Below are 72,089 nucleotides of genomic sequence, written 5' to 3' on the forward strand. Positions count from 1 at the left end.
GCAAGACAACAACAAGCATAGGATGCACTGCAGTATTGCACTCGTGAAAAGTTAATATCTCTATGAAATCGTATGAGCTATCCGTCGGGGCTGTGGTGGGCTACTAAAGAGTAGCCACTACGCTGCAGACGCTCCCATTTGCATGCATCACTTTGCATGAAGTATACACATACCATCACACAGATTTCTGCTAACGCAAATGTGTTGTTGCCATAAATCAGCATAGCTTTGGCCGGGAGCTTTACGATAAGTGGCCCAACAAACCGCTTTTCAACAGCAGTAACGTCACCAGTCATTTCCCATTCACCCATTCAACCATTCACTATTCAATATGCAGGAGCCAGTCGGGCTTAATATAGGTACTTGCATATACACGCATAGGTGTCTGTTCAGTCATCCGGACCGCCACTCATCAGCCGGCAGTCGGCAGTTGGCATTCATTGCCAGCCAGTTGACAAAGTTTGTCGCACTTTAGTATGCTTTGCATTTAAAGTGCTTCATTTAGTTGCTTTATGATACTCACCCGTTCATGCAAACACATACACACACTAGCGCATAACACACGCATACGCATAAGCACTTATTAGAACAGTTAACTAGGTGTATGCTATCTCTGCCGAACCATCGACTGGCCCCGTGCGGGTTTTGCAGAATTTTTCTTTCTCGTGCAAATAAATGCTGAAATTTGCAAATATTGCAGAAAACATAAGGTGTAGTTTTAAATCTAAATCAGAAGCTTTTCTATGTTTTCACTTCAACAAGTGCTTGCAACTTCTATGTTTCGTTATTCAGTTAGACGGAATTTGAACTGCTGGACTGCGTGGGCATATGAGTACTCCTACGTACTTGCAATTCTTTTAAGTAAAAAAATGCGCAGCTTGGAAAGTGGAACCATGAAAATCTTTTTAGCGGTCACCACTCGGCAGGCAAGGGCAAGTCTCGGAGCATATTTCAGTCATGAAAAAACTCCTCATAAAAAATCATTTGGCGTTCTGAGGCGGCATAAAACTGTAGGCCGCTCTATTTGTGAAAAAACCACAACACACCATTGCTCACCACAAATAAGAGGAGGAGCTCCTGTTTAGTGAAAAAGTTATTCAAATTGGTTGATTAATTTTACGCCATCTTGCATAATTTGTGCACTAAAAATTCAATGTAAGATTTAAGGTTTATCTTCCTATTAAACAAGACTAAAAATGTTTACCCAGTTTTTTAGGTAAATACTTAGCAGTCATACAATTTATATACTGGAATAGGAATTAATGGCTTATATATATACTATATATAATTGGCGCGTACACCCTTTTTGGGTGTTTGGCTTTTATAGGGCGGGTTAATTTGCATGGAACACTTTTTTCAACTTCGTGAATGGAATATTCGGATTCTAAACAAAAGTCTAGAAACGGCCCCAATTTATTAATTAAAGAAAAATTATTGATGCAAAATAAATTTCTGATATATTGTAAGTTTAATTGTTTTTTGTTTTTTTTTTTTAACTTTGGATTAATTCCCATATAAAAAAATTGAATTAGGTTACTTTTCCTATCACACGATTAAAATATGATATTACATCCACCTTGCGGCTCTCTAGATAAGAAATGAATATGAAAAAATAATTATCAAAGAAATACCTATGCACAAGTTTCTTTAAAAAAAACATTCTAATACTTTGATATACACCATAATCATACTAACTATTTTCATATACCAATTCCGTATTAATTAAAGAAAGGAATTTTTTAAAAATTGGGGGACTTGAAATTGACTCTAGAGCTATACTCTAGTGGAATTGGTTTAAAGTTTGCATCAAGTTCATATAAATTCAACTCATAAGAAACTCGCATAAAACAACATTTTCTATTATATTATATATATTTACAAAAATATGTACCAAAACTACATTTCACAATACTGTCATATGTGGGCAAAAACTAAGGTGAATTTATTTGTCAAACTTCGCGAGATTAAAATTTCGCTCTGGCTATTTTTTTCATGAGTTGGCAGCACTGTTAATAACATCTGGACCAACTCTCATGTAAATGTCATTATCAGTAATATATTTACGCTTGTGTTTACCAAACGACCAAGAGTGCATTTTTCGATTTTTACAATGTCTGATTTGATTGAGCAGAGAAGTGCCATCAAATTTTGTTTGCGGAATGAAATTTCGGATGCGAAAACGTTTAGCATGTTGCTGAAGGCATTTGGTGATTCAACCATGTCGCAGAAAAATGTTTATAAGTGGTACAAAGACTTCAAAGAGGGTCGAGAACGTGTTGATGACTTGGAGCGCTCCGGACGACCATCGACGTCAACAGATGATCAACACGTCAATAAAGTGAAGGAGTTAGTGCTCAAAAATCGTCGGTTGACTGTTAAAGACCTTACTGATATGATCGGAATACCAGAAGGATCTGTGAAAACCATTTTGAAAGACCATTTGGGCCTACGAACAGTCAAATCTCATTCGGTACCGAAAACCCTCAATTTCTTGGAAAAAAGTCGTCGCGTTGATGTGTGTGAAACAATGCTTTCAGACTATCAGGACAAACTGAAATGCATCATTACGGGAGATGAGACTTGGATTTATGCTTACGACCCTGAAACAACCGACCAATCAAGCGAATACTCGTATCGTGCTAAAGGCGAGGCCAGACCGAAAAGAGCACGTCAAAGTCGTTCAAAAATAAAGGTCATGATGACAGTTTTTTTCGATTTTCGTGGTGTGGTGCACTATAAATTCCTTCCACCTGGCCAAACTGTTAATAAGGAATATTATTTGAGCGTTATGCGTCATTTACGTGAAGTAGTTCGTCTAAAAAGATCAGAATTATGGGCCAACAACTCTTGGGTTTTGCATGACGATAATGCACCGTCTCACACTGCACTCGTTCTTCCATTTCGCAAAAAATTCCACGCATATCGTTCCGCATCCACCGTATTCACGTGATTTGGCTCTGTGTGACTTCTGGTTATTCCCAAAACTCAAGAGACCACTCCGGGGACCGCGTTTCGAGTCGATTGAGGAGATAAAAGCTGAATCGCAGAAGGTGCTGATGGCTATAGCGGAAATGGACTATTTGGCATGTTTCGGGGATTGAAAAAATCGTTGGCATAAGTGTATTTCATCGATAGGGGACTATTTTGAAGGGGATGAAATTGATTTACAAGAATAAATAAAGATTTTTTATTTTACAACCAAATTCACCTTACTTTTTGCCTACAACCTATTCGCCTACGGCGAACAATATTAATGCCTCTAAAACTCTATGATAAAATTTAAGAGAGCACATTTTTGTGAAAAATCTGAACCATACGAGTATATTCCTTATACTAGTGGGTAAATTTCATTCTTATTACAAAAAAGAAAAAACAAAAAAAATTTCACTATGACGTAAACAGTATGCGATAAAGGGCACACGAACACAATTTATTTGTTTCTAATACTATTAGATGATAGGTCTACTATCGACTATATTCTTCAACGCAATCGTAATGGGATCACACATTTGTATAGGAATGTAAATATTAAAAAAATAATTGTCATCACCACCAATTGGCATATTCAAGGGCTTCACTAAATGTATAGGAATTGAAGGGCACTCACTATTCTACCAACTTTTCTTTTGATTATAAAATATGACATATTACGAGGAGGCTCAATAAGTAACCCCTCCAAAAAATAGGATTTGTCGAACTCTCCAAAATACGCCTTTGTCTCGTCGATGACTTCCTCGTTTGAACTAAATTTTTTCCGCACGATCCATTTCTTCATGTTAAGAAACAAGAAAAAGTCACAGAGAGCCAGATCGGGCAAATACGGGAGGTGCGGCAGCACTTCATAAAGCAATTCCTGCAGTTTGGCGGCGACAACTCCGGATGAATGTGCTGGTGCGTTACCGTTGTTAAATAGAACCTTCTTTTTCGACAAATGCGGTTGTGTCTCCTTAAATTTTTTATAAAAGCGGCCCATTAACTCACTGTAGTCTTGTCCAGTGATTTTTGTTCCTTTTTCTAAAATATCCATAAGGATGACACCGTTTGTGTGCCAAGCAATCGTCTCCATGACCTTTCCGCCCCATGGGAAGGTCTTCGTTTTCTTTGGAGCAGATTTACCGGGAAAATCCATTGTTTTGATTGTTGCTTCCTTTCTGGTGCGTAATGATGAATTCAGGTTTAATCAACGGTGACAACTCGATGCAAAAATTCATTCGGATTTCGACATAATCGAAAAGATTTTTTTTATATAATTGTACAATAATTCCTGCAACTATCTTTATGAGTCAACTATCTACACTATCTAATGGGAAGCCATACTGTTGTTTAAAAGCAACTGCTGCTAACTTGCCGGCCATATGTTTTCATCATCTTCTTAATTGGTGCGATAACCACTTATGCGATTTTGGCTGAGATTAACAAAGCGCGTCAGTCGTTTCCTTCTCGTGCTAACCGGCACCAGTTGGACCGGTATTCACTGCGCTATGTCTATGTCATCGTAAAGCTCATACAGCTTATTGTTCCATCGCCTGCGATATTCGCCGTCGCCAACGTACAAAGGTCCAAAAATCTTCCGCTTCATCGGATGTTGTCATCGTCCAAGCTTCTGCGCCATACGCAAGGACGGGCATGATGAGAGCCTTATAAAGTGCTAGTTTTGTTCATAGAGAGAGGACTTTACTACTCAGTTGCCTACTACGTTGGGTTTCCAGGCTGACATTGTTAAATAAACGAAGTCTTTTACAACCTCGAAATCATAAATAACTGTCAACAGTGACGTGGGCGCCGATACGCGAGTGCGCCGACTGTTTGCTTGATGACAGGAGTTACTTCATTTCGTTCACCACGGTCAATGATTAAAATACATGCCAAATAAATCATGTTTAGTACATATATATTGCAACTGGAATCCGAACTTAAAAATACATAAATTGTTGTGACAAAATTGTACAAGAGTTAGGCATTTAAATCAGCCGAAGCTTAACTCAAAACTATAGACATGATTTTGACCCTTTACGGTCGTATTAAATATGGATATGGGTGTCATACTGGTCGCAATTAATTGCCGTTAAAAGAGCAGTGATACATAAAAAGTAAGGTTATGAAGGATAAGCTAGACTCAATAGTTCAAGATTAGTAAAAAAGATTTGGTGACTGAGAGTAGTCCTACGTCCGGAAAGCGTTAATATTTATCTTCTGCATGGGAATGAAAAATATTAATCTTCAAAATCTAACCTGAGTTTGTTTTGCATCTCAGTGTATACATTATTTTTTTTCGAAAATCCTTATTTTACATTCAATAGTAGAAAGTCACTTTGCTGATATTGAATACAGCTATAAGTTTTTTCCGTTCAGGTTCGCAATCATGAGAGCTTAAACTGAAATATGAAATGAGTGAATAATCATAAGAGAGTGTTTGTTATTATTGCAATGAAAAAGCTTAAACTAGAAGAAATAATGCAAACAAGGAAAAATGAGAGAAAGTAAATAGAATGACTATAGGCGTTGTTGCTAGTAGAAGCATTAGTAGGCCAAGACGAATTGGCTTCGAGTACTATAGGTGGCGTCTTCCCAAAACGGTTACTTCATTCTTGGCGATTTTAACGAGTCTTACGTCAGTCTCTATTCCAATACAAAACAAGCAAGCAAAAGTAAGAGAAATTACATGTTTATGAAACTTGAGTAAATGGTTGGTAATATTGTGGTTTGTGAGATTTAAACCAACAAACTAATGACAGCGAAGAGCCATGTGCTAAATTGGGAAAGCACAAACTAATACAATATAAGGCCTCCAAATGCAGTTTTTGCGTTTTTATGCGGATGACGCGGTGGGAAGAATGTGAGCGTGTATAATTTTTTGTGTTTGGCGATTTCTACTGCTTTCGTCCACTCTTTTTCTTCACAATCAAGTCCTTCAGCTTCCCTTTGTTGGTTTATTGATGGTGTCTGACGCCGCGGCGTACTAAGAAGGCGCAATCTAGTATTCTGTCATCCTTGGTATGTGACTATATAAAGTAATCGCCAACCACCCGGCGCTGCCCTGCCGTTAAAGCAAAGCATATACGAAATGGACTTTTTTATGAGATGTAAAATTGATTATGTACATACAAGGACTTCAACAATGTGAGGCAAAATTAATCAGACTATCGAAAGATATGTAACTTTTGCAAATGATTTCGTACGTCAATCCAATTTGACACTTGCAGACAAGACAGCTGTAGTAGACACACAGGAAATAAATGGAGCGCATAAAGGTCAAATAAAGATTTCCATCACACAAAAGTATTTTGAAGTGAAAACTTCTTTAGAATCGTTGGGAGTGATTTGAGACTCGATGAAACGAAAAAGCGACACTACGAAGCGTTATATGTTGATATACGTATATGTGTGTGGCTGCGTACTGCTGAGCCACACTAGTATAGTGAGTATTGTAGTATATATACTACACTGCCTATTACTTGCTTTGGTGTTTAGTTCAAGCGTCATACGTATGTATGTTTGTATGTATGCTAGTACGTATGTGTGCGCGCCTGCGTATTACGGAGCCACGGTGAGCGAGAAGGCATTATGTATACCTATACTACACTACCTAATACTTGCTTAGACCAAGCGTACTACGAATGTTTGTGTGTATGTTAATACGTCTGTGTAATATACGCGTTACGACGCTCATAATAGCAACCGCGTGTGCTGTATTGCGTTCGTATTTTTATATGAACTTTATAGCTTTAAAATATGAACTTTATAGCAATATTATAATGAACCTATAATTATCCCGCTCCTAATGCTGCTTTCGTTTCATTCTTTCTCAGTTTGTTTTACGGAAGGTTTCACTTCTATCGTGTCTAACCGTTAGACTGGTATTTTTTATGTAAAAAAGTCATTCAAACAAAAGAAATTAAATGATAAATTTTGGGCCACCTTATATTAATTCAAGCCAATTCGTGTTCGTATTTCAATTATGAAACTTGAAGATCGAAACCTTATAAAACTTTTTAAAACGTTTCAAAAAATTTAAAAGTTTTAAATAAGAATATTTGGAAAAAATTCGAGTTTGATTTTTTATATCCTAAAGTGCAAGTTTTAAGTAGCTCAAAAATGGAGTTGATTTTTGAAAATCTTGATTTTTCTATATAGGGAATTATATTCGCATAGAATAGATGGGAAAAGTTCTTTCACATCTTGCAAGCTTTCCTTTCTTGGATTATTTAATTTAGGCTTCAATCAAAAAAATTCAATTAGGCTGCATTTACACATTTATGCATTTACACATGAATTTTATAAAACACACAAAAATAATGAGACTCGCTTGTCTGGGAGTACTTAGCCCACCAAATATGTTTCCCTTCAAATTGGTTTACTTCTGCATATTTACAAGAAATGTTCTTTGTAATTGAAACGAAAGCCTCATTAACGGCGGTCGCTTATCGCAGATAAAAGTGAAGCGATAAAATTTGGTCGCCAAAAAATAAAAAAATTAGAAGACATAAAACTAACAATGCTCGCCTTTCACCGAAGCAAAATATACTTACGTTTGTATGTGCATATATGCAAATGCAAATTGAAATAAAAATGCAAAGCATCCAAAAGTACCAAAAACGTGAATACGCGTATGTATGTGTATTTATGTATGTGAAAGGGGTGTGCTTGTAGAGACAGCCAAGCATTAAATATAAAAGCGTAATTAGCATAATTTGTAAAACATAATGATGGAAAAATGAGCAAGACACATCAGCGCACAAACATAAAAGCGGTTGCGCTTACAAAGGAGCAAATATTCACAAGAGTATAAATGTGCAAGTGTGTGTTGTCATACACTTTGTATAATTCTCTGCCTGCTTATGTATACAGAAAAGGGCAGAATACCGAAAATTTGTAGGTATGCATGTCGGCATTGCCTTTGAGGCATATAATTTTCGTGTGCGGAGCATGTCACTCATACGCCCACGTGCGCTGTATGTGAAGCAGCAGCAGCAGCAGCAGCGGTTTGAGATGATTTTTTATTTATTTTTTTGAGAATACTTGACACTTTAATTAAAGACCGTGGACGCCCCGTTGCATCAAAGGGAAGCAGATACGCTGATAAACATAGCTTCATATAAGTACGTATGCGTGTAAGGCAAGTATGCACTTATGCAAAATCATATACTATAGAATTCAAAATGCGGTAGTAAACGCTTTGAGGCTGCGCACGTGTTTGAGCAGCGAAAGGATGAGGCAGAAGGAGCGGTACTACGTTTTAGTATGCTTATTTTTTGACAAAATCATTTCATTTGAATTGCTACAAAACATTTTAGACACACTGCTGTTTATGAACTGTTCGCAATAATATCAGGGCGTTATATTAAATTTTGATTTTTAGTTATTTTTCTTTTTTATAAAAATATAGTTAAATTTGCATGAATAACCATATAACTTGAATTTTCAAATTTTCTACAAAATTTTACAAATGTTCATCAAAATTTAAAATTCGTAAATGAGAATATTTTTTATCGTCTTTCAAAAGAAGCGCTTCGATATTGTTCCAAAATAAAGCGTGTGCAAATTTACATTCTTTCAGGTTTCATTATTTCTATTCAAAATACGGCGTTTAAAAATTATATGTGAAAAATTGCATCATTTAAATGCCACAATGAGCGCGCCCACAAGTAAAATCTTTGCCTTAAAACAATCTTTGCCTATTCCTCTTCCCCATGACATTTTCTCATTCTGGTCTCATTTGTATGATAATTTAAACAAAAAAATTACGAAGCCTGCGACATATCGTTCTTAAAGCTAGACGGGTTGTTCTACAGGATCCGGCACTCGAAGTGTAACCAGTTAAAAGGCCACAAATTTTGTTCGGAAATTTACTTTTATTCAGTTCAAAGTAAAGAATGTGTAAAAATAATACAAAATTAAGAACCAATTTACTTTTGCTCGATATGAACACCTTTTACCTTGACTATGGGCTTGAGACGGTGCAGAAACGAATCGAATGAATCTTTTAATTTGGGCCTTGCTCTTCAAAATGGCCCAAAGTGAATAATCCATCGGATTCGTGCCTGTAGAATTTCAGAGCCATTGTGTGGACGTTATGAAGTTCGGAAGGTTGTTCTTTAGCCATTCTTGGTTCACTCGAGCTTTGTGAGACAGTACCGATTCCTGTTGAAATATCCTTGGTCTGCCACGGCTCCAAAGCCACCTCCGGAATACATTCCCGATGATATGATATTTAGTATTTACCTTGACGCCAGGCTTGATAAAAACGATTGGAAAGTGCCCATCTATGCTTATAGCGGCCTAAACCATTACCTGTGGCGGGTGCTGCCTCCTGATGACCAATCGATGACTCAAATACTCGTATGAACGGTCAGTCAAATAAACCCTATCGTTTTGGGAGTTTACAAATTCCTTAATTTGAAAAACTTTATCGACAGAAAACACAATGTTCGGAAATTGACCACTTGCGGCTAAACAAAGCAACTCTTTCGCTCTCTCAACTCTGACTTGTTGCTGCTTTGGTGTGGGATCATGCGCCTTTTGGATCTTATAAGGCCTGACTTTGATATCATTTCTCAGTACGTGGCGGATGCTACGGTCTGATATTTTTAGTTCTTTCGCCATTTGATTGGCACTTCGTCGGGGATTTCGCTCAAGTTGCTTCCTCCCTTTTTGAACCATTTCGCGTGACGTTATAGTCTTCTTGATGATCACCTCCACGGCGATTCGCGATGCTACCAGTATCATTGCAACGAGTAATGGTGCGATACGTAAAAACTTTATTTACTTTAAGGTACTCGAGCTCACCAACAATCGCTGGTTGTGATTTTGCAGCCGAATATAATGCAATCACACTGTTACGTTTGAAGTCCATTACTAATTTTTTTGTTGCGTTTATGTATATGTTATATATAGTTGGCGCGTACACCTTTTTTGGGTATTTGGCCGAGCTTCTCCTCTTATTTGTGGTGTGCGTCTTGATGTTGTTCCACAAATGGAGGGACCTACAATTTCAAGCCGACTCCGAACGGCAGATAATTTTTACGAGGAGCTTTTTCATGGTAGAAATACACTCGGAGGTTTGCCATTGCCTGCCGAGGGGCAACCGCAATTAGAAAAATCTTTTTCTTAATTTTTTGATCTTTCACCGAGATTCAAACCGACGTTCTCTCACTGAATTCCGAATGGTAGTCACGCACCAACCCATTCGGCCACGGCGGCCGTTTACTCTCGGTAAAATGCTTCTGCGCGCTTATAAAAAATACTCTGGACTGACATTTAGCCAACTAACAGCTCATGCCCTTGCATCAGTTGCGCGAGCGGTCTGAAGTTGGTTACACTTAGAACGCCGGACCCTGTATGGTGTAAAATTGTGGGTCTGTCTACTTCACAAATGTCAAGGATGACATAGAAACAGTAGCGCATAGAAATTTTTCACTACTGACACCTAGGAGTTACTTTTTAAAGACCCTAATTACCTACATTTCTCTCTAAAATACAATAAATTTATAGCTATGAATAATTTGGCTGATCACCAATACTTGTTGTTTTCTGTTTTTTTTTTTTTGCTGACCGTCTTACATATTTTCTTCATAAAAAAAATAAATGAAAAATTCGAGCATTCATTAAAAAAGTATTAAAAATCAATTTTGAATTTTGAGCCACTGTCGACTGGAAAAATATTGCACCAGAATTCAATGGGCGACATAACTAGATACCATATTTTTCTAAAGATTCTGACTAAAAATTTTGATATAAAATTGTTAAGTTCATTTGACTTTTGTACAAAGTTTGTAACTCTGCGTTATTTGATTTTGCATTTCGATTAATCTATATTTTTATAAGACTTAGGTAGCATAAAAATACAAAAATTGTCCAAACTTAGCAAATAATAGCACAGGATATAAATGGTGCGTACTTAGTTTAGTTCGAAAAATCGAAACAATAAAAGTAATGCAGACAAGTTTAAGTATCTTACACCTACTAAATTCACTAATACATCTTTTTGTTTTTGGTTCCTAATTATCTTGCCTCATCCTCTGTAAATTAATCCTTTTAGGAAAGATGTACAATAAAAAGCTCTCGCTCTTGTAAATATCAGCTGTATCCATTTTCAACATTCATCAAAGAGGAGGCAAATAACAAACGTTCTGTGTAGCTTACCTACCGGACATTAACTCAAATTTGGCCAAGAGGCAAAAAGGTACAAATCGGTACTATGTCTGTCTTGTCGCTTATTCAAAAGCTTGATAGCCATTTCAAGGGATGCGTACTTAAAGAGAACGGATTTTCCATTAACTTATTTCTTGGACATCTATGAAGTCGAATAGGTGGCTCACGTACAGTACTTCCACCACTATCCTGCTCTAGTCAAGACACAACACCAGTACTTCTAGAAGTACATCCTATAATGCTCAGAAAGATTACCAACTGTTTGGGCTGTACAAAGCCCAATTCGAGCTGTCCTTTCGCAAAGAGTTAAAAAGTCTATATACAGTTAAATAGTCTATATACACCTCATTCACTTCAGAGTAGTGTGTAAAAAAATAAAAATTTTAGCGTTATTGAATATTAAATTCCCAATAAATAATGGAACTTTGCAATACTTGCTATCTCTTTTTTCGAATTTTACATTTTTTTCTGCAATTTCGTATGCGTATGAACAAGTATACTTCTTTGTTTTTGTGTGGTTTTTCCCCAAAACCAAAAAATACTCCAAATATTTGAATTTAAATGACTTGCTCATGACCACGAAATCGGTTTTGCTGGTCAAACCTTGCTGTCAGCGACAACACCGCCTCATTAGCATTTCATCACTACTTTTATATGCAAATCAGAATGCCTTTATGACAACGCATGCCGTTCGTAGTTTTGATGACAAACCAACTCATATAGACTACAAAATTAGTGAAAACTCATTACCTCGAAAATGTGAAAAGCAAAGAGTTGTTTGGCAGTAAATAGGCAGTACTTATCGGAGGTTTTTGTGAATGTCAACATCATTAAAAGTTTGTTAATTACTTTGCCATTCCATTTTACTTGGCTCAATTCTCAGTGGAGTTTTTTTTACTTTTGTTAGAAAACATTTGTTTGCGTATAAGCCGCACACAATGATGGGAAGTGTACGGGATTATTTGTGTAATTTTTTGCAAGAGCTTAAAGTTGTGGTCAGTGTCATCAACTTTTCCCTTAAAACAGAGCAAAGAGACGAAAGGCAGTGTAGTTATGTATGTATGCTAAACTTTGTTTTCATTATGCAGGAATACACTCGTACGGTGCCACATCTGATTACTATTGTCATTTTTTTACCTCGTGGATATTTGTGCATATTCCTGTTTTCACCAGTAACATTCAGGCAAAAATATTTATATATAATTTTAGGTAATTAATTACAGCCGTTCGACTAAAAAAATTTTGATATGGAATAGTTAAAAAAAGATGTACGGTCTGTTCAAAAAATACGGTGTATTTTAATTTTTCCCAAAAAATATTTATTTATTCATCAGTCTCTATTTTATTTCCTTCAAAATAGACCCCCTAAGATTTAATACACTTCTGCCAGCGCTTTTTCCAATCCCCGAAGTAGTTCTGATATGCCCATTTTGGTTTGTCGCCGTCCTTTCATGGGTCTCTTCAATCCTTGCAACAGGAAAAAATCGCATGGGGTCAAGCCTGGTGAATGCAACGGCTGAGGCATGATCACTTTTTTTGTTTTTGGTAAAATAATCTCTCACAAGCAAAAATGAGTGAGCAGGTGCTACGATGGATGTGGCGTTCGAACTGAAACTGCTTCACATAGTTAGCCTAGTGCATCGCTTTTACTATTAATAAGGAAGGTTTTGTCCAAGAAAAAGTGCAGCTCCCATTTCTCCAACTACCCAGAGAAGATGTCTCTTAGCTCATGAAATTTGAGAAGAAATTCATATTGCAGATACAATACACTTGCTTTCGAAAGGAAACTTTAAGAATACACCTTGCACTGGTATATAGATAAATAGCATGTTCACTGGAGTGTATGACCGCGGAACGAAGCTGTATGTGCCGATTGATAGTTTCCCCAGTATCTTTCAGACGGAATGTGTGGATGTGCAGAGATGAATTAAGGCAGAACCCCACAGAATGAGTGACAGGCTTTATCCAAGGTCATGCCATTCTTTGAGGTTAAATCTTCATTATTCCATGGTCGCAAAAAAAAATTAATTTGTTAGGAGCGAACAATAGCATCCGGCTCATATGGGTCCCAGGATACATAAGAATGAAGTAGCGGATGCATTAGTAAAGGTGCTGCGCCCTAGTTACTAATAGAATACCAGATCTTCTTTACCTTTAAGACAACATACCATCAAAGTAGAGCTTCGAAGCGAAAAGCTAAGCTAAACAAACAATAATCTATGCATCGTTTTTGTTCCCTTTTTCCCTGCATCAAAGATAAAAAATATTTTAATAACTTCTAAGTTAAAACAAAATTAATTTCAATACTAAGGAAAAGTTACTCGACATCAGATAATATAGGTACTTAAGAGCTCGTCTAAAGACATTGTACGACACATTATTACTATACTAATACAATACTATTGTTGATTTATTGTAGTACTTAATATTATTAGTTGGAAATAAATAAACAAATATAAAAAAGAAAAAAAAAAGCTAAGCTACGGAATATAAGCTAAACCAGGCAAAGTATTCATTGAGGGGGTATATACATCGCCTAAAGCATCGCCCCCATAAGGACAAACTGATATTCTCAAAGGTCACTACAGATTGCACAGCCGTCAGGCGCACAGGCTCTGAATAAGGCCCAACGACTCCTGTCAATCCTCGGATACTCCACAACACTTGCTTCTCCAAAACAATGCCATAGAGAAAATAAGGCATAGATATCTCGGCCTGATGCGGCTACAAATGGGCTTGCATGGCTAGCACATTCTAACTCAGCTTCCTTTTAGATTTATTGAGGGATCTGGGTTTGGCTGTGATACTGCAATGAGTAGAGGTCACAAAAGAACTTAAGGGCAAAGTGTAAAACTTCACGCTTTTTAATTTCATTCCAGGTATAAATGAACCCAATTATGACTGACATTTTTACCTCGTATATTTACTTCATACACCCCCACCGCCCAAGGTTTATCAATCAGGTAGGATAAACTCTGTGCGTCCTAACTGGAACAAATTGCGTTCAGTTGAATGTGTCAGCGAACGAAACCAAGTAATTAATTAGTTTTAAACATGTAAGTTCAAACGTGGTGAATGTATACTTTAGAGTGTAGATTTCCGTTCGTTAATATAAAATGGCTTCACAGTAATTTTTTCACTATAAAACATCCAACAGTTTCAGCGCGTTGCCTTTTTCCTGGTCCGCCACCGCTTTATGGCAGAAAGCTTAAGCCACCCTAAAATATTTCCGGAGTCGCGTTGATTTACACGCTGCACATTTATGCGCACAATTTACAAGCTCACATATTCGCCACTAATAAATCAATTTCATTAATTTATGGGCTTTAAATAGGCAACACCCTCTCATATTTACACAAATAAGCTCACACATTTATATAAATATAGATAATCGTACACAGTTACTTCTGCGGTTCGTGCTGACAACAATTCCACACATACAAATTCGTATGTGTGCGCGCGCTACATATTCCATTCGCCACAAACATGTGTTGCCAATTAAGCGAGAAGTTAGCAAACACATATCACACGCTGTCATGTCTCTCCTGTAAATAAATAAACGCGCATTTATATATGTGTGTAATGTAAGTATGTATGCGTATATTTATACTTATGCAATATTAAATAATTTAAATCTGTTACTTGACAGCCGCCATATGGCCAACACGCGCGTCCCCTAAGAAGTCTCAGCTTTCAACCATCTACGCAGTAAAGCAGTTAATTATACAGCAGTCTTTGGAGAATATTTTGTGATTTAATGCATTTGATAAGCCTCTACTCATTTGTGATTACTTATTACATATTTGTTATATGAGTGTTTCAGTTCCGCCTATATTTGACACATTATTTTAATATTATGTTACATTGAGTGTAAAACAGCGTGAAAGCACAGATATTTATTTATAAATGCGGTTATTACACGAGCTTAGGTATGCGTTTATGTGTGTATGTGTGTGTGCATATGTAAGTGAGTGAGCATGGCTTTACACATTTGCAGCTGTTTCGTTATACGTTGTTAGTTGCGTGCAATGTCAGCGGCCGCCCCCATCATAAATCACCACGGCGTATGAGTAATAAAAATATTTATCTACCATTGACGAAGTACTTTAATTTTTAGCTGATATATGTATATTAAAAGCTTGTATAAATGTACACTTTTTTAATTCAATTTTAGTATGATACATTTTTCGAGGGACCAAACTTTAACTTTTAATAGAATATCGCAAGTGATTTTGATATTTTTAAGCAAAAGGATATAGCAACAAATGATTACTAAATGCAGTATTGGCAAAACAGAGGAGGTAAACCAAATCAGTCACCGCCAATAGTTTCAATCCTCGCAGATGCACTATTCCGATTAATGGATTTGGCAACATTCAATAATAATAAAAAGTAAAAGTAATTTACGATTGCGGCATTATTTTATAATGAAAGGTTGTACAAAGTTTGACAACTGATTCGGGTTATTTTCTTTTTTGTTTCTTTTTTTGTTTATATTAATAGGACTATGAATAAGTTCGTGCGGTTTTTTTCGAAATTTGAAACTTTATTGACGTAAAATGGTTACAAATTTAATATTCAAAATATTGTCCATCGCTTACTACTACTTTTTCCCATCTTTCTGGCAATTCACGGATTCCCTTTGTGAAAAATTCGGTCGGTTTTGCCGCAATCCACGAATCGATCCATTTTTTGACTTCATCGTAATTACGGAAGTGCTGGTCAGCCAGGCCATGTTGCATCGATCGGAAGAGATAGTAATCGGATGGCGCAAGGTCTGGACTATACGGCGGGTGGGGTAGGACATCCCATTTGAGCGTTTCTAAGTATGTTTTGACCACTTGTGCAACATGTGGCCGAGCATTGTCATGTTGCAAAATAACTTTGTCGTGTCTATCGGCGTATTGCGGCCGTTTTTCTCGCAGTGCTCGGCTCAAACGCATCAATTGTCGTCGGTAGACATCCCCCGTAATCGTTTCATTCGGTTTCAGTAGCTCATAATACACAACACCCAGCTGGTCCCACCAGATACACAGCATAACCTTCAGGCCATGAATATTCTGCGCCGACGTCGATGTTGAAGCATGGCCAGGGTATCCATACGTTGCCCGACGTTTTGGATTGTCGTAATGGACCCACTTTTCATCGCCAGTCACAATTCGATGCAAAAAACCCTTTCTTTTGTGCCGTTGAAGCAGTTGTTCGCATGCCATAAAACGGCGTTCAACGTCTCTTGGCTTCAATTCATACGGCACCCAATGGCCTACCTTTCGGATCATTCCCATGGCTTTTAAACGTTTGGAAATGGTTGATTGATCAACTCCCAAAGTTTTTGCAACCTCTTCTTGCGTTTGAGCCGGATCTTGATCGAGCAATTCCTCCAATTCGGTATCCATGAACTTTGGCGGCGCACCCTCGCGTTCTTCGTCTTCCAAGCCAAAATCACCACTTTTAAAGCGTGCAAACCACTTCTGGCACGTTCGCTCAGATAGAGCATGCTCACCATAAACTTCCACCAAGATACGATGACTTTCGGCTGCTTTTTTCTTCATATTAAAATAATGAAGAAGAATTCCCCGCAAAAACACATTATTTGGCACGAAATTCGACATTTTCAAGTGTGGTAAAAATATTGTTGTTTACGCTTCAAATAAAAAACTTATACTGACGTTTGTGCCTTACGACAGTAGCTCTCCAATGAATGTTTGGAAATGTGGATCGATGGAATAATAATCAAGTTACGCCATCTGTTGTAAAACCGCACGAACTTATTCATAGTCCTATTACAAACACATTATATAAAATACACAATAATGTTTATTGTGAAACTGCAACAAGTTAAACGTATACATCTAGCGAGCGGTGCAATTTTGATAACATGAAGTCTATTTCACCGATTAAGGGGGGAGCCTGGTTTATGAGGTCTAAAAATTGCATCTCTTTGCGGTTTTTATTTTAAAGGAAAAAATTAATTTAGCACTGCAAAGTTTTTTCTGTGTAAGTATAAAAAATTTTTGTACTGGTTAAAATAAGTTGAAAAAAATGTTTAACATAGAAATTAGTAGAGCGCTGCAACGCTGGAGTTTCCAACTGGCGTACAAGATACAGCTCGTAATTATTATCTAAAGCAAAAAGTTCAAATGGATTTCTAGTTATCATGATTTTTTATTCCAGATGAACTAAGAAAACTGAGGGAAATTCCAAAATTTCAACTTTTTGGAGATTTTAAAGAAAAAAATACCTTTCTATAAAAAAAAAATTCACTTCAACTTGGTATAAAAATCTTGAACATTTTTTTTTTATCTATTTTGTTAGTTCAAATAGAAGAGAATTTAATACTGAAGGGAACAAGCTATGATTCATTTCAAAAGGTTCATTAGTTTTTTTGATTCATGTACGCCAATTCAAAGAAATCATAAAAGTGAAAAGTCGAGAAAAGAAGATAAAGTTTGTACTATAGCTGTCCGGTCACAGCGTAACTACCTAGCGCTCGCCTACCTTTGGCTTTGTATCTACAGAAATATTGAGAATTAGGCTCTGTAACTTTGTGTGAATACTCTGAAATATAATATATTAGGAATCGCTTAAAACGAAAAAAACAAAAATCTTTGACCTTATAACCCTTAACACCGCTAATAATGTCAGCCTGAAATCCAACGTAAAATCTCTCTTGCCAAGAAATGCTACTTTGGTTTAAGTAGACAATTGAGTAGTAAAGTCCTCCCTCGACGAACAAAACTAACACAAGGCAAGGTTCTCATTCTATTGTTTGGCGCAGAAGCTTGGACGATGGCAACATCCGATGAGGCTGTTCTTTAAGGGGTCCCGGTGATTTACAGCTCGAAAATTTAGGGTATTTTCAAGAATTTTTTTTTAGAATAAAAAATCAAAAACGATATTTAAATTTTTTAGGCCATTTATACAATTTCTTATACATACAAAAAGGAAAAAAAAAGTAATTTTAATAGTTTTAAAAATGGCGCTGAAGTTGTCCCTCCCAAAAAATTGGGCCTACAGTGTTGCCCTTTTCGGCTCTCCAATTTAACTGAAACAAAAAAACCAAAAAAAAAAAAAAGACTAATCAGTATGACTGTAACAATGCTACTAGAATAAAAAAAAATTTGACAAAATGGCGTGGTTTTGAATTTAATAAAAAAATACGAAATAATTGAAATAATAATATGATTCTAGTACGGGCGATAACCATTTATGTTTTGAAGAATATGTTAAAATTTCAGACGATTCGGTTGAATATTTTTTTTTTTTGACAACACCAGGCCGAAAAAAGTTGTTTCGAGATAAATGAGTTTAAAGTTTCAGGTACAGGAGCGCGCGGACCGCTTGGCTGGGTCGTGTCGTTCGAATGGATGCAAACGCTGCTGCTATGAAAGTATTCGATGCGGTATCAGCTGAGGGAGCTTCTGCTTGCTTTTGTAATTTCTGCAACGGCCATATGGATCTTGAAGTCACTATTACTATCCTTAGTCGAACGAAACAAAGTGAGTTGAGAAATATCTTGAAAGATTTTGTTCTGGAGGCGCTGAAGTATATTAATATTACTTTGACAGGGGCAACCCCACAACGGCGCGCCATAGCACCACATTGGTTTTATTATATGTTTATATAGCTATTCTGTTATAAGTCCGTATACTTACGATTTGTTCTTTGTTAGCCATTAGCAATTATCCATTTCATTTTTATAATCTGCAGATGGATTTCATGCCATTTTAGTTTTATACGCTCTTTCCATCGAAGTTTACCCCTACGTTGGACATATTTTTAAAATCTTCGGTTAGAGGCCTTTGTATGTGAATATGTGGCAAATGCGCCACGTTCATAATTTCTTTTTAAGTATAGCAGGTATATTAGGGCGGGTCGATTTAAAAATCGCTCATTGCTCTGTGAAAATCGTATTCTAGGGATCTAAATAAGAAACTTTGCCAAAGGAACCATACCTCTAAAACGAATTCTGATGTCCCCCAATTTGGGTCGAACGAAAAATCCCACTTTGACCAATTTAGAGTGCTCCAATCGAGTCCAAATGTATGATCGACCCCCACTAACTTTGGACGGCCGATCCACCCATGCCAGTGGCACACCCCCTGGAACTCCCCTGGGGGGTTCCCCATACAATCATTTCAAAATATCACCATTTTGGCCTACAAGAGAAAAGAAACTAAAAAGTTCGACCCAAATTGGGGGACATCAGAATTCGTTTTAGAGGTATGGTTCCTTCGGCAAAGTTTCTTATTTTGATCCCTAGAATATGATTTTCACAGAGCAATGGGCGATTTTTTTGCCTCCCCACAAATCGGACCCTTAGGCCGGCTTATATTTTCCATTTCTTACCTTTTACATTGGGTTTGGTATGCATTAAACTACTTACAGAAACACAAATAAAGGCTGAAAATATTTTGTTTCGTGAAAAAAAGGTTCTTTATTTTGACTCATTTCGAAGAAGGTTCATTTCGAAGAAAAAAAGTTAATTACAATGAAATTTATGGTAAAATATGATATAATATTAATTTTTGGTTTTGATGGAAGGCAAGCATAAAAGACTTTTGAGTGCTGTTAGCATACTGGATTCTTGCATGTAATAGAGTAGGAACGAGTTTATCGACGAAGCCTTTCGCCTCATTGTAGACAAAGACGACAATATCTCTTCGTCGTTAGTGTATCGGCTCCGGTTGGTTGGTTGACTAAAATATTATCAGGGATAGATTTGTTTTGTTTAAAAATTATTCCATTGCCACTTGTTTGGCTGAACTGAGAAATAACGGCCGGATTATTCATAAAAATTTTGATGTTTTCAAGGACCAATGCGTTCGATAAAGTCAACTACAAATAAAAGAATAAAAGAAAAACATTTGATGACAGAGAATGGAAAACATGTCAAACGGCAAATTTAGGCTTCCACTAGGCGGAAGATGGGCCTCGCTTCAACTCAGTGAACGCTGGGTTAGTGCGCAAACGTGCAAAGTTGCGTGATCCTTCTGGCCACGGACTGATTGAGGGCGCACAAGGAAAATTTTACGGCTAGCAAAGCCGGAACTGTCGAATTTTGTGGATATCCTTACCGAGCGTAGTCCATTAGGGGTCCATGCGGTGAGACTTGGTATTGCTTCAAATCCTTTCTGCAGATGCTGTCCGGAAGATGAGATAGAATCATCGAGTTAAAACTCAGGCATCTGGGTTCTCACTTCTTTGCTACACCTGCGGATATTGCGGGTTTAATTTCATCAGTAACTTCAAGCTGTTAATACAAATTGCAATTAGTTACCGTTCCTAGTCATCCAATCCTTCTTCTATAGTGCTCTACAAACAGAATAAAGACTGCTCCTTGCAATTTCGTTTTCTATATCAACTTGAAAAGTTTGCAAAGTTCATTTATATGGAACGAAGTTATCAAACTTTTTCTTTGAAGTTTTTTTACAACGAAATGTTTAACATTGTCTCTTAGGTACCGGTTTATATTAAATTGTTTTGCGAAATTTTATATTCGAAGTGGGGAGGGAGATTGTGGGTAAAGGGATTTCGGTCTCAATATTTCTATTTTCTGAATATAGTGTTTGGTTCTTAGGTAAGTAAGACGTGAAAGCGGATTCGTATTTTTTTATATTATTGCTGGGGAATATAAGGGAAAGGTAAAGCCAGAGAAGATCCAGATATTTGATGACCGCACAATGCCTTACTCATTAGGTGGTTGATGTCTACGTCTATTATATCCGAAGCTAGTGCCTAGATGGCTAAGTATGTACATCGCGAGAGCAAGACGATTCTAGAGAAGGTACTGAGATAATTTCACCTCTTCTTCCAAAAGAGACTCGAAACAATGCCGAGTCTAACAGACCTCGCAGACAATGTTTGGTAAAGGTATCCACAAAATTCGATAACAAAGACTTGTTTAGTCTTAGAAACTCCTTCGAGTGCTTTTGACCCACCGATAGCCAGATGAACCATGCAAAGTTTGTGTCGCCCAACACTCGCTGTTTTGACGCAAAGTCTACCTTTTCAGGAGCAGACCGCAGGTAACCAAGGGCATCTGAATCCACTAATTTCACGTAGAAAGTGCCTCACGGTTCCCTGCCTAGCTGGTCTATCCGTCCAGCAGTTTCTCGCAATGAACACGTGACCAGTTAAGCAAAAAAGCTGCACTCTTTTTTTTAATACAAAAACTAAGTATCTAAAAGTTCAGATCTGACAAAGAAATAAGCTAGGCATTCCTCGACCAATTTTGAGCGCACCCTCATCCAGGCCAGGGTTCTACTTGCTGCTTGTAAATAGTACCAAATCAGCTACTTTTTTGATTGCGACTACCTCCGCTTGGAATGCAATGTAGTGGTCCGGTAGCCCGAATTTGATTTTCATGGGGAGCTCCTCGCAATATACTTCTCCATCCAACTTCGAGCCAGCTATTTACAGGTTCACCAAGCCCTGTTCCCAAAAGTTGTTGATGGAAGGTGCATGGTGGATATCTCGCTCGCACCCAGCGGAGGTATGACGCAGTTAAACAGTTAGACAATTTTCATATCTGTACAAAAAGTATGTTAGTGCGACTAAGTTAAAATGTATTTACTTTTTCATAAGGCACAGTGATAAGAAAAAAAAACAGAATTACGTCCAAATATTCTGATTATGAAGAGATCTCAGTTGTCAACTGGCAAATCCACTTCTGTAGATTTCATTTTCCTTTCAGCATGCGTCATCACTTTTCGTCTGTTACCCAAAAAAGAAGCAACACATCAGCTAAGGCTAAAGGTAAAAATGTCATTGTGAGTAAGCAACTGCAGCGGATACGCTCACGCCATTCATCATTGAGATGGTGTCAAAATCACATTTCCATACAACTACTAAGGTACTCACAAATCTGCATGCAAAAGCTGGTATAAATAAAAACAAGAGAAAATAATGTAGTGGAGCTAAACACAAAGATACATATATTACATACATACATTCATGCAGCTGAAAAGCCGACGACAGTGTTTTATAGCCCACAATTCTAAAAAGCAATGCCGACTACACGAGCATAAAACACCGTTAATCACATTTGACAAGCGAGTACGCTGTGTGAGCGCTTAAGTGTGTGTGGGTGTATGCTTGTAGGCAAAAGAAACAACAACCCAATTTTGCTTATGAAAGTAAACGCCAGTGTACCAACAGCATACACAAATACCATGTGCCGGATGCAGACGAAGAGAATACGTGACTTATTTGTGCGATAGTTGGCTGAAGATGGGAATTCCTTTTGCACCTGTACGCAGTAGGCTCATCCGTGTATTCACGCAATTGCTTTTGAACTGACAGCAAAGCAGACCACTTTCCCCGCAAGCGGTAAAGCATGAATGTAAAAAATTAAGAAGTGGTAGGTGTATGCGAAAAAAGTGAAAATTATTGAACAGTGGAGAAAAACAAATAAATGGAAATGAAAGAATAGATGCGATCCTGACTGATGTTTGAACGATAAGCTTAAGCTCAGTCGTCTCAGTAAATCGAAAATTGTAAGCGACAACAGCAAAGCTCTCGACGATAAGATAGTAAATATCCATCAATATTTGGGTCACGCAGTTATGTCAAACGCTAAGGAAAGCACGCACATATTCACAAGTACACACACACAACAGGTATACTCGTATTTGTGTACTTACGAATTTGATTGTGTAAATAAAGCGCCACGCTGTCGTTGCGTTTTCCAATAATTCGAAGAAAAGCAAGAGCACGAATTTTATGTGAGCAGAGCATGTAGATGGTGAAGTTGATATTTTTAACTGCTAACACAAACGCCGGTCATGAAACACCAAATGATAGACGAAATTTTGTTTTAATAGCGGGCGCCCCTCGGCAGGCAATGACAAGCCTACTATTATATAGTATTTCTGTTACGAGAAGGCTCTTCGTAAAAAATCGATATCGACAACTATGGTTTGACCGCTGAAAATGGAAAACTGTGTTGACATTTCTGTTCAGTAAGGTTTGGCAGTTCATCATGAATCGTAAAACGCCAGAACAGCGCTTCCAAATTATGGAAAATTACTTCGAAAGTCAAAATAAACCTGTTCCCGAAGCTCATAGACCACTGGCGGCATCATTGGTCTTTATTTCTTTCAGAATTAGGAAGCAGTTGACATAACGTTGAAAGGCGAGCGCTATCGAGCTATGCTGACTAAATGCTTGTTTACAAAAACTAATCAGCTAAGCATCGACGGCATTTGGTTCCAACTTGCCTTACAGCACTTTTAACAATCGATGTATTGCAAGCAACCATTGTTCCCAACGGATTTATAGCTGCATACAAGATGCTTCCCGCATCAATTTCTTCCTGCAACATTATTGGTCCTTCCCGCAACATTAGTGGTCCTTCCCGCAACAGATTTGTAGCCGCATACAGGACTCTCCCCGTAACTTTTCATTACCGCAACATTACTAAGTTACCAACCTTTTAAAAAACAGCCCATATATGTGCAGGTATATTAGTTTGGGGGAAAAGAAACTCATTATTTTTACGTAAAATTTTCACGCAAATGGTTTAAAACTGTTTCATGGTCGACCTTTTACTCCTATGTTATTCTACGCGTACTAACATACCGGTCAGGTTGGCAAAATCCCCTAAACTGAACCCTTCTGGAGGGTGCCGAGGAGGATGGTAATAGGTACCACCGTTCTCACTGTTACGCAGACGAGAGGTAATTACTCGGCGTTAGTACAGCATTTGGAAATAAAGTTTTACTATGGTGTGAGGTAAAAAGCCGGATCAAGGAGTCATGCGAGCCGTGCCGATAATAGTAACTAACTGACGCCCTCGGAATAACTAGCCCACCTGTGTAGTTCGGAGCTATGTACAGATGGACATCTCTTCTCCGACACCCGTGGGTACAAATATGAATTCGGCAAGAAACAACAAAAAAAACAAACAAACCGGAAGAGGCAGCAAGCTTCGAAAAGCAAGTAATCTGCCACTACGAAGACAGAAGTCTAACTTGGTCAGAGTGGGCCGGCGGCAAGCGCTGGCACTAGAGCTGAGGCTAAGCCTAGCTTCAATCGGAACCAATCCAATTAGGGAAAAATACTGCACCGAGGCCATTGCTCTCTCCGAAAGATGGCCGCCAGTAAGGATCACTAATCCAACCAAAACAGGGTACTCGGAGCGGCGTAATGCCATAGAAATACTCAAAAGGCTACACGAAGCACCACCAACAGTGAAGGAACCGACGAATGAAATCAAAGAGTCGATAGAGTGAGCGAGAGAGGTACTACCTACCTTCACTTTCGAAAGGCCAGCTACATCTTTAGCTGCCACCAAAAGATAGAGGTCCGCAATCGCATCATTATCGATGTCCTAGATGAGGGTGATCCCGTAGGAAGAATTCCCATCATGTACTGACGATCGCTGGTAACAAGGACAAATCATAATTATAGCCTGTGACGACGAAAGGTCTGTAGAGCTATACAAGGTAGCAATAGCTAAGGTCGGAGAAGTCTACCCTGGAGCAAGGCTCGCGGTAGTTGACGAAAAGGACATCCCCTCTCGGCCGATGCTATGGGTCCCTACACCCGCTGTCCTACAACAGGTAATGCAGATTCTAAACGCATGCAATCCAGGCCTCCTAACGGTGGATTGGAAATTTGTCACAACAACAGTGGTGGGCGGTGTGGTGACGAAACGTGCCACAACACAGGTGATGCCTTTCCTGAGTAATGACTCTCTAGAACCGTTGGCGAAAAGCGAAGGTGTTATAAGCTATGATTTGTCAAGGTGAGAGTCAGAGCCAACAACACAGACGCTAATGCTATCGACCAACTAGCCTCGGAGATCGAAGCTAACGGAGCTGAAGATCCTGTGGAGTCCTTGAGCGACGTTGAGAGCATCGACTTAGAAGATACTGTTCATCAGTGTCTGAGCACACAGCTAGACTAAAGCAAATGAGTGCAAGTACAACAACTGAGCTTCAAGCTGGTTCGACTAACACATTCTCAGAAAGAGAAGCCCTGTTAGTGATATCTCAACTTGTCTTTCCATTAATATGTATGGATAAACAAAAGGACAAAAAGGCATAAACTAATCGAATATCATCATAATTTTTAGTATTTTAAAATTTGTTTCACGCATTTGCTGGAAGATTTCTGTTGGATTTCAAGGTTGGCATTGTTATGGCTGATGACTGCGGCTCCGACACCTGTAACGGGGTCTCGAAGGCGGTAAAACGCTTACTTTTTGTGTAATGACAGGAGATTGGAAAAAACATAACTAACAGCGGCGATGTTATTGATATCTATGTATGTCTGGGGCACTCATTATATATATATATAATTGACGCGTACACCTTTTTTGGGTGTTTGGCCGAGCTCCTGCTCCTATTTGTGGCGTACGCCAAGACGTTGTTCCTCAAAGGGACCTACAGTTTCAAGTTGCTTATTTATAAATTCGATATTCTGTTTGGTTTTCAAGCTCACTTCTTCCCTTGGATCGCTAATTACGTCTAACATAGAACGCAAAGAGTTAATTGTAAAAATTATACCTCCAATTTATTTGACTTTTTCAAAAGTTTCCCAGGGTAGCCTTGGACCGATTCAATTCTACTTATCAATGATATTTTCAGTCATAATTTAAGACTTCCCGGTGGTCTAGAGCTTCAAAGTTCAAAAAATTAAATTGTAAATTTAATTTGACCCTGGACGGTGTTGTCCATTTGGCTCTTCTATTTATCTGAAACACAAAAATCAAAAAAATTTTTAATCAGTATGACTCTCCAGTACTAGAAAAAAAATCACAAAATTACGTGGTTTTTAATTTCAAACGCTAATAATTGGGTTTTGTTCAGTTTTTAAATAAAAGAATACGAAATGATTGAAATAATAATAAGATTCTGGTACGGCCGATAGCCATTGATATTGTGATCAATATATTAAAATGTCTAGACCACCGGAGAAAAACATGTAACATATGAAAGACACGAATTTATTTTTACTTAGTGAGGAAATTGCAACTTACAAGTCTAAATCCGTTTTTTCGATACATGGTTTTTTTGGAATATGTCGTTCTTTCAGTAAACGCACCATAATTGCATTATTGATGCCAACTCAGGTCCCGAAAATATCGGGACTATATTATATTAATTCTGTGATCACAAAAAGTTTAAATATCAAATTAAAAGTGGTAAAAACTTGGAGTCGCATGGTTTTTACCATATATTTTAAAAAATATTTTACTTTAGAATTTGTGGAGATTTTTGTATAAATATCAGATTTTCAAAATCAGTTTGTATTAAATTTAAATATGCTTTTGTTTCATGGTATGTAGATATGCTTGCAATTGCATAATTTTGTATACATTGGTGACTCCCGGAACCAATCCCGAAACTTCAGGATTAATTTAAAATACCCCGAATTCGCGGTATCCAAATTCCGCTGGTATTGGCATCCCTGTAGCTCCCTACATTTTTTCAAAAAGGTGAGGCCCGGGATCAAAATTTTTCGCTGATATTGGCATCCCTAATATGTAGTTGCCTATATTTATTTCAAATACTCACAAGTATTATGTGGGGAAAATCATTATAGGCCAGTACACTAGTGTACACTGACATGTAAAAGGCACTTAAGGATTTGCCACCTCCGTTCGCGGCCTCCGTCATCTCTGCCCGCATCCTTACACTATGGACTTCATTTCCAGATTTTTTATTTCATATTCTACTTTCTAATGCCGTTGAGAAACTTTTTGTAAAAGCGCAAGCATACACCGACACCCAAGCGAAAGTAGCTGAACCAAACGTAAGGTATGGAACATTGTTTTAAACAGTTAACATCACTAAGCTCTAACAAAATACATACAAATAGATGCCCTGTGCATGGATAGACTGCGTATGGGAGGTATGAGTGTGTGTGTATAAGCAGACTTCCCGTTACCTGCACTAATGTGAAACGAAACATACGAAACACGTGCGAGGGAATATTTACCTAGACGCGCAGACGGACGATAACTGTTACCATGAATTATTTAAGCCATTTTTCAGCAAAGCTAACGATTTGATTGCAGCAGCCAACAAACGCACATTCATACATGCACATTACACAATCCCACACATAACCTCACCTATTCGCTTACGTCCGTTTATTTTACTCCTTTGGAAATTCTAAATCATATTCGTTCGAACGATTTTATTATTTTCTTTCGCTTGCATTTGGGTCGCCGCTGCGTATACGTAACCCCAGCTGGCACTCGCGTAACAACAGCAAATTTTCAATACATGCGTACGTCTGCAAACATGAAAAGGTAATGGGACAGACAAGCAAATATTTATACTCACAGCCGTAAAGGCACATGTTCGCTACAACTCTTGGTTGTAAATTTACTCAGTAGCTTATTTGCTTGCATTGTACCTGTCAAAACATGTGGCTAATTAGCTGAATTCTACGCTATCGCTGTGTGTTAACGTCTGTATCACTTTATAGGGCATTGTAGATACTTATAAAAGTTATACAAGACTTCTTATGAAATATTGCAGGGTTGTTTGTTATAAAGTTAAATCGATACTTTCACATAATTCCACATTCAACACACATAAGTAACATCAACAAAGAGTGTGCGAATACAACAACTACTTACATAATGAACCCACGGCAATGGTAAACTTTTCCTTTTTCAATCTCTAATGCACCATAAACTTTACCCTCTACTTCAGCTCTGCTGCGCATCCTCAACATTTCACCTTGAAGTTCATGGCACATATTTTGGTGCTAATTTGAAATTTTTCGCATATACCTGATGGAATTTTCCAATTCGCTTTTAATCGACAATGTTAAAAATTGTATAACCCCTCTCCAGCTTATCCTTCCGGCTCACTTTTTCGCATTACGTGAGTATTTTTGGCAAACATGCCAAAGTAATGTTGTACAAATGCCCTTAGAAAGGTGAAAAGGTGGTGAGTAGTAGAAGGTTTTTTGAGAAAAAAAGTAGAAGATCAAAAAGAAGACGTAACTTACGAACATAAGGTAATCAAATTGAATTTTTGTGTAGGTACCGCATTTTTCTCTTTTCTTGTTACACTTATTTAGAGCAGCTGGGTTTTATTACAAAATATTGGTTTCGAGGAAACACAAGAAATCTGGCCGCAGGTGATTTTAACCCTTACCAAAAACTTTGTTGTGTCTCCGTTTATTCTGAAAAGGCAAGACTACAGGATAGAACATTTTTTAAAGTAGAAGCATTTGAGTTCATCTATATCTATGATCTGGCTGGTAAAGTAGTAAATACATCATTATTACCATTATGAGTGAATTTAGCACTGCGACATGAGAGAACGGTTGTGCTCCATTCATGGGATCAGAGTACTTTTCTGAGCCCAACTTTCTCAATGAATTTTAGTATTTGTCCCTTTTTATTGAGTTTTATTTCCAGACCAGACGAAATGCAAATCAGCAGCACGTTATGACCCTCCTACAACCTCAAGCAATCGTCAATATTGATAAACATGAAACGACGGGACGCCTGGAAACTAACGGCAGTCACAACTGGCTTCTGGTCTATCGGAGAACAAGCCACCAAAATGTGCATCCCTCACAACGCATACTGTCACAGTTGTAAACAACCTGAGAAAAAGGAAACTATCTTCCATTTCCTCTGTGAATTCCCTGCCCTATGGAAGGACAGAATGTTAACCCTGGGCAAACCGCTGTTCGAGAGTCTCGACCAACTATCCGGCTTACACGTCAACAACCTAATAAGGTTCCTAAACCGCACAGACTGGATATAGTCTTGCTGTAAATAACTGTTAAGCAATTTGATAACGAGGATATGGCAACGAAATAGTGCGGAAGCGCTAATTGGATTCTGGATGAATCACCACTCTAACCAACCAACAATTGTTGGCGTATGCCGATGATATTGCAATCATCGGCCTTAACAACCGCGCTGTTACTTCTGCCTTCTCCAAATTGGATAAAGAGGCAAAGCGAATGGGTCTGGTGGTGAAGGAGGACAAAACGAAATACCTCCTGTCTTCAAACAAACAGTCGGCGCACTCGCGTATCGGCACCCACGTCACTGCAGACAGTTATAATTTCGAGGTTGTAAAAAACTTCGTGTATTTAGGAACCAGCATTAACACCGATAACAATTCCAGCCGGGAAATACAACGTAAATTTCTACTTTGGACTAAGTAGGTAACTGAGCAGTAAAGTCCTCTTTCGACGAACGAAGCTAACACTTTACAAGGCTCTAATTATGCCCGTCCTAACATATGGCGCAGAAGCTTAGACGATGACAACATCCGATGAAGCTAGGCTTGAAGAGTTTGAGAGAAAGACTCTGCGCAATATTTTTGGACCTTTGCACGTTGGCAGTGGCGAATATCGCAGGCGATGGAACGATAAGCTGTAGGAGCTTTACGACGACATAGACATAGCGCAGCGAATAAAGTTTCTGCGGCTACGTTGGCTGGATCATGTCATCTGAATGAATACAAACGCTCCGGCTCTGAAAGTATTCGATGCGGTACCAGCTGGTGGTAGCTGAGGAAGAGGAAGACCTCTCGTGCGTTGGAAAGATCAGGTGGAGAAGGACTTGGCTTCACTTGGTTTGTGCAATTGGCGCTGGTTAGCTCGAGAAAGAAACGACTGCTGCTCTTTGTTAAACTCGGCCAAAATCGCGTAAGCGGTGATAGCGCCAATTAAGAAGAAGAAGATAATAGATATTTTTAATTTATTTAATTGAAATATAATTATAATTAATATGATACTATACGGGAAAATGAATTTTTGAATGATATAAGATAAAGGCTTTTGAAGTTCGAAATAGGGGATTTGTAAAAAGTTAATGTGGGTAAATAAATAAAAATGAAAAAAACAGGGTCATAATTATATTTTTTTCGGATAAAATTTTACTATAGATGATATTAGGGGTCAAAGAACAGCTCCTCGAAATATTAGAAATCTTATATATAACAAATTTTTATTGATGTAAACGTGATTAAAAGCATTTAGCATCCGATTCTATAAGTTTAGGTAGTTAAAGCCACGATTTGATTTTAATTTTTTTACCACAGATGCCTTCAGCATATAAGTTTTCCAACTATTTGCGAACAACTGTATTTACTATCCTGCCTTAAAGCCCCAATTTGTTTTATTTTTCTATTGATAAATTGTGTTTTGTATACTACACCAACACTAATAATACTGAAGAAGATTAGTTAGACTAGAAGGTTTGATTTCTATTTTACCTGGGGTCAAAATGTTAATATTTTGGGCGAAAGAATAATTTTTAATTTATATTATAAGGTATAGATCAGGTATATTCTAGCACTCGGCCACGGCAAAAAAATTATGAACACTGCTACCTATCTTAAATAATTTCTTTATTAAAATTTCTTCGAATTCACTTCTTCATCCTATAACATATAGGAAAAAAATTATTTAAAAATTTTCTTCTAAAGGAATCGATCCACCCCAATGCGCATAAGTATGACACTCGCAATTCATTTATATAAAATGTGTAAACATCAGCCCAGACTAAGCTTTCTTACGCATCTATAAGACAGCGAAGGAGTTTTTCATATTCGCAGATCCTCTGTAAAATTGTCTGCTTCAAATTTTCGTAAAATATTTGAACTCACTACTATCCTTTTTCACGGCCTTCTATTATGGCTGTTTTGAAGATGGGGCAAAAAAAGCTTGTTGTGGGTTGAAATCTACTGTTAAATCGTTTTATACAAATAATTGCACTTTCGACCAAAATATTAAACCTGCCTCGAAAAAAAAAATTCTGACTCTCCAGACTCGTATAATATTCAGCAAAACTGGTTCGAGAGATATGCTTCACTGTGGAACAAATTCAGGTTAGCAAAAATTAGGTCCATTCTGAGAGTGGCGGGTGAAAATAGAAGCGAAATTAGAAGACCCGTATCGCGCCGTTTTTTTATGTCAGTTCGAATTTTTTTTTAATCGGCCTTCGAAGTTCGAAATCGGAGCAAAATTGTTTATATGGTTTTTTGGCTATAACTCGTCGACTATGATATTTTTTCAATCTGTAAAAGCCAAATTATTGCTAGAGACCTGTGCAACAATTACAATTTTTGAAAAAATTGATTTCGAAAATTTGTGTGGTACTTATGAAAGAATATACTGAAAATCGGCATTTGACTGCAAACTTCGAAAGCCGATTAAAAAAAAATTCGAACCAACATAAAAAAACGGCGCGATGCGGGTCCTTTAATTTCGCTTCTATTTTCACTCGCCACTCTCAGAATGGACCTAATTTTTGCTAACCTGAATTTGTTCCACAGTGTAATCATACGCCTCGACTGAGCAGAGAACCATCACAATACAGTACATAGCATACTGAATCGATAGATTTTAGTCTTTCAAGAGTCTTCAAAGAGTATTCCAAAAAAAAAAAAAAAAATGCACGAAACCAAGTTCACAAGAAAGCAAATGAAACAGATAGTAGGAAATTTAGAGGAAAGGAAATCTGGAGGTGACAACGCGTTAAGTCAACACTCTTTAGCACCACTCAAATAGCTTTCAGCTAAACGTTCATCAAAACCAAAAACCATATTTTCCCACACAACTACAATTAATTGTCGTTCCCTCCCAGCCCACGCGCAACTTTATACTTCTATTCTTACTCTTAAGCTTTTATCGCTTAAAATTTTGTTGGTTTTTTTCTATGGCGATCTGAAATTCGAGCAAAGCGTGGCAAGCGTCGAAAGGCGGGATTGAAAATCGATTTTCACTTAAACTGAATTTACGTGGGTGCACTCACATAAACATAATCGCTTCCATGTCGCACAACTCAATAGCCTAATCATAAGCTAAGCTGTTGGTTTGTCACCGCGTAGGTGCAGGATAATTATGACTAAACTCAAACTCCGGCCAGCTGCTGTTGTTCTACGTGACCTAGCTGCTTAATTAGCAAATCCATTTCTTTGTTCGGCACAATGAGTTCGTTCGTGGGCGAAAAATCAGTGTGGTGGTCGTGCTATTGTGGCGTAAGAGGCTTTTTTAATTATTCCTATTCGTATATCTTAATTGGCCATTGGCATTGCTTTTGCCGGGCATATTTTTCATATTTGAAGCATATTCACCATATTTTCTGCGCTGACCCATTTCTTGTCGCTACCATATTTAACATCACACACATACATACACACTTATACGTGCAGTTATTGTAGTCGCATATTATTCCAGATATCCATTTTTTGCACTTGTTCGAGTTCATGCAGAAAATTAAGGTTATAAATTACTCTTAATGGCGTGAAAAACGGTTACCGGTATTTCTCACATAATTAACAAGTTTGCATATTGTGTATCTAAGCGTGTGTATGTGTGTGTGTATGTGTGCATTTGTATTGCAATCGTTTGCTTCGCATTTTTCCTATTCCGCCTTCCGCTTTCATTTGCCTGTTGAGTGCACTCGAGCAGACACCGAACCCAGAAAGAAGATCACATTGACGCTCTATTCACTCTTTTATTTCATTTTTCATGCAAAAGCATGCCCACATAGGCATTAGCGCTTCACTGACTGCTGGGTCATTTATTGTTTGGTATTTGCAGCAGCTTCATAAAAATAAAACATTAATAGAGCGGCAACAATAAAGCGTTTATTTATTGTACCTCAAACTCACTGCTTTGCCTTTTTATCCCTACAGCCTCAGCATTCCAAGTCATTGCCTCCATTTGGCATTTGTGTATGAGGAATTTCAACGGCTTATTTATGTATTCCCTGCGGCATGCTTAAGGCATTTGAATACTCAGATCATGGCATATTTCGTTTTGCTACATATTTTCTGGACGCTTTTCTTATTTTATAGCTTATAAAGATTAGTTTCCTTTGCAGCAATTTTTGCATAATTCATTGTTGCTTAAAATGAGATTTATTGTGGCTGCGGTAGTGTTGAGACATGGCGTATGAGTATCTTGGATTAATAATTTACTACCTTAAGCGGGCCACAAACAGAAGAATAATTATATAAATTTAGTGGAACTTTAGCAGATCGGGTTTGCAGCAGATTCAAAGTAGAAAAAAATTGTTGTTGTCGAAAAAATGTTTGTTGCCGCTTTTTGTCACTTTTTTTGATACTTCGCAGTTTATAAATAAATATGAGCGGAAAAATAGCAACATTCACAATAAACAATACGATATATGGCAAGTATTTTCTTTCCGCGTTCCATGTTTACTCGGCGGCGAACAACATGGCATGAAATTTGACAAGCGATCCACAGTATGTGGCAAAACGAATTTCAACCAATTCTAATGAGATCTTTCCTGTTTGTGGGCCGCATTATGTATGTTGTGTGTTTATGTTATGAGCTAGTGTGAATATTTTTAGTGCGCATTTTACTTAGTATCTTCCTAGTACTATTCATATTGTTTACAAACACTTGAAAAATACGTCTCGGTAAAAATATTAAAACCCTTTCAAGAACATTTTCTATAATTCTCGACTTTTTCAAACCAATAACTGCTTGTCAATCAGCACATTTCAGTTTATTTCTGATCAGGCAACATTTCGTGCCCCACTGTATTTTGAAGGATTTGCGAAATTAGTCATAGCCACACTTAGCTTCAATACGAATTTCATGAAGATCTTTCAAAATCAACTATTGTATTGTTAGAAAAAAATCGATGCTGCACGCCAACTAATATTGCAGGATCTTCAAGTGGCACGCCATGAGACGAAGGCACGCTTGGATATTACATACTCAGATACTCAGCATTGAATGAACTCCAAAAAGTTTTTTTGCTTCGAGCTTAAAAAAAAAGCTGATGACGAGTGCATCGAAAATTTGTTCAAATGCTCTCTGAAATGCAATGAACTTCAAGGGTAATATTTCATTTATTTATTTATTTAATTATTTAAAAAAAAAACAGCTAACTATAAAAGTTATTTCTGACCTAAACGATTTCTAAGTAATAGGGAGCAGAAGGCACTGAAATAAATTTGGATTAAATCATTTGGAAAACACATTCGTGGCAAAAAAAAATCAAGCAAAATAAAACTCGACATCTCGTAAAAATTCTCGAAGTGAACGCACAAATGAAACATACAACTTTTTACTTTCGAAACTTATTCATTTTTCATTGGACGATGTTTGAAAAAATATATTCATTCATTCATTTTATTTTCGAATTATATATGTTTGTGTTTTGATAAAAATGCCATAAAAATAGATTTTTCCAAAGAGCATTTTTGAATTTTGAGGCTCTAGTCGGAACCTTTAAACCTTCTCAGATCGGCTTTAAATTCCATGTTCAGCATTTATACATTTATTTAATTTACTTTTACTTTTCGCTGATCTTACAGTTTTAGAGGGTGTCTCGCATACATTTTTTTTTATAAAAACTGTTTCGCTTTGCACTCACTGATTCGATTCCTTCTTCTGTTGCAAGGTGTGCATTACTAAATTTAAAATCATCACAAAGTAGAAGAAATACACTTTCACCCTGTTTTGTTTTTGATATTATAATCTATTCGCCATAGCCGAATGGGTTGGGGCGTGATTACCATTCGGAACTCACAGAGAGAACGTTGGTTCGAATCTCGGTGAAAGCAAAATTTATAAAAACATCTTTCTAATAGCGGTCGCCTCTCGGTAGGCAATGTCAAGCCTCCGAGTGTATTTCTGCCATGAAAAAGCTCCTCATTAAAATATCTGCCGTTCGGAGTCGGCTTGAAACTGTAGGTCCCTCCATTTGTAGAACAACTTCAAGACGCACACCACAAATAAGAGGAGGAGCTCGGCCAAACACCCAAAAAAGGGTGTACACGCCAATTACATATATATAGAATCTACAGGGTGGTGCACGAATCGTGTTACAAAAACCATGGAAAGTGGAATTTCTGGATATCAATTTATTTCTAAATTTTCGTTGGAGCTCCTCCATAACCGGTCTGGCTATATGTGCAGTTGCTCCATCTTGCTGGAACCAAATGCTGTTAAAAGGGATACGTCTTCGCCGCAGTTCTGGATAAAAAAACTCCTTCAACATGTTTAAATAACGGTCCCCATTTACAGTCGCTGTTACACCGTTTTCTTCGCAGTTCCATCTCACGGAGTATTTGCGTATTTGATTGACTCCATATACGGCAATTTTGCTTGTTTACATTGCCGTTTAGATCAAAATGGGCCTCATCAGACATAAACAAGCAATTTATGAAGTTGTTGTCTTCTTCAGCCATTTCAATAATTTTTTGGCAAAATTCCAGGCGAATAGGCAAATCCAGAGGGTTTAATTTGCTTGTGATTTGAACTTTGTACGGAAACAAGTTTAAGTCATCATGAACTATCCGCTGCAATGACCGTCTGCTAACTCCAATTTGCGCCGACAAGTTACGAGTCGAAACTCTTGGATTTGCCTGAATTGACGATGCTACAGCCGCGATTGTGGCTTCGATCCGAACATGGGGATCTCGATGGTACGGTCACTTTTTTGTAGCACGATTCGTGCGCCACCCTGTATATGAGACAGGTGACTCGCTTTCGCTCTTAGAGTAAAGTTTTGTTCTCTCTAGAGTGGGTTGGGACTGTTTATGCCTCGAAAACTCTTTTGATTGGAACATTGAATGAGATTCCTAGTGCTTTGACTTTTTTGATTGCTTAATCGCTATCCCACAGTGCTATTTCAACACAGTAAAACGTTTCAAAAACGACGGCTTTTAATGTTTTGAAAGTATAAAAACTGTATTGTCAAAACAGAATACCAGGAAGAGTACTGCTGACATTCATCGAGAAATTTTTGCTCCACTGGAAGAGTTGCGCTTTGATCGGCAGAAGCAGGTCTTCACCGTCGACTGGAACGGAAGAAGCCATCGCAACATTGCATCGCCTAATTGAGTTTGCTTGACAGTACGTATCCTGGTCTCACAAATCAGTGCCGTTATATTTTATTCAGCGATGAAACGAAAATAAATAGAGTTAGTTCAGATGGTAGGAAATACGTGCGGCGCCCAAAATGCCCAGCATTCGACACGAAGTGCGTCTCACCAACCATAAAGCGATGGCTCAATAATGGTGTGGAGCTGCTTTTCGTGGTACAGTGTCGGGCAAATTCATCGTATTGAGGGTAATATGGATGCAGCTATATCCGTTCAGGTACTTCAAAATGTAATTATACGTTATGCGGAGGCGAATTTTCCGGTGCTTTGGAAATTTCAACAAGGCAATGATCTGAAGCACACTTCTCGTGTGGTAAAAAAGTTTTTTGATCAGTGTTCTGTATAGAATATCTTTGGAACGACGTAAAAAAATGCTCTCAGCATGTAAAATATCACAAATTTGGATCAGTTATTTGAAAAGGCCAAGGCAGTATGGGAATCCATTCCTGTTGTAATAACATAAAGTAAACAAATTTACGTTTTTCTTAAAGAAAAAGACTGATACAGATTGAAAACATTTTAAATTTATAAAATAAAGCTTAATATGAAAAATATTTAAGTGATTTTATTTAAAAAAATCTGAAATGGAGGAGACTAAGTATTTTTCAGCGGCTGTAAATACCTATCTCTATCTCTGTTCCTTTATGATGTTCCACACATTCGTTACGCGAACGAAATTGCAATACATTATGCCCGCGTGAGTGGGTATAAAAATAATTAAGAAATCAAGAATGTTCAACAAAGCTTTCTTTGCAAAAAATTTTAACAAAAAAGAACTACTTTTTTCCAAATAATTAAATTTTAATTTTCAAATATTTGAAAATGCGGGAGTTCGAATCTCCATGGATGAAACACCGAATTGATATGTAACAGCTTTCTAATGAATACAAAAAAAAAAAATATTAATTTCTTATGGTTCTAAATAAAACATTTTATGATAACGAAAGGAGGAGTTTTTATCATCACTGCTGATTACTTATTATAACGAAAATGAGTAGTTTGGCCCACCAGTACTGATTAATTTTTGATAACAAAAATGAGAAGTAATATTAGTGCTGAGGAGCTTAGTTGTCAACATTGTAAGAATAAAAATGGTTAGTTGCCTTGTCTTTAAAGAATAGTAGATATATTTCTCAGTTATAAGAAATCGCTATTGGTGAAAGAGAGATAGAATATCACACCGACAAGGGGAAACTATCAGAACTTTCCCATGAATGAAAATGTGTGGTTTAATGAGGATAGTAATGATGATAATATAATAAGTAGTCTAAAAAGTCTTTTCGTACTTTGTCAATAGATGTTGTTGGAGTCATCTATCTCCAGTGCTACCAATCACATTGTGTCATATCATATGGTGTTAGAAAGGTGACATTTTAAGCTTCATTTAACAAAAAAAAAACGATGCTACGACTACTAACATCAAAAATGTCTGAACGTTGTGTAACGTAATTAGCAGTCACAGTATCGGCACCATAAACACCACTCATAATTTCAGTGGCATGGCTTGCCTTTTCACCTTTATCAAAGAAAAACCGTAAAATTTTAAATGCGACATTGGCAACAAACATAAAATTTAAATTGAGAGATATTTATCACTACAGCCATTTACAGAGAAAATAATGGATTTCTTTTTCCCCAAACTGAAACAGTAAAATTATATAAAAAAATATTTCTAATAGCGCTCGTCCCTCGTCGGGCAATGGCAAACCTTCGAGTGTATGTCTGCCATTTCTGTATTTCAGCTCCTCATAAAAGCCTAGGTCCCTAGATTTCTGGAACAACGACAGGATGCACACCACAAATAGGAGGAGGAGCTCGGTCAAACACCGAACAGAAGTATACGCGCCAATTAACTATTTTTATTTTATTTTTTATAACTGCTATAAAAAATATCTCTCTGAACATATTACCGCTCCCAGTCGCAGTATAGAGCGAAGAATTCTGTTTCGGGAATATGCCTGCATTAAAAGGCTAGAGCACAGATGATTGTTGCCCTGTTTTTACAATTTATTTATCTCTCATATAATGTTTTTAATTTTCTCATTTAAATATAGATCATTCTACCACAAAAACCAAACAAATCCAAGTTTCAAAATCATTTTAAAATAAAAAAATAAAAACTCAACTAATGCTCATTAGGGGGCTTCAGAGGCTTTAGTGGCTTCAAAAAATCGATTTTTTCGTGGATTTTTTTGGGAAGGAAAGAAAGGCGGCCGCCGTAGCTGAATGGGTTGGTGTGTGATTACCATTCGGAATTCACAGAGAGGTCGTTGGTTCGAATCTCGGTGAAAGCAAAATTAATAAAAACATTTTTCTAAAAGCGGTCGCCCCTCGGCAGGCAATGGCAAACCTCCGAGTGTATTTCTGCCATGAAAAAGCTCCTCATAAAAATATCTGCCGTTCGGAGTCGGCTTGAAACTGTAGGTCCCTCCATTTGTGGAACAACATCAAGACGCACACCACAAATAGGAGGAGGAGCTCGGCCAAACACCTAACAGAAGTGTACGCGCCAATTATTATTTTTTTTTTTTTTTTTTTAAGAAATATTCGATTGAAACGAAACTTTCAGGTGTTATTGTTATATATTTCAGCAGTCTTTTCAAATGTTTTCATTAAAATATATGTCATATTATGCCTGGTACAAGCATTTTGCCGAGGCGCCTCGAGTGTGCATGTGTCGTGCGGCGGGAAAGATGCAGGTCGCAATTTTCATCTGAAACAAAAAACCCAAAAATTTTTTCATTTTAGTATAGTATAGCTTCTAGTTAAACCAAGAAAATTAAACAAAAAGTGAGAAACTCAACAATTTTTCGCTAATTTTTCGAATACAATCAGTGTTATCTCGTTTGGATAGGACGTTTAACTTTTACCCTATCTTTCCCGCCAATTAGGAAAAATCGTAAAAATAAAAAACCGAGAAATCGCGCGTCAAAGTTTTTGTATATAAAAAATCCGCTCGTATACCTGCTCGACGTTTGCTCACAATTTCTTCTGTAACTGCGAAAATATTTTGAGTTTGCTTCTGAAATTTTGAGAACAAATTCTTGGATAGTTTGGGAAGACATTTATGCAAAAAAAATTGATTTTTTGAAGCCTCTAAAGCAGGCTCCCCCCTTAAAAGTTCATCAAAATATCACACTTTTGATGAGAATCTCTAAAAAATTTCCAGTATGCAAAGTAATAGCTTATTGAATTTTAGTATACCACAGTACAAGTTTTAACTTGTAACGTCGTATGTATGGAGGATGACGTGAGATCGTCTCAGCACATTCTCTTTAACTGCCCTACTATGGCGGGGCTAAGATCTATGCATCTTGGCTCTTACTTCATTGCTACCCCTGCTGATGTAGCTGGCGTTGACATTAAAAATCTGATGAATTCCTAAAGTGGTTGACACAAACACAGCACAGTCATCGTTCATAAGCCACAGACTTTAAACCCATCCCCTTAACGATCCCACCCCCACCTCTCCCCGCCGTCTTTTTTCATCCCATCGGTTTTCTTCTTCACCTTACTTCCTTCCTACAATGGTATCAAAAATCAAGCCAATGTTTAAGTCACTTAAAATTTTCACTTTATTATGCAAACAGGTCATTTGACTGGAAAAGCCGTGAGTAACCGGAATCAACTTTACAGTCCGGATTAATATTCGACTGCCTATTTAGCAGCATTCCCCAAACTTTGATAGCTGTTATGAAAAAAACAATCATTATTCTCAATCCAATCAAGAGCCTAAGCAAGTTAAAGAAAGTCTCATATTCATGTAAGAAATTTCAATGACTTTGGGCTGCTACTTAAGGAAATGAAAAATCGACAATAATTCCTCTGAACAAGAATAAGAAACAAAATTTAAAGAACAAAAGCCTTATAGTTTGTATGCCATTTAGGTAAATTGCTTTCTTCGTCCAATGAAGCTTCATTTATGGAAAAACATTATAGATACATATAATATAAATACCTACCAAAAAGTATTGAAAACTAAAACGCCCTACTCGCTTTAAACTCAAACTGACATCCAGGCATATTTGGCATATTTGCATTATTACTTCCTCACAAATATCAAAATTTGCCGCCACAAGCATTTTTTAATTAAAAATTCCATTTGGTTTTCTCCATTTTTTTACTAACTCCTTTTGTTCATCATTTTACCTTTTTGTGCTACTAATTTCAAATCATCGAAGCGTGTAAATTGAAGCAGATTAAGGAGAGCCCAGTGAAGCCTCAAGGAGAAAAATAAATTAAAGCAACAGTAAACAGTTAAATGTTTGGCTAAGTATTTGTTCGCCTAGTTAGAAACCTGAATTTGTATTTGTGTTGTAAGGCGCATGAAGAGGTAGATTGCCGGGAAGGAAATGCCTGATAGAGAAGTTTAATGATACGATTTTAGCAGGAGAGGGTGATTTTTAAGGTTTTTATTTTATATTTTATATTTTAATGGCAGTTGGTCAAAGACATTGTTGAACCTACATCATATTGCACGCCTAAGCAAATTATTATGTGTAAAATAATTTTCGGTATTATAATGGCGCAAAATTAATAACCCTGTCGGAAAATTTATATTTTTTGCAAATCACGTCGTCAACCATATATATAACTGCCATTACTCAAAATCATTTTTTTTGCTTAGTGAAAAAGTTATTCAAACACAAAATTGGATGATTAGTTCTGCGCCGCTTTGTGCATGGTCTTACCCGCACTGCCTTCATATCTCAGCAACCAGTAGCAGCATCTTTTGTATCCTAGATGTAGAAATTATCCATCCATTTTGAACGTTGTATGATATCTAAATTTCAGGACATTTCGCTTAACAGAATCAGAGTTACTGCGACAGCATTTTTAACTTAAAAAATTAATTTTGAACAAAGAAGCATTATTAGATTTTGTTTTAACACGTTCCCTGTCCCAATACAAAAAAGCAAAATTGCATAGGATAGCTTTAGTAATAATAATAATTAAAAAACAAAAAACGGATGTAGGGTATTTCTACCTGAAACACATATGGTCCATGAGCGTTGAGGGACATTTTTGCTTCTGCACGTTCATGAAACACATGTGGTTCATATACCCCCTGACGCACATATGGGCCAGGAACGTATCAGTGCTTATCAGGCGCACGTTTACTGAACCATATGTGGCGGAGCGGACAGGAAACGTGTTAAACCCAGTAAAAGTGCGTTGGGGACACACTCAATTGTGAGAAAATGTGATGAACGTCGGTGGAACTTGTCATCTGCTCCCAAGATCTGCTGAGAAAAAAATTTGAACTGTGCCTGATTTTATAAAAAAAAATCTTCATTGTGTTGCATGAAAATGGAGCTAAATATGTTATATAATTCGCATTCGCTATATTCGACCAGAATACTGTGAAAATAGAAATTGGCACTTGTTGCACGATAATGTACCAACTCATCTTCTTTTTGATTGGCGGGATAAACGCTTAAGCGATTTTGGCCTAGTTTAACAAAGCGCGCCAGTTGTTTTTTCTTGTGCTAACCGGCGCTAGTTGGAGACACCAACTGAAGCCAATTCCTTCTAGACATGATCTTTATAACATAAAGGAGGCGTTCCTCTTCCTCTACTACCTCCACTCGTACCGCATCGAATACTTTCAGAACCGGAGCGTTTGTTTCCATTCGGATGACACGACCCGACACGACAATATTCGCTGTCTCCAACGTGCAAAGGTCAAAAATCTTCTTTTCTTTCAAACACTCCAAGGGACGGATGATGTCATCGTCCAAGCTTCTGCGCCATACGTTAGGACGGGCATGATGAGAGCCTTGTAGAGTGCTAGTTTTGTTCGTCGAGAGAAGATTTTGCTACTCAATTGGCTACTTAGTACAAAGTAGCACTTGTTGGCAAGAGAGATTCCCATTCACTTCTTTATCCAGTTTGGGAAAGGCACAAATAACATCGCTATTGTTAAGGTCGCTGATGTCAATATCAGCGATGATGTCGAAGACAGCTTTAAAGTCGACAAAAAGATCGTGTGTGTCGATTTTTCTTTCATGGGTCTTTTCTAACACTTGGCGTATTACGATTATCTGGTCGTTGGTAAATATCAGCTCATCATTTAACTTTAATAATGCACTTTTTGACCAAAAATAGCATTCTATCTATCAGCTGCACCTTGTATTCTCCAGCGACTTCTTTCTATTTTGAAAATTAACTTTGGTCAGGAAGGCTTGCTACAACCAAGTAAAGGCAATTAATTGCACGATCAGCTGTAGATCGATAGGTAAATAGAGTGTTGGTATACAATACGAAAGAAGGTGTCAAAGATGTTTTAAGTCTCTGAAGGGATCTGTCCACAATGATCAGTCCTAGGCTCGTTTACTCTGAAATGTAATGTACGAATATATTCTGGGTTTGCAAATCCCTAAACTTGCAAAAGTCAATGGCTTTGCGGATGTCATATGTATGTAGCTATTGTAGTCATAAAAGAGGTGACAGAAGTGGCAAACGTAGCAGTTTCACAAATCTAGACTTGGCTGGAGGAAGCGCGTCTCGAATTAGCGCCATATAAAACAGAGGTGATGTTATTAAGCAGATGAAAAGTGCATGAGATCGTTAATATCACAGTGGAGGGACGTGAAATAGTCTCAAATATCTGGGCAATTGAATGAGCAGTAGAGAAAGCTGAAAAAGTAGCAGCGACGCTATCTGGGCTCTTGGTGAATTGGCTATCTGGGCTCTTGGTGAGATGGCCCAGAAAACAACGTAAGCTGTTGCACGCAAACGTCGCAAGAAGTATTCTTCTGTACGGTGCACCTATCTGACAGCAGTGTTTGTGACATCTGGGGATTGCCCAATAGACATTTCGGCGACGAAGATAGCTGAATTCTCAAAAAATAAGGTGAGTCGTCAAGTAGTAAAGCAGAATTGTTGGAAGAAGTGCCAGAGTCGGTGAAGCAATTTACGGAACCTATCACTTGACTTTCCTCTACGAAGTTGGCTAGACAGATGATTTCCACCTTCGAAATATTAACAGGCCACGGATGGTTCAAATTTTACTATGATAAATTTAGACATGAAGATGACTCTTACTGCACCTTCTGTGCAAATGATATTATTGAAGACGTAGAAAGTGGTTTTTTGTCAATCCGCAGTTTGAAACGGAGTGATTTGAGCAATAGGGTGAGAAAACCCTGGGGATATTATGCTTGAGTCAAAATAAAACTGGTCCGTTCTTTGCAAAAAGGGAAATGAAATCATCACCAAGTCGCGCTGAACGGAGAGCCTCCAAACATTTTTGTAAAAAGGCAACTGTGGAAAGCAATTCCTAACTGTGGTTCGACAGACAAAGAGAAATGTAACTGGGGTTGGGTTTTTAGTGCGGTCAACCAAAAGTCAAATCCTACACTTCGGCTTCCAATAATTTTAATTAAAAAAAAAACAATTTTACTCATAATTGACACATTGCATGGCTCATGAAAAACAAATGTGGGCATGCTTTTTTAATATTATGGGAACGCCATACTTTCCAGCTGGGTTCGGTTATTTCTATGCTCTTAGTTTCTGAAAAACCCTGCTGAACTACATCGCTCGCCTGCATCACAATAACCCCAGTTACTGTATAAACTTTTAATACTAAACAAATGTTACCGGAAAATTTGAATACGAAAAAATTATAAGCCGAATGGCTGGACAGTGAAATAACTGTAGAACAAAGAAGGAGCAAGAATGATGAAAAAATTTGAATATCTCGCCTATAAGAAATTTAAACACATAACGCATTCTTTTTCTAATCGATTTCGGAGCACTTCCAAAACCCTGCTATTTGAGCTGTAAACCACAGAAGAAAAAAAAATAAAAAAGCACGTAAAATTCTCTTTCGCAAAAGTTTACATTTTGTTTCATTTCTCATCAGTTTGCATCTTCTGCTTGTAAATATAGCAATGGAAAACGGTTTCAGTGCATCTTGTGGCTACTTATAATGTTGCTTCTATTTCCAAGGGAAAAAACCTGTTAGCGTATCCAGAATAAATTTTCTTTCGTTCTATGCATTCTACATACAAAAACGAGGAAAGTCAAATACCTCTGTATAATAGGAAAAGAGACAAAGCGCGGACTGCCATTGCTGATAACATTTTAATTTGCAGAACCACGACTGAAAGCAAATCAAAGAAACACCGAGTTGGCAGCCTAAGCTGCCTTGCGAACGCTCAGAGACGTTATGCCTATGACAAGAAATAATTGCGCCTGCCAACATGCCTGTCAGTCAAGCTGCCACGAGTCGGGAATCAAGGGAATCATTTGTCATGCGAAATTATCAGTGCGGCGAGAGAATGCAAATTCACTTGTACACACACGCACTTGCGAAACTCTTTCACATTTTATATGCAAAAGATATGCCGCTGACACGGCCGCACGCCATGTGGTAGGCTACTGCACACCACTACAAGCCTACCTCCACTCCCACACATTCTGACGCTGGTGCGGCCAAGGTGTGGCAATGAATGGTTGCTCGGTGACGCAAATGTCATGAAGTGGCAGCGTTAGTGGTGGCCGCGTATTTTGCTGCTGCCACGTGACCTGCCGCCACAGCCGTCACCGTGCTGGCAGCGCTTGAAATATGAGCGAGACACGACGGGAGATTCGCGTAGTTATGCATGCGAAATGAAAATTTTGCATATGCATAAATGTGTGGAAAAATTTCCCGGCTCGTGAAAATTGTACGTGTGTTTTCTTTTTTTTTTGTTTTTATGGGCGAAGCCGAGCAGAAGTGAAGTAGCAGCACTTGGCATGCAGGCATAAAAAAGTGGTAAATTAACTGCGCAAGTGGCATTTGCAAATTGCACTCACCGATCTCTTTTTTTCGGCCTTGCACTCGCTTGTTGGGTTTTTTCAATGTAACGGTTGTCGTGTGGCCACTATCTTGAATTCACACGAACCTGCATGCATGGGCCAATTTTGTAGGTGGATCCTAAGTGAGCATGTGCCCGTACGAAAGTGGATACGCTCAGGTAATGCATTTGAAATGAGATTAAAAATGCAAAAGTTACTAATTGCGACAAACATGACAGCGGAAATTAGCCGTTCTAATGTCACATGACACCAAAAGGGCAGATGTGCACGCGTGTGTACGAGCACGTAAAGCTTATATTTTTCATAAATTATGCAAATTTAGGCGTATCTCCGCTACGGTGAACGAATTCAAAGGATATACAAACATATTTAATCGGAGTATGGCAAGAGTTGTACACGCTGGGGTGGCAGGGGTGCGAAATTGGTACCAAACCCTGGTGGCGTTACAGCAAGAAGAGGAAGCTGCTTAAGTTGAGATATAATAATTTAATTATACGTGCTTAGCGGTTTTAATTACTGGTGAGTTGAATGCTCCCAGCTAATCGCTCCGGTATCGTTTACCTTCGTTGGACACCAGGGTCTTCTTAGCGCTCTGGATGTGATGTGTCTTATTTAGTCGGTGCCGCTTGACATCTCAGGTAATAACAGCAAACTAACATTAGGTATTTAATAAGTTACGCATAATACATACTAGGTTGTTCAATAAGTCTTGCGGTTGCATAAGACAAACACAATTTTATGGTTTGAAATGCACTTTCATATTCTATTGGGAGGTTGAATTAGTTTTAAAGGTGACACACAGATGGCGCTATTTATCACTTTATCGCGTTGGCAATACTGAATATATATTCATGACAAAGCCTCATCCCTAGGCTTTGTTTATCAGTATCTGTCATTTCGCTGAAGTATAAACAACGCAGTGTTTTCGTGCTCCGAGTATGTCAACTTTCGTGCCGTCGAAACGCAATTTGCGGGAAGCTTTGCTTTTCTGCTTCAATTTGAAAAAAATACAGCCCAAGCCCGTGAATTGCTGCAGGAGGCCTACCCAGACCATACTCCGTCGATTTCAACATGTGAGTACTGGTTTCGACGATTCAAAAGTAGTGATTTTCACACCGAAGACAAGGAGCGTCTTGGCCAGCCCAAAAAGTTCGAGGACGCGGAATTGGGGGAATTGGTAAACGAGGACTCGTGCCAAACCCAAGAAGAGCTTGCTGAATCATTGGGCGTTGATAAATCAACCGTTTGCAAGCGTCTAAAAGCGATGGGAATGATACAAAAGCAAGGACATTGGGTGCCGTACGAGTTGAAGCTGCGCGACGTCGAACGGCGACTTTTTACGTGCGAATTGCTGATCGAGCGACAAAATCGGATGGGTTTTTTGCATCGGGTGGTGACTGGCGACGAAAAATGGATCCACTACGATAACCCAAAACGCAAAAAATCATGGGGTTTGCCCGGCCACGCATCAACGTCGACGGCCAAGCAGAATATTCACGGCAAGAAAATCATGCTCTGCATTTGGTGGGATCAGGTCGGCGTCGTATATTTTGAGCTGCTCCAACCGGGCGAAACAATCACGGGGGATCGTTACCGACTGCAGTTGATGCGTTTAAGCCGGGCATTGAAAGAAAAACGGCCGGAAACGGTAAAAAGGCACGACAAGGTTATTTTGCAACATGACAACGCTCGGCCGCATGTTGCTCAACCTGTCAAAAAATACCTTGGAACGCTTGGCTGGGAAGTGTTACCCCACCCGCCGTATAGTCCAGACATAGCTCCCTCCGATTATCATTTGTTCCGGCATATGAGTCTCGATTTGGCGGACCAGCGGTTCTCCTCGTACGAGGCTACCAAAATATGGGTTGAGTCATGGATAGCCAAGCAGCGGCCAGAATTTTGGAGAAACGGCATTCGGAAATTGCCCGAAAGATGGGCGAAAGTTGTAGCTAGCGATGGCCAATACTTCGAATAAAATATTTTGTACCGTTTTTTCACAATAAAGCCCCAAATCTTCGAAAAAAACCTTTAAAACTAATTCAACCTCCCAATATATAGTCTCCCTGAAAATCAAAACACCTATTCAAACGAGATTCCCATTTATGAATTCCATCTCTGAGTTAGAATCTTAAAGGACTGTACAATACGCTTCCAAGGCTGTTACGACCTCATTATTACACGAAAAACGCTTTCCATGCTCTTGTGACACGGTGCATTGTCCTATTTATATTTTTTTTGTTTTTTTTTTTGGAAAGCTGGGTCTTTTTTCAGCTATTCCTTGCTAACATCTTCTTAGCGGATTTCTGGGCATGAACTCTTATCGGAGCCAATGAACCAGATTCACACCACTGTTTAGCCTCTTGTTGGACTCAGGATAGTGGTGATAGACCCAAGTCTCATCTGTAGTGATGAATAGACGCACAAAGTCCACTTTCACTTTCGAAAATGCAATAAATGTTGCTGATAAAGTCGCATTCGAGTATGTTTTTGTTCTTTTGTTAACGGATGCGGCACCCATTGTACACAAAAACGATATTGCTTACACTGCTCAAAGACATGAGTAGGGCTTCTATTAAATCTCTTTCAGTCACTCGACATTTTTCCGATACGATATCCTGTATTTTTTCTACGATTTCTGGTGTTGTTACCATTGAGGATCGTCCTTGATGAGAATTGTCTTTAAGACTTGTACCACCACTTTAAATTCATCAACCCATCCAAAAATAAAAATTGAATCACCGCACAATACTTGATTTTTTCCATTGTAGAAAATACTGTGACACGATACAAAATGGCTTGTAAACAAAGAATGGATTGGCAGATTGAAATGAAACTTCACATAACCAAAAATAAAAAATTTTGGGTAGTCGCAGTGCCTCCCTTTCAAACCGCAAAACTTATTGAACAGCCTGGTACATGCATACTCACAAATATATTCGGGTGCAGCGGTCTCCATACAAATAAAACATGGTACCGCATTTCCATTGGAATTATAAAATTTATTACATTTTAAGAATCTCGCAACATTAAGATCCAGTTTAGCTAAGCCGATTTGCTGGCTAATCTGTGAAAAGATCTCACTTAGACCTCCATTGTGTTGCCAGTGTTATTTATCTGGAGTCGAAGATAGCATTTTATATAATTTATAATTCACTGCCCTTCATGGATGAAAAATGTGCTGATCTTTTGTTGAGCCCTATAGAGGACAGGGCAGTGGCAAAGTAAGTGTTCCAAAGTAACCATATCATTCGCTTCGTTGCATGTGTTATACGCATCGCTCTAAACTAATCCCATGTTGGTTGTAGAATGTGGGGTGAGACAGTGCCCCGTCAGTACTCCAACCAATATTTTTAAATCTTTCCTAGATAGTGATAAAATAAAGTTGCTGTTTTGGCATTCTAGGTCCTTAGCGTAATTGTGGTAGTTTTGTACCCTTGAGTATTCCCATATCGAATGTATTTAAAAAAATCTAGTTCCTCATTCAGTGCCGTTTTCAGAAAGGAGAGTGATGGGTGCATGCCTGACCTACTCAATCTCGGCATGCGAATACCTGCCTTTCCAAACTCACCAGCTCTCTCATTTCCTTTTATTTCATTGTGTTCTGGTATCCAGTAAATAGTGACCTGCCCACTACCGCAGAGTACATCCATTTTGGATCTGCACTGTTGAACACATTCTGAGTTAGTGCAAGTAGCCGTAATTACTTTAATAGGCGCTTGACTATCAATGAAAATGTTAGGAAATGAAAAGGCTGATTAGCTGCTTTTGTTGCGCCATGGATTTCCGCTTGAAATAAACTGCAGTAATTTCGGAGTCTGAAATACTTTCGGAGATCAAATTGCGGACAAAAGACAGCCGTTCCTACACCTTCCGCCATTTTGGACCTATCTGGAAAGAAGTTCTACGAATGGTATTTGAATTCTAGATCTTTCTACAATCCATTTTGCTGTGATGACGATAGGCTTTTTGCCAAATTTAACTCGTGGAATCACGTAGTCTGGTCTTCCATTTGAACCCAGAATGTTGCTAAGACCAAACAGCCGCTATGAGTAGTCGACGGGTAGCTTTTCCAGCGACAGTGTATGCCATCTATCTATTTGCAGAGATCAACTTAGGTAAAAACCTTCAGAATGCGCGAATTGCCATGCTGAGCGACAGTCAGGCATAGTCACAGGGCACTGGGGAATAACTGGGAATAACGAAGTAGCGGAAGCCTTGGCCAAATAGGCTGCGGCCTCGTTATTAATAGAACCCGATCCGATGAAATGGGAAAACACACCATTGAGGAAAAGCTTAAAAGTTAAGAGTTAAAAACTATGGCACAAATCTTGCCGAAGTCATTACAGGAATGGCGGGGAGTTGAGGCAACTCATAACCCTCCCTTTGGATAAACTGAGGATGTTCATAAGCATTCTAACTGGTCCCTGCAGATTGCGTAGTCAGTCTGCTTAGGATTGCTATTTGGTCCATTGACTCCCGTCGTTTTTCCGATCAGTCCCCGCACACTTTCTTCTTGAAAGTGACATTATATCGCGAAGAAGGTTGACGTGTCTCAGCCGGAGGAAAGGCACACACGCTCAGCTCAACCCAGCTCTATCTCAGGTTTAGTAAGAGAACTGGATGTGGATGAGGCACTGTAATAAGTAGAGGGCACAAAAGGTCAGGAGGTCAAAATACAATTTGATACATTGATACATTCCCCGCTCTTTTCGCTTCAATGCCAAATGTATAGAAGAGATCTTCATCTTGACTTCTTAAAGTGAGGCACTATTAAATCACAGGGTTGGGCATTCGTTCAGAAAACTGTTCTTCGCTTTAAGGCGGTTCAGCAAGTATGTGCTTTTGACTGCAGTAAAGTGGAACAATTTCTGAGGAATACTTTTTAGATTAACTTATGAAACCAACGGTATAACGAACCGTAAAAACATTTTAGCGATAGGATGCAATGTTTGCTAGTTAAATTTTTTCTTTACATAGATTTTCAGCTATTTTTATTCTATCTTCTTGAAGTGTAAATACCATAAGTGCTGACTAAACTTCGGTAAAGCTGTTTAGAAATTGCGAATTAATGAATTTATAAACATTTTTACGCTATGCATTCCAAGAAAATTGTTTCAAATCTGCCAGCAGGGCCTTGGACAAACAGTTTTTTGCAATTAACATGTTTTTGTATTGTATATTTTCTGTTTAAATTCCGACGACCAAATTCAAATCTACGCTTTTTTCGTTCTGGTGCTGGAATATTTTCTTGTTCGTTAGAACATTTTGTAAAACGCTGAATGAGACACCGCAACTCCCGAGGCGATATCTTAGTTGAGCTTCGGCAAACAAGATGAGTTTCAATTACGGAGAATGCCAAATATTTAATAAAATCCTTCAGAACTGATTTATTTGCTCTTTGGCAAAAATAGAACTCTTTCTGCTCTACAAAGCGATGTTAATTTTATTTTTGAGTTTTTTAATTTTTTATTAGAGGCTTTGAAATGGAATACCCCGGAGGCAAAAATCAACATTTTCAACACCTGCTCTTCTTTACTTTCCATCGAGGTCAAAAAGCTGGCGAGGCCCGCGAGCCTTCAGGTGTGAAATGGTTTGCAAAGTTCAATAATGGCGACTTTGTCGTCGATGACACGTCACGCATGACAAGAACGCCTCACATAATTTTGGAGGAGAACGGTCCCCAAATCAGTCGTGAATTGGCGGAAAATATGAACTGTGATCATACAACGATTCTCAGTCACCTTCATTCAGTAGTCTTAGAAGTCCTTAGAAACTAGCTAAACAACCTCTTTGACACCAGACCAGGCGATTTTTGACAGAACTACATTAACAAATTGGGCGAGAGGTGAGCTTGCGACCTCTTAAATAGCAACGGCGGGTATATAAATGATTAACTTATTGATATAATTATCGTTTTTTGTTTAAATAAAAGTCTTCGTTAAAAACGCTACCAACTTATGCCCCAACCTAATACTTTCAGCTGTTTATCATTCTTCACACCATTGCCACCATCGTTGCTGTCAATTATTTCTTCATCGTTTTCCTCTAACCACCGCAAAATGCGAGCTTCTTGTTGCCAAAATAGTAATAGGTAACGAACGAACTACTATATAACATAAACGGTCGCGTGGAGCCAAAAAATATCCTATCAAATTTAAAACGACTGGATTTTAAAATAGCCACGCAGTAACTGTGCGAATCTACACCGAATATGTTCAGCAAACCATCACGTGAAGCTAAATGCTGGTCCCTAAGTTAATTCATAGAAGAAGATGCAATATGAACTTTTTTTTGAGAATGGTATACTTTTGTTGCCCCACTCGTTTTGTTAAAGAAGTAGGCAGACACCTATTAAAATGACCTGTTAGTATTTAGAGCCAAAGTGTCACAACGAAAAAATCGCTGTTCATTTCCTGCAAAGATTTCTACACTTGACACGGCTCTGAGCTGTTCATCATTTCCTTACGAAATTACTATCGCAGAAGACTCTCTGCTTCAAACAACTATTATGAAGTGCTTCAGGAATAGAAGAGGGGTGTATATTGAAGGTCATGGCTAATATACGCGAAAGCAAAATAAAATGCCTTATAACTTAATTTAACAGTCTTAGCTCGCTTCTATTTTGCAAATGTATGCAACTCTTCATCGCCTGAAACGCTTCTCTGGAAAAAAACTGCTGATATGAGCGGGTATGCACAGCCATTCGTATGAAGTATTTCTTTGCATTTTTTAATATTCGCAAGCACACCTTTTAATAATTAGAGAAAAGAACTCGTAGCAAAAAAATACTTTTTTCTCCCTCTGTTTTTATAACTCGTTCGCCAGTCTCGCACAATTAGTTTGGCTAATTAGTAGTTTCACTTCAAGCGGTATAGTTTAATGTTGTTTTTACTTGCCAAACTTAGGTACGATTAGATGGATAATAAAACCATAGAGAAAGTCCAACAAATTATTTTAATTATTCAAATTATAATCAAGATGCATTTAAAGTGGTTAGACAGACACACAGAATTAAGCTTTAAATCTTATTGCACACAGTGACGTATAAAATACCATACACCGAATATCCCAAGTAGCAAACTCGGGTATTAATTTTACCCTTCAAAAGTTTACAATACGACAGCATGCATCTACAGTCTATCTGATGGAAGCGTGACCCGTGAAACTAAAACTTAGAGTTCCGTTATAAAAAAAAAAATTTAAATAAGCCCTTTCAATTCTCAATAAACGTTGTGCAATTAGTCAGTTTTGTAAGAAATTTAGAAAGCCTAAATTATTTTTACAAGAAGAGTTTCGCGTATGAAAAGCAATTTGTTTCGATGTACACACCCTAAAGGTCCAAATATGTGATGTGCGTCTGCAGTAAATTATTTGAAGAAGTTAAAACCATTCATAAATAAAAGACTGCCATGGTATACCGATGTTAAAAACGTTCGCCAGGATGGGACTTCCCCGGTTGGGACTAAAAAAACCAATATACCTCTCCAAGAAAAAATCAGAAGATCATTGATTTGTTTACGATATGAATCTTCCTTTCGGGTGAATAGTTGCATGCGTCGGTGCTGGATCGAAGCCGAAGGTGTATTGAATGGAAACAACTAAATGGGATTGATATGTTGGATTAGCCTTGATAGTCGCCTGACGGCAACCCTATTCAAAACGTTTGAGCAGTAGCTAAGCAAAAACTCATAGGAAAACAAATATGGCTAAGCAAACAGTTATCAAGGCAAATTAAGCTTATTTGGAGCCGATTACCTCCACAACAACAGGAAAACTCCTTAGAATACTGATCGAGCTTTGACTGGCAGCAGCCATAGATAACCCTGGAGGACTCTCAGCGGTGCTACACGGCTTTAGACGCGGAAAAACTAGAATAGAGGCTATCGAAACATTCCGTGTAGGAGCAACGGAACAGGGCAGTATTCCTTCCATAAGCAAAATCCTCCTTGGCACCTAAGATGTGAGGAACACTTTCAATAGCGCAAGATGGGCGGACATCTGCCTTAGAGCAAAGGTTCATAATTCCGGCATACCTACACCGCATAATGAGGAATTACTTGCGAGACCGCCAACTATCAAACCCCAGATGGTTCTCGATATAAACACGTCACATCCGGAGGCGCACAAGGATGAATTCTAATTCAATAAATAGAAATGCGAAACTTTTAAGAAGCTCGTAGAAAACTTAACCAAGTAATGATAGGAACACAAACGTGGTTAGATTCACGTGGCCTGAAATTATCCACAGAGAAAACGGAGCTAACACTTCTAACCAAGAAGCACTTCCCGTTAGAAGTTAGCATGCAAACTTGCTCCAATACGCCAACCGCACAAAAATTTGTAAAGTATCTAATCATGAGACTGGACTCAAGACTAACCTTTTGGGCTCAAATAAAACACGAAGCAGAGAAAGCCGTTAAGATAGCATACCTACTCAGTAGACTGATGGCAAACATAGGGGACCAACCCAAAGGAAATGGGAAATAATGATGGCTACCACGCTCTCCGTTTTCTTATACAGAGCTGAACCTTGAGAAAATGCGCTAAAGGAAAATCACCGATGCAAGGTCTTAGCATCGGTACAAGGAACGGCAGCCCTGAGAGTTCAAGTGATAAGCGGTTCAATACCGACAAATTTACTAGCTTTTGAGAGAAAAAGGTTGTATGCATTAAAGAATGAGATGATGGGAAAAGGAGTTAACAAGCCTGCAGCGCGCGAAATAAAGGCCTTAACGCAAAGGCTATGACAAGAACGCTGTAGAAACAAAACACGGACCAGATGGAGGGTAATTTTCAGAAATGCATGTTCAAAATAAGAAAATGCAGCCCAAGACGATGCTGAAAACACTTTTTTTCAATGCATGCATTGGAAACAAAAACATCAAACACTGGAGAATACAGTCGCTCATTTAACCATTGAAAATGTAATTAATAAGATGCTAAGCAGAGAGGAAACGAGGAAATGAGGGAAATCACCAGAGGTTTCGCTGAAAAAACTTTCCCAATTAAAAGGCCCAATAAAAAGACCCTGTAATGAGAAAGAAACGCCACTCTGAAGTAGTACAAAAGCGATTCCAGGGTGATGAAGCGTGTGGCAGAAGGTCTTTCCAAATCGTTGATCAAAACCAGAGTGGCACGAGCATCAGGAATTGGTGAATGACGTCAACGATGATCCAGATTTGCTTAAAAGGGTCATAACTGGTAACAAATCATGGGTATATGGTGACGACATTGAAACGAAAGCCCAATGTCCCAATGGAAGAGTCAAGGAGGGCCAAGACCAAAAACAGCACGCCAACTTCGATCAAATGTGAAGGTTTTCCTCACTGTTTTCTTCTATTAGCATGGCGTACTGCGTCAGGAGTTCTTGCCACAAGGTCGTATGGTAAATAAGGAATATAATATATTATATATATATGAAAAATATATATATAATATATATATGAAAATACGCCCGGAATTGTGGAAAAAAATGCATGGTTTTCGCAACATGATAATGCACCTTCGCACTCATCTTTGCTTGTGAGAGATTATTTGGTCACAAACAACACCGTTATCAGCCACCGCGTTCAACAGATTTGGCCTCGTGCGACTTTTGCCTGTTTCCAAGACTGACGAGATCCATGAAAGAACTGCGTTTTGAGGACGATTGAAAACGATAGGAAAAAACGCTGGCACAAAGGGGAATACTTAAAGGAGACAAAATAGAAATTGGTGAATAGATAAATTTTGAGAAAAATTAAAATTCATCTTATTTTTTGAACACACTTTGCATAGTTAATATTATCAACCTTGCAGTTTGCTCGAATCGAATTAGTCAAATAATTTCCAATTGATGGTTGTCACGCATCTATTAGACAGACTGTAGATGCATAAACCTGTGTACGCTTGTGCTCACTTAATTAAATCACTTCACCTTTTTACTATGTTCGCATATTTAGACGGGATTTTATTTTTTTTTAATTTTTATTCAGAAAAATAACATAAAAAGTATCACGAATATGGTAAAAAAATAAAGTGACTTAATTGTGTGAACACAAGTGTAAGTATGTAGGTATATACATACTTGTATTTTGTTGGCTGATTTTTTAACCATTCTTTTTTTAATAAAATGGAAAATTCAAGGTAAGCCAGAGTTATATACACACATACAAGCATATTAGGGCGAGTCGATTTAAAAATCGCTCATTGCTCTGTGAAAATCGTGTTCTATTCAAAATAAGAAACTTTGCCGAAGGAACCATACCTCTAAAACGAATTCTGATGCCCCCCAATTTGGGTCGAACGAAAAATCCCACTTTGACCTATTTAGAGTGCTCCAATCGAAATCCATGCCAGTGGCACACCCCCTGGAACTCTCCTGGGGGGTTCCCCATACTATCATTTCAAAATATCACCATTTTTGGCCTTTACATGAGAAAAGAAACTAAAAAGTTCGACCCAAATTGGGGGACATCAGAATTTGTTTTAGAGGTATGGTTCCTTCGGCAAAGTTTCTTATTTTGATCCCTTGAATATGATTTTCACAGAGCAATGGGCGATTTTTTTGCCTCGCCACAAATCGACCCGGCCTAATGCATATATAACTTTACTTGTAGTCTACTGCATATGTACGCTTTCAAGTATTTTCTAGTATATAAGTATGAGGGTATGCATAATATCACCTTTTGGTATTCTAAACCCTGAACGGTTAGGATTAAAAAGCCAACGAACGGACGCTATTCAAGTTGAGAAGTTAATTAAGGAACATTCAAAGGATTAGGTACACCTACACAGACATACTTATTTACTTCACAAATAAGTTGCCGGCACATAGAGGGAATATTGGGGAAATTTTAAATAAAATGAGCCAAGATGAACCGACGTAAGATGAACGAGATGTGCTGGATGTATGTATGTATATGCACGTGCGCTGAAAAAGTGATGAAAGAGGGAGTGTGAAATAAAATCAGCAGTAGAAATATTCGTAGAAAAGAAGATAAGACGAGATGAGACTTAGTCACATGAGAAAGCAGAGGAACCCGAAGAAGACGAGCCAAGGCGCGAAAGCAAGTAGAGATGAATTGAGAAAAATACACAAAAGTCGCACAAATGCTGTAATGGCACTTGACGAGCGTGAGTTAGGCAGTTCACTGTTATGCTCACCTAAGCATACCCTTTCAAAGTGCGCAGCTGAATGCTCAAGGGATTTGAAAGTGTGGGCATAGGTTTTACAGTTGCACGGTATTGGCAAGCAGCTGCTTAAAGCTGGATGTTATTAGAATTAATAAGCGTAACGCTTGATTATAGCTGGAAAATTAAATAAGTTGCCTTTCAGTGAAAGTAGTAGTAAGAGCTTTGCTGCAGCACAAGATTAAACTTTTAGAATTATTTGTAAATGTGATGTTATTTTATGTATCTGCAGATCTATAGCAGACATTGGTGAGTGTATTTACTTACATATACTTGTATACATGCACAACTTACATATACACACACACAAACTTCGTAACAGTATATAATAAAGTAATTTTAGTACATTCACATGTATTCTTATCAGAGAACACATTCTCATATACATATGTATGTACATATTTGCATACACATACAGCCATGGTTGAAACAACGAGCAGCACTGTGACCAACACATGTCCAATTTACGCAAAATAAGATATTGTAACCGGATTCCACTAGGATGGTCACAGCAAATATACATACAAAGCGGAAATCCGGCATATGTGAACGTTAGCAAGCATTCGAGCTTGTAGATAAATATGCGATTCCAAGCTCATGTTTGTATGTATCACTTTAAGGATGATCTAATAATGATAAGATATTTTTAGTCCTTTTTTAAATTTTTACTCATTTTATTTTGATTAATTTAATTTCTTTTTATTAGTTTCTGTATCTGTTTTAGTTTCTGGCGTATTCATTTTATTTTATTTCATTTTGTTCTATTTTATGTTGATAATATTTTTTTTTAATTTTTTTATTTTAATTAGTCTATTTTTTCATTTAAATTTATTTAATTTTATTTTGGGTTATTTCTTTATTTTTGTATTTTATTTTGACTTTTATTAATTAAATTTTTTATTTTTAGTTATTTTTTCATTTATTATTAAGCTTAAGTTAATTTTATTATTAGCTTAAGTTAATTTATTTTGACTTAATTCAATTCAATTTATTTTATTACAGTCGATTTTGTTTTTTTATTTTTATTAGTTTGCTTTTTTATTTTATTTTATTTTATTTTATTTTATTTTATTTTATTTTTGAAATATAATATATAAATAATTTTTCCGTTTTTTAGTTTTTTTTGTCATTAAGTTTAATCGTATTTAATGTAATTTCATTATTGTTTAATTCTTTAATTTAAGTTACTATTGTTTTTATTTCAAATAATTCTCCTTTTATTTTAAGTAATTTTTTATCTTTTTTATAGTTTATTATTATTTTATAATATTTTTTTTAATTTTACTTTTATTTCCAATTAAATTTATTAGTTTAATTTAAGTTATAATTAATGTTATTTGATTTAATTGAATTGAATTTTTTTTTTGTGTTTTTGGTTTGTTTTATTTTATTGTGCCTTACTTTATTTAATTTTTATTTTATTTTATTTTTAATTAAAAGCAGAAGAGCGATTAAGTGCCTATTTTGATATATTGCTTTTCAAGTTTTTGGAAATCAGAATACTGTTTAACCTCAAGCACTCCTTGGGCCCACCATAACACCTTACCTTATTTCGAATTCTGTTAATTAATATTAGAATCAAGGACAACCCTAGTACACATAAGTAAATACACATTAAAACGTCTGGTGAAGTGTGTGCTTCTAATGGCTCTTATATGTCTGTATACATACATAAGAGTGTGTGCATGTGTATACTTACGTGTATATAATGTGAACGCCGGAAAATTAAAAGGATGTCCAAAGCGGAAAACCGGACATTTTATGCGTTCACCCATTCACTTATGTGGTGGCGCACACAACCAATCTCACATGAGCTTCTACTCGTATGCCAGCCGGTTAGTTAGTGGGCGTTTGCTGGTTGGTTGGCTCGTTGAAGCTGGTTCTTATCTGTAATTCACTTAAACGAATAAGTCATTGAGTGTTAGGTGCACTTACATTTACGCATACTAGTATGCAAATAACACAGAGGTAAACCAGCCAGCAGATGTGTGCCCACTTGTGAGCTGTTTTACAGCCTAAAACCAAAAATTAATGCAAAAGAGTTGTTAGCTGTGGCTCTGTTGTAGTCTGACGAGAGTGCAATCAAATGTAATGACTATATTTTCTCGAATAACCCAAGGATACACAAATATATGTATGCATGTGTGTAGACGTGCTAATGTTCAAACAATTACGCATACATGAACGGCAGGCTTCTATGGAGAAAAAATTTATTTTGTATTTTCTGTTTTCGAAAGTATCCTTTTTTGTCCATAAACGAGTACCTTCATCTCCGCAAGGGTATTTAAAATCCCCTTATAATTTGGAATGTTTTATCAGATAAAATGCGCATACACTAACACATGCACACAAAATAAAAACATAAAAAATTGGTAAGTTTTTACAACTTAACCTGATGTTATGTTAAATAAACGAATTCCGGAAGACGGATGTGCTGATATGAATAGCAATAGTTTGTAAGCTTTATTAGCAAGAAAACAAAAATATTGTGTCTTATTCTTCTTATATAAGAGTATAGCTCAAATGTTCGGCAAAAGCCACATAAAGCCAATTTAAATTTCATTAAAAACTTTAAAAATTTCCCTAACTTTATATCACAATTTTTGTCACAGCTTTCACGATTTCATACTTTTATTCAGAATTTTTAGAAAATTTGGTGGTAAGCAGTTTCATATCTTATTAAAATTTAAAAAGTAAAATTCGACAATAATAAAGTGCAACTGTAAAGTTCCTAAGAATTCCGCATAATTTTTTATATATTTTGTTTTCTTTGACTGTGGTGTGCATTACTTGGAGTATAAATGTTTGCTTGGAGGATGTAAAGCTAATTCAGAAGTGCCCTCTTTGCTACTCAGTAGCAACCGGATCGAAACTAATACACAAAAGTTCACTAAAAGAGGGATAGTCAATCAAATTTATAAATGAGTTATTTTCTACCATTTCAGCCTGAAAAAAAAATGTATTTAATGATTAAAGCATTTTTTTCTTTCTCAAGACTCTGTCACACACGAAATTTAGCACCTAAGGATCAGGGTTTAAATACCGAGTAAATATCTAACAAAATTGGACGAACTCGCTGAGCTATCGTTTTTTTTTTTCTTAGGAAACCCCAGATAAATATGTAATGAAATACAAATCCAATACTATCGGACCATTTTAAATGATCACCAACAAATAGAGGCAAATCCATTTCATGCGTATGTCGAGTTTTTAGGAGAATGGGCTTTGAGCTCAAACTCCTTAATTTGATTAACTCGATGGATAAAAGGATATTTGATGGAAGAAAATATTTGATATATAGCTTTTATTGGTTTACTATCAAAATAAATCTCGGCGGCCGCCGTAGTCGAATGGGTTGGTGCGTGACTACCATTCGGAATTCACAGAGGGAACGCGGGTTCGAATCTCGGTGAAACACCAAAATTAAGAAAAAGGTTTTTCTAATAGCGGTCGCACCTCGGCAGGCAATGGCAAACCTCCGAGTGTATTTCTGCCATGAAAAAGCTCCTCATAAAAATATCTGCCATTCGGAGTCGGCTTGAATCGGCTAGGTCCATCCATTTGTGGAACAACATCAAGCCGCACGCCATAAATAGGAAAAGGAGTTCGGACAAACACCCAAAAAAGGGTGTTACAAAATAAAAAAATCGAACGAACTCTTCAAGTCATATAGTGCACGTTTTAGGTCAAGACCAGTACAACAAAAAACTGTGTTTAGAAAATTCAAAACACCCACAAATTTTTTATTTATTGTTAAAACCCCAATTTATGGTGTTTTTGATGAAGTAAAAATACATAACTAACCCATTTTTCAACCGATTTTTTATTTCAATTTGGTCCTGGGAAGGGGAGTGTATGTGCGTTATGAATGTATATATTTTATTTATTTATTCAAAAGAGTAATAATTATAAATAATTATTCCACTTAAAGGTAAGAAAAAAAGGAACAAGCACTAAACGAATGACGTTCAAATAAAATATTCAATAACAAGCTCTGATTTGTGCAATTTTTCCACGTTTTTTTCAATGTGATGCAATTTTTCGGCCACTATTCTCCAACGAGCACCACAAATATATACATGTTTTTAAACTCCAATGAAATGTGCTCGAAATAAGCTATTTTTCAACTTCATACATTGAAAACTGTAAAAGTTACGATTTTTTTCCACATTTTTAACAATCCAGCTGAACCAAGACGGCGAGAGAATACCGCATGGCCGTTAGTGCTTTACTGCTCATTGTGGCTAATTTTGAAAGACAGCAATAAGTTTACATAACTATGGGTACATCTAACATATAAAAACCCATTATAACCCAAGCTTACATAATCCAACCGACCAACCGAAGCTTGCATGACACAGCAGAACCGTTTGCAATTTGCTGGTAAGCATGTACAATTTAATGAGTGTGAAAAATCATAACTCTTGAATGATCAAGACCTATTAAAACTTAGCATAAGTGCATCTAACTTAACCTTACCTAAGTATATTAAGTAAACATATATCAGAATGTGTGATATCTAAGCGTAATCATTTTTGTTACGTCTGCGGAATGTTTGTTGACAAAAGGCATCGTTTGGAATTCGCAAAAGGTAAGGCCGTGGTTGAAGAATATAACCTACTTTTTGAACACACATACATTGAAAGTCAGTGGTAGGAACTAGAATATGTTTGTTCAATGTGCACTTCAGAAAAGCAGCCCAATGGGTTCGATTGTCTCACATTGTGTACGGTCGGATTGATTTCGATAACGTTAAGTTAGGTGAGGTTTAGTTAGGTAATCTACGGCCGGGTAAGTCAGTAAATTGCAGAAGTAAGTCAGCAACTTGCATTACTTTTTGCATTATTGTTTTTTTGACGTTATAATATTCTGCTACGGTCTCTGTTCAACTCTTGAATGTTCTGTTTTTATTTTATTTATAGAGAAACGTTCTTCACTTGGAAAATTTCTTATCAATTTTGATGAAATAATGCTTGCTAAATAGATGCGGAATGGACACAGGAATGAGCAAATATACTTAATTATACACGTATTTCGCGAATAATAACTGAGAACCGCATTAAATTTGCAAATATGAAAGTAGTGAACAAAAGTTTCAGTTTACTGATTTTTTTTTTTAAACAAAACTCCGATACATTTTGACCGATTTTTGAAATAAAGTGCTTTTTACATTCGGAATAGACACAGCTATAAGACTTTTTGCTAATAAATAAACCTTTAATTTCAATAAGATCGACAACATCCAGTAAAACTCGCAAAAATTGGAAAAATTTACCACAATTTAAGTTTTGTGATGAAAAATCAGTAGTTATATTTTCTTAGCGTGAAAAATAGAAGGCATACGTCAGAAGGACTAAAATTTACCTCAACAAAACTGTTTCAAGTTTGGAAATCAGATAAAATGCAGACGAGCTACGAGTTTTTAAGTGTCGGAAAACACCCAAAATCGGTTTTTTAACGATAAATAAAAAATTTCCGGGTGTTAAAGATTTTTTCCACACGGTTCCGCCATGTCACTTCAAAGTTCTGATTCACTATAGCACCGTGTTATGTATGTATGTATCAAAATAAATCGATCGAAACGGGATTTCGTATACTCAATAGAAGATGTCTGTAAGGGGGTATAAGGGCATTTTAGAAATCTGAGGAAGCAGCTCTCAGCAGTCGATACCTCAATTCGTACTCGGACCTCCAAGTGGTACACTCTGGTAACCTGAGCAACCATAGCTGAAGACGAGGTATCCAATCCACATGGGGACATGGTCAGGGCTAACGAAAGCGGAAACTTCGGGGGACTTCTTTCACATATACAATATAAAGGCCTCCCTAAGTTTGTAGCGTCTGTTCCGAGGCTAGCGGGTACAAAACGGATCTAGAAGTATCTGAAGAAGTATTCCGCTATTTAGTATCTGCTTATCTTACCCGTGAACCTCACCAGGACTTCTTGTAACTTGTGGATGTACTCTACAGATATAAAACCATGAATTTAATCCCACCGGGGAATAATGATTTGTCTGCTATTTGCTTATGGATTCCATATCGGAAAGAAGGCCCTTCTCCTAGAGATTTTCTCTAACGCTTATTCGAACTGTTACACAATGCGCCCTCAATAAAGTCAGCTCTTGAAGAACGTTTTACTTTGGTTAACACAACAACTGTTCATCATTATTGGCTCAACGCAACTTTTCAAAAGTCCTCAGTAAACGCACATTTCTAGCCATACTAACTTATTTCGTATAATTTTCGTTTCTTTTTTTTGAGTGCTCACTTTCATTGAATTGCAAATTATTTTACAGCCACTCCTCAACATATCTTTATTAGTAGATGAATTGTATTTGAAATTATTTTGCAACATTCAGCTAACTTTCTCGCATTCGCCTGTTGCTGAAGTTTTATTCCAGTCTTATGGCTGTCATTAGTCACGCTAGTAGCTGTGTATAAAGCAGAAAGCTGAGATTTTCAGACTCTAGCTAAAACTAGTTAAATCACGACAGTCAAATAACTTTGTAACATATAAATGTAACACATAACAAATAAAACAATTCTGCCTAATTAGGATGGGATGATATTTTTATGGAGATGTACGTAGAAGTATAAAATGCGTTACATAGCTATTGCACTAGGACTTATCGATAAGTGTTAGCATTTCGTTTGTTTTCTATTTGGATCGCTAATAAAATATATAATTAATAATAACATTAATTTTCACTTTTTTTCATGAAAATATAGTTCATTCTACCATAAAAACCAATAAATCTAAGTTTCACACTTTGTTCAAATTAAAAAGAATTAACAAGTTTTCAAAATTGTATCCCCTTGTGCTTTCCATTTCAATTCAACCGGGCTATTCGGGTCAGGTTCTTCGATTTCGATGTAACTCAAATATATTGTTCTCTGAACAAAATGATGAGACACGTATTTTTTTGTTCGGCTGAAAAAATTGTTTTTGAAGATTTATCGGCAATTTTGTTTTTCGGTTCAAAATCGATTTTTTTTTGATTATATAAGAAATTTTTTTTTTAAATGCTCATAACTTAGTCAAAAATAAACCTATTTTAATGATTTTGGTCATTATGTTGACCAGAGAGCAACATATTTGAGTTACATCGAAATCGAAGAACCTGACTCGAATAGCCCGGTTGAATTGAAATCGAAAGCATCCCCTTTAATACGAATTTTTACAAAAATTTGAGTTACACAGTTTTAGAGTCCATCGAATTGTGATGCAATAATATACAAGCTAAAGTGATTTTTGAACGTTTTTGGTTTTTTTTTTCTGTGTTGCTGGAGGTCTTGTGCTTTTCTCCATATATCGAATGCTCGAAATTTTTTTATATGCAAAATTAGCACAACTTAGTTTCATCTATGAATTTTAAAAAATTATAAATCTTCCAATAGGGTGATTAATTTTGTGCCACTATGTACAATGTTAATAAAAGTTTTTTGCCGGAACTAAAAGTTTTTAAGAAATTTTACAGAATTCATTGTGGTAATTAATTAAGTTGCTATAGCAAACAAATGGCTGACAACCATTCACTTTTTTTCATTGCCAAAAGTCGAATAAACATCAAGCCAGTTCTTTGCAGTTGATTCTTGAATATTTTTAACATTTAAATAATGATACAAGTAGATGCATTATTTACCTGCAATAACCACTATATATTTCACTTACGTTCACGATTACATTTAATCTTATTGAGTGTGTATTATAATCTTAAAGTTGACTGCGCTAAAATTGTTACTGAAATTTTTTTTTTAATTTTTTTAAATAATTTTTATATTTCTATATCGCACATTTCTTTAGCTACATAAGAAATATAGATAACTATGGTTCGATAGCTGAGAATGGCAAACTGTGCTGACATTTCTGTTCAGTAAGGTTTGGAAAGTCATCATGAGTCTTTCAACGATAGAACAACGCTTCCAAATTCTGGAAATTTACTTTGAAAAAAGTAAATCTGTTCGCGAAGTATTCATAGTATCCTTTTGAAGCCCTTCGTTACATGGAAAATTTTATGCAAGGATATTAGTTTACGTACCTACATTCTGTCAAAAAAATATCGGGAATTGTTCATTTAAAAAGCGCGCGTTAGACACATATCTAAATCTTTTTTGCTGAAATGTTGATATAACTATCCTCTATAGTCCCGCAGAGTTTGAGCGTGATCTATCAATTAGCTCGTTTTTGGCAATCAATTATATCAAACACGGGTCTACGAGTGGTATAAGGCTTTTACAGAGCGCCGGTATGTCGTGAAAATTTGCCCCGATCTGGTCGCCCATGAACGTTGTCAAAGGATGACAACGACGACAAAGTCAAGGAAATTGTGCTGAAAAACCATCATTTAAGTTAAGTAAGTAGCTCGTGACCTTAGCGTGTCTCACGAATCAATTTGCAACATTTTACACCATCAATTGGGAAAGAGACGCGTGGCTGCTGGACTCGTTCCAAGAGAGTTGAATTTCTTTCAAAAAATTTATCGGAAGAAGGAGCTGAAGACATGCTTAGGAAAGTGAATAAGTGAATTCGGACCCAACGTTTATCCAGCGCATCACAACAGGTCATGGGACATGGGTATATGAGTTTGACATGCAAAGCAGTCAACAAGCGTTTGAATGGCGTTCTCTACATGAAACCCAAAAAACCACGTGAAAGTCGGTCAAAGGTGAAAGTCATGCTACTCGTTTTCTTTGATTATTATAATGTTACGCACTCGGAATTAATTCCAAAGGGTTCTACGGCAAATAAAGAATATTATTTGGAATTTTTGCCGCGTTTGAGAGAGAATGTGCGTAGGAAACGGCCCAATTTGTGGAAGGAGAACTCATGGATCTTGCACCATGATAATGCACCGTCTCACAAGGCTCATATTGTCAACACTTTTTAGACCAAAAACTCGACAAATATTATCGAACAACCACCGTTTTCATCGAATGTAGCCGGAATTCACCGAATTTTCCAAAACCTAAATTCGTACCCCGCGGACGCGGCTTTGACTCGATAGAGGCCATTAAGGAGAATTCGCTAAAGGAGCTGAAGAAGATCTCTTCAAACGCCTTTAAAAAGAGCTGTGATGGCTGGACTAAAAGTTGTCATGGAGCCTTTTTCGATTGGAGCCTATTTTGAAAGCGACAAAATAAATGTTGATGATTAAACAATTATTTTGCGTTTTATTGAACAATTCCCGGTACTTTTTTGGCAGAATGTGTAAAATACAGCTCATATAAGAATTGAAGCCAAATGACTATCGATTGCGTTTTATTTTTACTGGTTGTGCTCATTTAGATTATTAATCAGATTTATTGGAAAAAGTAGTGAAAAATTGAAATGGTCGATTGGACCATGTAACTCGTAATCGCGGCGGACATATGCCGAATATCGAGATGCCATGAAATTACCTACCAGAATATAATTAAAAACATTCGTTCCGACAATACTAATGTTTTGTGTTATATTTTTAAGTTGTCAAATTCTTAAAAAAAACACCCTTTATAAAACTGAATTAGCGCTTGCACACTTTTTGGGGTCTTTGCAAGAGCTCTGTTATTAGACAAGTTGCTTTCATGAAACGTGAAAACTTTGACTTGTTTTTTATTACTTTATTCACCTAAAATTCTTAAAAATAAATGAAATGGTATTCTAAAATGAAAAAAAGAAAACGCATTTTCGATTCATTCTCCTCCTTTACTTCTTTATTCTCTTTGAAAGGTGAAAGGTGATGGTAACCTTAAAATTAGTAGCTCATGCATTGGTATATTGGGGGAAAAAATTTGCATAAAATCTCTGAGCAAGCTTCAAAGCATAAATATTTTTGTATGTACATCTACATACATATATTATTTACTCTACTGTATCTCAACTGTGATAAATATATTTCTGGTCTGCAACGCCATCAGCTTTACCACAACTGCACTTCAAGCGAATAGTTATGCTTGCTTGCAGTAAATGTCTCGTTTGCATGCAAGTGAATTTGCATAATATTCAAATTATTTATGATGTATACAAGCCATACGTGCATTCATATATTACCTTGTGTAGAATCTTAATCAATCTTTTATTTGTACACTTGATTTGCAAGAGCATTTTTCTCCTTTCCTAAGGTTTTTTTATAGTTTTTAAGCGAAGTTCCAAGATAAATTAATTATAAAGTATGAGGAGAGAAAAAATTACACGAAAGGTTGGCAAAGGAATTTTCTAAAAAAAAATGTTAATATATAAATATTTGCTCAATTTTCTAATTCATATTGGGAAATTATTTTATATTGCGTGTGGCTATATTTTTTGATACATTAATTTCGTTAGTGAAGTCCATTTTTATAGTATTTTATGACACACATTAGAAACCCACGATTTCTATCAAAAGTCCTGAATAAAGCTATGGAATTTCATGAGTAAAAGTGTAAATAAGTAAGAGAGAGACTGATTTTAAGAATTTCGAATGTATGTAATATCGTTAATTGTTTTAGAGAAAAAATTTTATACCGCAGGATATCTTCTTTCGAAAATATTTACTCATGAGTTCTGTTACGACTCAGGTTTAGTTAAGCAGCTTATGGCATCGTTGTGATTAGAAGTCGTATGGTATGCACATTTGTTCCCATTTTATCGCATTTTCTATTAAAGGCTGCGATTTTCTGAGGCTTGTTGGCATAAGCCCGTAACTTAACCCTTTCGGTCCGAACGGGACTTATATGTCCCGGCACATGTTTGAAGATACCTCGCCTGGAAATTAAGCGAATTTAATGGACTTTATTTATCCCATTTCGTAGTTAATGCCATTCTTAACGGTATTTCCTTCCGTTATTTGTAGTTAAATGGTAAACACGTGTTCATTAGTCAAAAAACAAACGCAAACGTGGACGCGAATTTTGCAAGTGATAGGTTTTTTTGCGATTTTTCGTGGTTTCTTCAAAGTTTACTGAAAATATATTTATTTATTGTGCTAGTGCTCTATTATTATATTGAGGTAAGTAAGTAAAAGTTTTTGTGTTATATAAAAAATTACGGTCATTTTTATCCTGGTGGGACGTATGTGTGTCATCAGTATTCTTGTTTGCTCCTTACCATAAGTAAAAACCAAATTTTTTATACTGTATTACTTGCTCATTGTTTTCTTCTTTTCACTTTACTGAAACTAAATATATGTTGAATTCATAATAAAACAAACTTTTATATAAAACGATATTGGATCATAAAATACTAAACGGGACAAATGCGTCCATAAAAATACTGAGGGGACATATATGTCCCAGCCCCTCCCGCCTCCCCTTTTTAACCGAATACAATTTTGATGGGGCAAAAGACTTTTATTTCACCCATTGCAACTATTAAACATATAAAATAATTTGTATTTCCGTTAGCGGCTTTCCGTACCGAAAGGGTTAAAGTAGCCTTAAAGCAGAAAATATTGTAGGATGACCAAATCGCTAAAAGGGGAGACTACCAGGAAACGCTTTCTTCAAAATAGCCATTGCGTCCAGTACTGTGTGACCAGTGCAACCGCACACTTCTTATTGAAAACCAGATATTCACCAAGCACCGTTAATTGAATTTCGGCAGTAAGAAGTCGTTTATCCTGGCCCTGTAGTGACCGTGTTCCCAATCAGTCCTACCGCATCATAAAAAAAAAAAACATAGTAGCTTTGAGTGGATGTAATGTCTCTTCGTGCATTACATGTGATTTTCAGTGCCCCAAAAACGAAGGTTGTGGTTATTGATGTAACCGCTCAAGTGGAAGTGCGCCTCGTCGCTTCGGCGTCGATTTTCGAAATAAAATTGTCTCTATGTTTTTGACATTAAATAGTAGTAATTCGTAGTAATTCACACGTGACTGGCAGCAAGCCGGCATCAATGCTTTTTATACGGGGATGTCTAAATATTCCACTAAAATTTGCTCTAGAGTCCATGCCTTTTTTTGCTGTTTTTTTGTTTTGCATTGAAAACTTTTACCCGTCATTTTTGGACTTTAACCCGAACTTAACCTCCTTCGGCCAACGTACTGATCCCCTCCCGGTATTACCATTAAGTTAATCTTATGGCAATAGGCTCTAAGTCACTTACTTTCCCCATGCAGTCCGTCTAAAGTTGCATATACTTTAATCTTCCCACAGTTTAGTTTCTTTCCGATGGAAATCACCCCACTTGGGCCTGTCCACCCCTCCCCACGATACTTGCCAAATAGCAGCGGCAGCTAGACTTTGTAGATGTTTACGTACTTTAATGAATGTTGCATATCGCTAATTGCTGAAAAATTTTATCCCACGCAATAGCTTCAAGTCATACTGATGTCGACTGTGGTTGCTCTTATTATCGTTTCTTTTGATAGAGAAGCTGAATCACGTCTGCTGTTTGTAAATCATGGGCATACAAAAAACACATGCCTGTCATCCTCTTCTTGATGACATACTAGACATAAAGGCAACTCACTTACGCCAAAACGATGTAGGTATATTTGGTAGTAACCATTAAAAAAAATAAAAAATAAATAATTGGCGCGTACACTTATGTTAGGTGTTTGGCCGAGCTCCTCCTCCTATTTGTGGTGTGCGTCTTGATGTTGTTCCACAAATGGAGGGACCTACAGTTTCAAGCCGACTCCGAACGGCAGATGTTTTTATGAGGAGCTTTTTCATGGCAGAAATACACTCGGAGGTTTGCCATTGCCTGCCGAGGGGCGACCGCTATTAGAAAAATGTTTTTATTAATTTTGCCTTCACCGAGATTCGAACTAACGACCTCTCGGTGAATTCCGAATGGTAATCACGCACCAACCCATTCGGCTACGGCGGCCGCCGGTAGTAACCATTACCTCTCAGAAATTTTGTAAGTTGGAAGTTAATCTTACCATCTTCGATTCAACCATCTTTTGCTGTTTAGGACTAGGTGAACCTTCCTTTTTATTGAGTAGATGTAACCTTCTCTCTTTGTATAACCACTGATATGTTAATGTGACACTGCTCCTTTTTCATGTACATTGTCGCTAATTCTTCCGCCAATATATCGATAGGCGTCATGCTTGCCACGGTACGTGTGGTGATGCCTAATTTCGTAGCCTTATGGTTGATGTTTCATTGTTATCAGCGGCTTCAGCAGCTATAACCGCGATATTCTCAGCCGAATGATAACTCCGGGGGCGGCCACGCCCTGCAAGCTTTCGTAGGTCCCACGTGGTTACAGTCTGTTCGAGTGGAGCAGCTAAGCACAGGAATGCTTGCCTAGTTGGCGCCATACGATTAGGAAATCGACGTCGATATTCGCGCTGCGAATATTGGTAAAAAAATCGATACAATTATTCAACGCTCTTGCGATACTGCTGCTGTCTAGTTAATAAGTGTGAAATATAATTGGCATGCAATACAATTTAGACAAATTATAACATCTTCCAATAAGGAATATTTAACATCTTTGTTAATTATCGATTAAAGTATACCGCATTCAAGCGTAGATATTTTTCTAACAAAGCAACACTTCTGTTATCTATGCGAAAGTTTATGCTATTTTAGTTGCTACACTGAATTAAGCGGAGACCCAAGAATAAATCCTTCCTAAATCAGAGACAAAGAACAGCTTAGATTAACGTTAACTATGAAGTTAACTTTGAAGAATTAAATCTAAATACCGCTTTGTAACATTCAATTTCGACTTGTTGCCAAAGTTAGTGGAGGGTGGTTAGGTTAGGTTAGGTTGATATGGTTGCCCAGAGAATGGGCACACTTGGACGAAAAAGGATTCGTCCTTTGTGATGCCATTACGCCCTCCGTAAGGCGGGAGAGAAAGACCGATGGGATACAGGGAGAGGGCGGGGAGAGATGGAGCTGGGATGGTTAGGAGCGTGTGGATTACGAACGATGACTATATTTGCGTCGACCGCTTAATGCTGCTGATGAAATTCATCAGATTTTTAATGTCAGCACCAGCTATATCAGCAGGCGTGGCAAAAAAGTAGGAGCCAAGATGCCTAGATCTTAGCCACGCCAGAGCAGGGCAGCTAAGGAGAAGGTGCTGAGATGATTCCACCTCATCCTCCATACATCCGGCGCAGAAAGGACTCAAGGCGATTCCAAGTCTCTGGAGGGTGGAAGAAACACACTCGCTTGCTGTAAAGAAGCTCTTTAGCTCACTAAATAGACATTCTATGGGGTTGGGTTTAGGGAAATTGGACGGCAATTGAGTGTTGGATAAGCTATTTTTCAAACCACATTTTGATTACTCTGGTGGTGCGTTTGGGATATCGCAAAATTTATACTTTTAATAGTAAAACTCCAACCAATCAAAAACTCATTGAGATTGTAAGTGAAAATGTTTATCGCTCCCAGTTAACCGTGTTTCAATTTTATAGCATTTTCTGGCTCTATTAGAACTCAAAGAGCCCCACAGCAAAACTTAAGAATTTAATACACATATCTTGCAGTCCTCATCTACGCCACATCCACTGCATCCATCTGAACCAAATCTTCAAAAGTATTTTCCATTAATATTAAAAAAATTAAAATCAAAAATTTCTATACTCTTACTATAGTCTGTAGGACTTACTAACATACGGCGATTGCAACCTATAGACTTGTCACTGGCTTTGAGTATCCTAACAGGTAGTGGCAGATTGTCACTCAGTATCACCGAAAATGCATAGGTTTTCAAGCGTGAATCAATCACACAATTCATATACCAGTCTCTCTTGCCTCTACTCTCTGGCCACCATTCCCTCTAATCTAATCCATTAGCACTTAACACAAATATGCACACCCAATAATTATTGCGCTTAAAGTGCCATGACTGAAGAATAGTGCGAAAACAATCCACTGCACAACCACAAGCCCATACACAAACTGCAGGTGCCAACCACACGGGACAGCATTTACAGTGGCACTACATTGATATTGACATACATCCGTCAATTTAGTCTATTGTGTACATTCAAAACTATTACTTATATATTCATATGCTATAGTTAAATCAAGCAACGGTGCATGCAACTCGCACTGGTTTTGGCCCAGCTATTCCTCCAATGCATTGCGAGCTGCGGGGTTGTTCGAAGTTTTGGCTATCTGCTAAGGTTATAAACTTCCGTAATTTTTCTGTTTCCGTTATTTTCTAGATCTTATTTTGTAAACCCGGCATCCTGTACTGCCAGATTCGCGGGGTTGTCCCGAAACTAAGCTAAAGAATTTAAAATATATCAGCGAATTACTTTTCGAAATTAAATTAGTTACTGTTTGATTTGATTAAAATTCTGATGCTAAAATAACTAAAGCATTGAGATAAATTTATTGCTTACAAGGCAAGGTGCATTCATTAAAGGTGGGGGCACTAGACCAACAACAACGTTTTGTACATACAAATATCACAACAAAAGAAAGTAGAAAAGAACAAGAAAAGTATGAACTATGTTGCACAGCCGACATGAAGCTGCAGTTAGAGGCATACAACGATAGTGCGAATGAAACGGGGTTTCATCATTTCATTTTGAGCTGACATCCGGAATGAAAAAACGAATTAAAAAAGAAAATCAGATGGTTTACCGATACCACATTTAATAGATTCGCCTTGATATAAGGCCAGCGGCCGCCGCAGCCGAAAGAATTTGTGATCACATTTTGGCCGAGGATTAGAAGTGTAGAATTTTGTAGAAATTCACTCAAGTTGGGAAAGCCTCTTATTACCGTTCACTTTGGAGTGGCCAGGAATCTTCTTCCGCATACGGTCCAAGTAGCTTGCACCTTCCAGTCTCCGCCCAAGCATCCTCTGGTTAGCTCCCGAGCATCCGTTTGAGAGCGAGCTAATGTGAGAAAGCGAAGCTAATGTGCGCTGGGTTTGGAACTCGCCACGTAAAAATCTACCCCCTTTAAAAAACAAAACAAAACCTCGTAAGAGAACTACTCTCGTTATAACTCCCGCATTGCAAATATTTTTTATTATGTTGCTTTGTTTGCCGCTTTCTTTACCTCGATTCGTAGATCTCTATTGTAGGTGATTCTCGATCGGAGGTAGGCAAATCCAAATACCTGCTCTTGTTGCGGGCTGCTAATTTGCATATTATAGGCACAAAATCACAAATAATTTATTCCAGACAAACAATATTGATGTTTTGGGCTGAC

The sequence above is a fragment of the Anastrepha ludens genome, chromosome 5, assembly GCF_028408465.1.
Source record: "Anastrepha ludens isolate Willacy chromosome 5, idAnaLude1.1, whole genome shotgun sequence".
Classification (NCBI taxonomy): domain Eukaryota; kingdom Metazoa; phylum Arthropoda; class Insecta; order Diptera; family Tephritidae; genus Anastrepha; species Anastrepha ludens.